This window comes from Pollicipes pollicipes, unplaced genomic scaffold (genome assembly GCF_011947565.3).
Source record: "Pollicipes pollicipes isolate AB1234 unplaced genomic scaffold, Ppol_2.1 Scaffold_4881;HRSCAF=5763_pilon_pilon_pilon, whole genome shotgun sequence".
Classification (NCBI taxonomy): domain Eukaryota; kingdom Metazoa; phylum Arthropoda; class Thecostraca; order Pollicipedomorpha; family Pollicipedidae; genus Pollicipes; species Pollicipes pollicipes.
This window is the reverse complement of record NW_023596576.1, coordinates 16,792,412-16,864,316: the sequence shown is the minus strand read 5'-3', so window position 1 is coordinate 16,864,316 and position 71,905 is coordinate 16,792,412. Positions and strand designations below refer to the sequence as shown.

The 71,905-nt window shown below is 50.2% G+C and overlaps 4 protein-coding genes across 4 annotated transcripts in view; all 4 read left to right on the top strand.

The window, feature by feature from the left end:
- Nucleotides 1-10,175: 10,175 nt before the first annotated feature.
- Nucleotides 10,176-11,944, top strand: LOC119100047 (putative inactive carboxylesterase 4). The gene is made up of 2 exons (XM_037223161.1): nucleotides 10,176-11,218; nucleotides 11,527-11,944. Exons 1-2 carry the CDS (start codon nucleotides 10,176-10,178, stop codon nucleotides 11,942-11,944), a joined length of 1,461 nt encoding a protein of 486 aa, XP_037079056.1.
- Nucleotides 11,945-39,093: 27,149 nt separating this feature from the next.
- LOC119100046 (acetylcholinesterase-like) lies at nucleotides 39,094-53,518 on the top strand. The gene is made up of 4 exons (XM_037223160.1): nucleotides 39,094-39,498; nucleotides 40,606-40,666; nucleotides 40,755-40,865; nucleotides 52,685-53,518. The coding sequence occupies exons 1-4, from the start codon at nucleotides 39,152-39,154 to the stop codon at nucleotides 53,516-53,518; spliced, it is 1,353 nt and encodes a 450-aa protein (XP_037079055.1). The 5' UTR covers nucleotides 39,094-39,151.
- Nucleotides 53,519-53,907: 389 nt separating this feature from the next.
- Nucleotides 53,908-54,488, top strand: LOC119100045 (carboxylesterase 4A-like). Its single transcript, XM_037223159.1, has 2 exons — nucleotides 53,908-54,324; nucleotides 54,450-54,488. Exons 1-2 carry the CDS (start codon nucleotides 53,908-53,910, stop codon nucleotides 54,486-54,488), a joined length of 456 nt encoding a protein of 151 aa, XP_037079054.1.
- Nucleotides 54,489-65,789: 11,301 nt separating this feature from the next.
- The window catches only part of LOC119100043 (acylcarnitine hydrolase-like), an 8,270-nt gene continuing 2,154 nt past the window's right edge, over nucleotides 65,790-71,905 (top strand). The window contains exons 1-2 of the mRNA XM_037223158.1: nucleotides 65,790-66,576; nucleotides 66,684-67,572. Of these exons, the coding sequence (XP_037079053.1) occupies nucleotides 65,838-66,576; nucleotides 66,684-67,572 (1,628 nt within the window). The 5' untranslated portion in view covers nucleotides 65,790-65,837. The remainder of the gene's footprint in view (nucleotides 66,577-66,683; nucleotides 67,573-71,905) is intronic.

Below are 71,905 nucleotides of genomic sequence, written 5' to 3'. Positions count from 1 at the left end.
GTGGCGTTGAGCGCGCCGGCACGCTGCGCTGTGACTATAGTCTCCATGACTGGTCACGTGCTCTAGTGCCGCTAGCGGACCACCGACCTGCGCAGTGCGCACTGACGGCCAGATGCTAGCGCAAACTGGACTTGATTGAGGCGAATAGACGTCTCCAAAATGTGGACTGGGGCCCAGTGTACGGCAGTGTTGACCCCGGAGAGCAGTGGGACTAGTTCCTTGCTGTGACTCGTCCCATCATTGATTCTTTAGCACCGATGAGACGTTACAAGTGCGCAATCCTACAGCACCACCTGTCACGGAAGCCAGTAATGACCTGATGGCCCGGCGGCGTGCCGCACTCCTTGATTATGACCGCGAAACGTATAAGTACCAAAGCCGGCAGGTCAGGTAGGCAGTGTGTCGTGACACAAGGGAGGAGATTGATAGACGCGTACGAGAGGGTGGACCGAGCTCGATGTGGCGCAGTGTGCAGCCTGTGGTCTCATCTAAGCATCCAACCAGGTTCACACCCGATGCGAGCGCGGACGACATTAACCGGTACTTCGCCAGCATTGGTACCGCGACCGCCCACCAGGTGGACTCTTCGGGGCCGGAGCGGGCGGTACGCCTGCCACCCGTGGCCACCGGCCGGTTCCAGGTATCGCCCGTTACACCGGAGCAACTGTGACGCGTCATAGCCCGCATGTGTACCGCACATCGTGCGGTGCAGACGGATTGTGTATCCGGTCTTTCAAACTGTGCATAGACGCTGTTTGTCCCGTGATCGCCCATATTGTCAATTCCAGCCTGACAGCCCATGTAGCTCCCGACTCGTGGAAGCTGACAATAGTACATCCTATCCAAAAGACGTCAAAATCTACTGATGTTTCTAACTACAGGCCTGTCTCAATTTTGCCGACTATCGCTAAGGTTACCGAACGTGAAGTTTACGAGCAGCTGTTTGCATATTTTACCTCTCATCACCTGTTCTCGTCTAGTCAACATGGTTTTAGATCATATCACTTCACTGACAGGGCGCTTCTCACGGTAACCGACAAAGTTTTCGAGACCGTGGATCAAAGGGAAATCACCCTGTTATGCCTACTGGACTCATCCAAATGCTTTGATGCTATCCCACATGATGGACTCCGTAGGAAACTCCAGCTGTACAATGTTGATGTACGTTGGTTTGCGAGCTACCTCCAAAACCACTTTCAGCAGGTCCTCGTCCAGAACCCGGGTGGCGCTTCCTCTCTGACCGTGGCTTTGCACAACCCGATCGGAACCTACCAGGGCTCAGCGCTCGGCCTGCTGCTGTACAGCATTTATGCTAATCATATGCCGCTGTATCCTCGTGAGGCATGTATTGTGCAGTACGCGGACGACACGCAGGTTTTAGTGAGTGGGAGGCCCGGTGGCTTTGGTACGCTGATCACATCCATGCAGCAACATCTTTTACACCTTTTCAAATGGTTTGGCAAGAATGGAATGAAAATTAACGCGCAAAAACACAGCTCAAAGTCCTCGGCACGCGCCAAATTCTTGGGAACCTGCCACCGACTAGGATCAGATTTAGGGGCGTCACTGTAGCCAGCTCTCCTTCCGTTCGAAACCTGGGTGTTGTATTTGACCAGTGCATCACGTTCACTGCGCACACTGATGACGTTGTGCGGCGACGCACTGGCTTTCTTATCGGCCTCAGCCACAGCCGGCACAGTCTGCCTCAGGCCACACTCATTATCCTAGTCCAGGGTCTAGTCATCTCACCCATCCGTTATTGCATCTGTGTGTACGGAACATGTAATGCTACTCAAACATTACGACTGCAGAAGTTGCTGAAGTTTGCAGCACGAGGTATCTCTGGGCATCGGAAATATGATCATGTCAGTGATGTTTTACGAGATCCCGAGTGGATGTCTGCTGACAACATGTTCTTGTATCATACACTGACAATTCTAAAACGTATCCTGGAAAGATCCCAGCCGGAGTCGCTATCTGATCACCTTATCCATAGACGCCATGTTCACCATCGCACAACGGGGCAGGATGATATGTTACATGGACGGTGATCAGATCCGAATGGGGAAGGCGGCGTTTTGTTCTCACCACCGTGACCGCGTACAGCGCACTACCACAAAATATTCGCGACCTGAGCCTTCCACAATTCAAACGCGAGTTGCATAGTTATATCCTGCAGTGGCTGATCAATGACGGATAGCGACGCCTACTTCAAATGACTTGAGCGAATGTCAGGGAGTGCGTTCTGCGTATGTGTGCCTGTGTGTGTACGTGTTTGCGCGAGCCTCCCTGACCTACAGTGTTTTATTTCCATCGCACGGGCTATGTAATATCCACATTCTGAGTGGAGTGAGTTTATGACGTGTAATAAATAAATAAATAGAGTGTACTTTTGGCTGTCAGCTGCTTTTCGTAACGAATCAATTAAAACCTTGCCGTCACAACACAAACTGTAGCTGCCGCTTGCGCCTCCGAAAGCATGCCCTGCCCATTAACCCCAATTAAACATTTTAGCCTACCCTGCTACACGACAAAATTCCATTGAAAAGCTTGCTTAGGCCCGTGGTTAGCACTCTTGCACTGTATGCACAAAACTAATAGTTGAGGTATTAACATTTTCCAATGCGACGGCGCTTCAAGCACACTTACGCGCGACGCATTGAGAACTAAAAACTGGGTAACGCAGTTAAAGACACCCTTTAAACAATTTTGAGCGCGATCTTGCGCTATGTTAACTCTATGTCCAAAAAAATGCGTCCTAAGTCTCTCAGTGTACTTCTAATGAGCATCATTTGTCTTCCATTTTTCTGGCGGATGGATTCTCAAAATCTAAGCGTGAAATTTTATATAACTTATGCACCTGCGTCGTAGTAAAATACGCATGATCACTTGCTATGGTTTAGGCGCGTGTATTCGTGTGTGCATCTGCGTGTGTGCATAATAATAGACTATGCGACGTGCGTTCTACCAAGGACAAACTGAACAACCATGTTTCAGGCTAGAAATATGTATCTCCGCATAATACATGGGAGGCTCTACTTTCTTGCGTGACAGAAATGCTTTGCTTAAGTATATGATCCTGATCTAAATGGGTTAAATCTGTCGCCACAGGAAAAGGCTGAAAACTCAGCTCATTGGAATGTTCGGTGGCAAGAACAACCATAGGGGACAAGAAAACTGATACGTGAAAGCAGAGGTGAGCATCGACCCATTAAGCCGTTAATACCTTTATTGACCTATCTTTTTTGCTAAGTGAATAATCTGCAAAAATAGGTATCATTTTCCGTTACAGTTTCAATTTTTACAAATTTTCGATTGAGTTCCGAGCGTTAAGCTTTGTGGGGGCGGTTTGGTTCTAGGCGTATTGGCGATTAGAGGGTTCAGGGATACTTACCTATGCTCTTTGGTCGGTATGCGTCTTTTTTCCTTACCTTTGTCTCATAGAGTGAGGGTAGATGCTACCCTGTATGGTTTTCCGAGGATTTCTCTTCAGTGTATCTTGTAATAATGCCTCATTTTTCCGTGGCCCACAGATAGCTCGTTGTACTTGTTTTGACAACAAAATCGTTTTTTTCTGGCATGTTTGGCTTCTGAGTGCCGACAGGTTTCAGGAACACTGCACGGCGATCCACATGTGGCGGGAGGACGGAAGGCAAACGACGAATCCTCCGAACGCTCGCGGCGGGCCGACACTGTTACATTAACGGAGGCCTACATCACACATATATGCTCAGAACGCACAACTACATAACCATGCGCTCATAATTAAAGAAGCAACACATATGTGTGTGTGTGTGTGTGTGTGTGTGTGTGTGTGTGTGTATATGTGTGTGCGTGTGTGTGTGCATGTGTGTGTTTCATGATAGCCACGTGACATGGGTTCATAAATATTGCCATGCAAAATGGAAAATAGCGGGATATTTAGGAATAAGGGCTCTTTCCCTGGAATACCGTGGTGAATTAACATATACATGACAACGTAAATGCCATCTCCAATGGCGTTTTTGTTGCGTGATCTCGTTAAGACCATACTACTGGCTTTTTCGTGAAGAGCTAGAAACAGCCTGGAGTACAGATTGTTTGTAAGGCAGTTAGTAAAACTCAGGTCATAAAACATAGTTCGAAAACTTTGCTTTGAAATAACAAGGGAATGGTCGCGTAAGTCCCCCATACTTCCGGTCGGCGTTATGAAAAACGGCGAGTCAGTTTGTTAAGAAGCCAAGTACTTCCGCAATGGAACGCATTTTTTTCGTCTATCCTTACTGCTCAAACTTATGGCTTCTGATCACAGCAATGAGATGTACCCCGAACGAGACGAGCGCGAGCGAGGTGTGAGCCAGCTGCACCGGTGTTCACACGACGCCCCGGATGTCACACTGGGAGACGAGCGCGAGTGCGATATGAGCCAGCTGCACCGGTGGTCATACGACGCCACGGATGCCACACTGGAGATGATATTTATCCGATCGGCATGTTTCGAAAATATTAAAACATTTTCGGATCTTGCGAAGCCCCGAATCCTGAAAACGGGGATTGAGATCTTGAAAATTAGGATTCAGATCTCAAAAAACCATAGGATGGATACTGAAGCCCGCCCATCGTAAGCTTGTTATCACAAATTTCAAAGTATCCTCCTCTCTAGCTTGCAAGACTTGCATAGCACATAGTAGAACTGTGAAATGCACACGATTGGATTAGACGCGATGATTAGACGGCAAGCGTTACAATTAAGCTATGTCAACCTTCTGGAGCGATGTAGTTGCATACATCGTGTGATGTCTTCGTCCAGCGGTACGGCTCAGCTCGGTCAGAAAGAGACGTGTAGCGACGCGGCCATCTGTAATGGACCCAGTCCAGTGGCGTACTGCCCCTGCTATACCAGGCAGGCATGACATAACATTTAGTTCAGGTGAGCTACCACTTATAAGTCAGCTTGCATACACGCACCTATCATGCGTCCCGTACGCCAAAGCTGTTGCACATTCGGCGAGTTCGGCGGGGTTGAACTCAAGGATTAGGGGAAGTGGGAGGAAAGGTAAAAAGAAGGAGAGGAGAAAGGAAAAAAGGTGGCGTGGGCGACAGGGCAACTCCCAGACACCAAACTGATATATGTTCCAGTCCACGAAGTCATCTGCATCACCTTGGTTTTGTTGTTTGAAATCGCGTGTTTGACTGGCAGGTATCGGACCCTGTCGCGCCCGGCGGTTTCAACTGAGTTCCCCGGCACAGGCTACTAACTGAATTCGAGTTTGTAGGGGCGGGCTTTGCAGTTGCTGACGGCGGCAGGCATGTGATACTGCGCCGGAAACAGAGAAACTCTACCGCAGGGCGAGTCTTCGGCGACACAGTCCTATGCGAGACGATGCTGGCCATCCCGCCCTTCGACAATTGCAATGAACGCTCTTCCCGTTGCAGGAGCTGCTTATACGACCACGCATCAACCCTGCACATGATTCATTTACAGGCAAGGCATTTAGCCATAGCTCCCAAAGCAGTTGTAACTGAAGTCGACCTGGCGTTATGGCATGACTTTGGTCTATACTGACCTTAGTGACCGGACAAAATCTGTATATTACGCTTAAACTGTTATGTAGAAGGCATGTCGCCATCATTATCGACATGATGGCAGCGCTTCGCAAATTGTAAAGTGCATTTTTGAGGAACATTATGCGTATAGATAAAACAACATTAATCACTTTATTTCTCAAAGAAGAAAGAGGAAAATGGAAAGATAAATGTGATATTTCGGCTACATGCGTTTATCGAAAAGAATGACAAATTCAAATTTCTCTGCCGATTTTTCTCGACGTTTCAGTTCTTTCCTAAAAAAAAACAGCTAGCCACAGTTTTTACAGACCACCAACATGCAGGGGATTAAACAAGAAGCAATTGCCAGTCATTTCTGCGATACAGTGGACATCTAACTGATAATTCATATGCGCGAAAAATACCTGTATATGCAAGTGAATTCAAGTTAACAGGCGTCACGCATAACACATCATTTACTTCTGCAAGCGATTTCAAGTTAACAGGCACGTCGCAGCACGCATCACTTTTACACGCAAATGATTTCAGTTAAACAGACGTCGTGTATCAAGCGTCAGACAACACTGATACACGAAGGCGATTTTAAGCCAGCATGCATACCACATCAAGACACTAGTCACATTCAAATAATCGTTCATGACGAGTCCTGTACACTGAAGTCTGGTCGCCAACTTCTTATAAAAATAGATTCACCATTTTTCCTGTCTGGATGGTCCCGTACTTTGAAGATACCTTTGAGCTCTAAAGGGAAGTGGTCCGTACTTCCTCGGATTTTAAACTTAGCGTGTTCTGTCAAAAAGATGGTCGCCGAAGAGTTCTTTTTATTATCTGTTTTGTTTTGAGCACCTCGCAGGTGTTTATCACAAATGAAACGAGTAGGACGCATGGACTTCTCAACATAGCCCATGTACTTCCCATGTTTTTCGCGCAGTTTACGCTTGAATTCATAAACCATGTTTCTTCACGTGCAAACCCCTTAAAACCCAGGCATGCATATATGACACCCATCGCACCCCGGGCACTTATGCTTCGAGACAATATATTTAACTAGATAGTTATTTAGCTCCTTATCGAGTGTGCCCGAGGAGGTAACAGATGGGGGGGGGGGGGGCGACATGAGCGCGTGGCCAGTTCCCGAGCAGGTTATTACATCGGGCCCCCGTCAAGAGCCCAGGGACCTCCATTCAAATAGAAAGTCCTCAAGACCCAATAAAGAGGGGCCCCGAAAGATAAAGTGTGTCCGAGCGTCTTAACAGATAGGGCTTCTAACAAGAGCGTAGGGCCCTCCATTCAAATAGGAACCACTCAATACCCAATGTAGATGGCCCCCCGAACGATCAAATGCACCTCAGCAGCTTATCAGAAGAGGCCCGAAAAGAGCGTTAGGCCCTCCACTCAAATAAGAAGTATCCAAACCCTGTGCAGAGGGCCCCCGAAATACGGAGTGTACCCTAGCAGATTACCAGACGGCCCCGGACAGGAGTGCAGCGCCCTAAATTCAAACGTGGTGAACAGATTGGGCCGCCGACAAGAGTGTAGGGCCATCCATTCAAATGTGAAATACCCACGGCATGATGTAGAGGGCTCCGAATGATCGAGGGTGCCCGAGAATGCCAACAGATAGGTCCCCGTGAAGACCTCCACTCAAAAAGCAAGTACCCAAGACCCGACGTAGAGGTCACCCAACAACGGATGCACCGGAGCAGCCCATCAGAAGGGGCCGCAACAACAACATAGAGCGTAGGTCCCTCCATTGAAGTAACAAGTGCCCAAAACCCAGTGCGGAGGGCCCCCGAAAGATGGAGTGTACCCGAGCAGGTTATCAGATGGCCCCGATATGAGCGCAGGGCCCTAAATTCAAACGCCAATACTCAATGTGCAGGGCTCCCAGACAATCCACTTTGGCCAAAGAAGTTAACAGAGGGGACCCCAGACAAGTGCGCAGGGCCTCCATTCAAATAGGGCTTCCGCAAGGCCCAATGTGGAGGGCCCCGAAAGATCGATTGTACCCGAGCAGGCTTTCAGATGGCATTGACAAGAGCGTAGGTCCCCACATTAAAATACTCAATGTGCCGGGCCCCTAAACAATTCAGTGTGCTGGAGCAGGTTAACAGATGGGGCCCCGACAAGTGTGCAGGGCCCTCCATTCAAATGGAAAGTACCCTGGACCCAGTTTCGAGGGGCCCGACCGACAGAGTGTGCATGAGCAGGTTAACATATGAGCCCCCGACAAGAGCATAGGGACCTAAGCAAGTGACATAAAATTGGAAGCGCCCTAGACCAATGCAGAGGGCCCATGAGCATATCGCAAGTGTGTCGGTAGGTGAACCGAAACCAACGTAAAGGGCCCCCGAGCCACCAAGACTACCCGAGTAAGTTAACATGGGGATCCCCTGCTATAGCCCACAGAGCCATTCTGGCGACTGGAAAAAATCCGTGGAAGGCCTCTGATTGACAAGAGCGCCCGGGCACGCTGGCAGAAAGAGCACAAAAACCGTGCAGGCCCCTCCGAGCAAACGCAAAGCAGTCAGGGCTAACGTGGAAGGCTCCTCAACGATCGAAATGACCTTGCAAGTGGGCATATAGGTCCCCGGAAACGGGATAGGACTCTGGACAGCGTGATAAAGCTTATAATTCCAATAAACAACTCTTTCCATTATTGAAGATTTTTATCTTTTCTCGTAGGCCACTCCCTCTCGTTTGCAACTCTTCTCGGTGGCCTGGAAATCCAAAGAATTTTTATTGTTTGGTGTTACAAAAAACTGTACCTGTCTGGTCACCTACGGGCCCCTTCGGAGCCTATGGGCCACTTCGGGGTACCACGATGGGTCATGGGCCCCGTGACCACTCTCTCTGGATCCGCCCCTGACTCAGTCAGTGGTGGAGGTTGGTGCGGGGGAGGGGAGGCTACAGCGGCCACGTGCCAACAATTAGAGGACCAGGCGGAGATAACAGTGCCGCTGACTTGTATTGGTGCAAGTATGTGGCATGCACTATCATATAAATACCGGTAGAATTGCGTTCTCTATTTCAGTTACACCTTGAGACACATACAGGTAAAACGAAGAACACCAAGCCACCCGAAACAAGGTGGTTGAAGTCCGGTTTTCGAGGTAGGCTCTTCTACGCGACGTGGTTCACATCACATCCGGACAACTCGTAGATACCGGCTAGCCTTCGGCCCCGGCTAAATACAAAGAGCGTATGCCCAGAGCCGACGATATTGGCGGAAAGGCCGAATGCCCGCGTGAGTTCTCATCATGACCAGCACCTGACCGTATAATGAAATTGATAATGGCTGAGCTTTGCGCAGCATGAACATCTCATAACTTTACTTAAATGCCTATGAACTGCTCCAGAAAATCCGACGCAAGCGTGCAAAGTGGGCCCAAACAAAAGTCTGCCGCCGTCCCGGGAACCGAACTCGCCACCCAGCCCTTACGGACCTAGCAACATCCCGCGGCACTACGCATCCTCATCCTATTGAAACTGTAAAACATAGTGGACCTCAGTACACCACATCAATGCTTTACAACAGTCCACTTAGGGAAGTCAAAGAATCACGTCATAGATTTAGGCGTTATGTAAAAATGGCATCGTCTAACAATCCCGATCCACTTACTAGTCTTAGTTCATAAGCCTGCTGGTTGCCGAACAACATTCAAAACAAGCACATGACCTAGAATAGGTAGCTTTGAAAGTTTTTAAAGCTTGTTAACTTTTCTTAAAATTACGATACCGGTCCATGCTATCCAAAATATCCAACAAATAGTTAAGGAGTTAGAAGACCACTCAGTGCACCTTTCAGTAAATAAAATGTGTCCGTTGGATTTTTTCCACTTTTGAACACCATTAACATTAATGGCGTTGCTGGTGAGAATCGCACTTCCTTTTGATACCGCATCATCCTAGTCTGCATGATTCAAACTCTAATGGCTCGCAAAACAAGGATGACATAAATCATGAACATGAATTATTGAACAGAGGAAACGATTTTGTCTGTCAGGTAAGCAGAGCATTCATTTTTATTTGAATCGCATATGGCTATGGCATCTTTTGACACGCTGATATCTAGGTTGTCTAAGCTAGAAACATATTATATCACCATCTGACCATCCTGAAAAAGTCGACATTGTGAAGCGCACCACATAACTTCAAGATTGCTATTTCAGTTGAAAACCCATACCAATCTGGAACAAGCCTTGTAAGCATAAGTTGCAACGCAAAGACCGTTATCAAAGTATAAGTGAAGCTCTTGCTCGCGTGCCCTTGTAGCTGATGACGAAATTAATAGGATCGCGTGCCCAGAAATAACAACCGTAAATAACTCCGAAATGTCCTACATTAACACCGAGCTCCTCCCATGAGAACAAATCTAATATCGCGAGCGCATGTTCCATCCAGCTTGCAACTGAGCCGCCAACATACACAGATCAGGTCGTGGGATTTGTACGTCCCAGCGGCTCATGGCGGACCTCAGTCCAGAGCTCGTGTGTTTATTGCTGTAGTTGAAGTTTATGTGCCGACGGAGCCAGCTTCGGCCAGCCCTTGTCAGTGCCACGGCCGCGCTGGGAGTGAGCACTCCCGTCCCTCTCCCGCTCGGCACTGTCGTCCCCCACACAGCGACGATGGCCGTCCTGCTACGGAGCGCGCCGGCGGTGCTGCTGAGTCTGACGCTGCTGCTGACCGCAGCGGCCGGCTACCCCGACGTGCAGTCCCGCCCGCTGGTCGCCACGCGAGAGGGCATCGTCAGGGGCGTGGCGCGGCGCAGTGCCGCCGGCGGCCTCTTCTTCGGCTTCAAGGGGATCCCGTACGCGCGCGCGCCGCTCGGGCCACTCCGCTTTCAGCCGCCGCAACGCCACCCGGGCTGGGCGGACGTGCTGGACGGCCTCAAGCACGGCAGCACATGTCTGCAGTACAACGCCTTTAAGAACAACAGTCTGGAGGGCGACGAGGACTGCTTGTTCGCCAACGTGTACACGCCGCAGCTGCCGGCGCTGGAGAGAGCCGTTGGCGGTTTGCCAGTCATGGTCTTCATCCACGGCGGTGGCTTCACGATGGGCAGCGGAGACGAGGAGATATACGGACCGAACTATTTCATGGACGAGGCTGTGGTGCTGGTGACCTTCAACTACCGACTGGGACTGTTCGGATTCTTCACGGCACACGATAAGAGCGCTCCCGGCAACTACGGTCTGCTGGACCAGGTGATGCTGCTGCAGTGGGTCCGGGATAATATCGCCAGATTCGGCGGAGACCCTGCTGTGGTGACCGTTTTCGGCACGTCAGCGGGAGGGGCCAGTGTCTCGCTTTTGGTGCTGAGCCCCCTGGCGAAAGGCCTGTTCCACCACGCCATCAGCCAGTCAGGTACGGCATTGGCAAACTTTGCAGCAGGTGGCAAGGCGAAGGATTTCACTCAGAAGTTTGCAGAGCTGCTCAACTGCTCTGCCGACGATGTTTCCATCATGGTTGAATGCGTAAGGAACGCCCCCTCCGAGGATCTCATGGAGGCCAAAAAGAAAGTAAGCCTGCAGGAGGCGCTTTTTCATCCACGGGTGGACAACGAATCGGAATCGCCGCTGCTGCCGAAGGATCCGCGTTATATCATCAAGAATGGGGAATTCAACCTGGTTCCATGGATGAACGGCATTGCGGAAGAGGAAGGAGCACTGTATGCTCCGTTTTTTCTCCAAAACAAATCAGTGGCGGAAGGTGTGTTTTCAGGAAATCCCATTACATGGGGCATCCTAACTGGCTTGATCAGCGAGTCCGGAGCCATTCCCCTGGACTGTGGATCGGACTCAAACGTGGAGATCGCCAAAGTGATTGACTTCTATGTCGGCAATGACACACTCAGCCATACCAACCATCTGCCGTTCGGTCGAGCTATAGGAGACCGAATGTTTGTTGCTCCCATGTCGGAGGAGGTGCGTCTCGCGTCACTCCACGCGCCGGTCTACAATACGTGCTGGATTACAGAGGACCTGGTCGCCTCTCCGCCGCCGAGCTGTTTGGAATTGATGCACCGTACATGGGTCCCTCGCACATCGATGACTTGGTGTATCTGTTCAGCAACGCAAAGCAGGCAGCGTACCCGGCCGACTCGCCGACCTACACCATGATCCGCTTCATGGTGAGCCTGTGGACGAGCTTCGCTCGCACCGGTCGGCCCAGCTCAACCGTCCTGCCGACGCCCGACTGGCCCGTCTTCACCGAGCACAGCCAGCGCCATATGCGGCTCAATGCGGAGCCCTCAGTCGAGGAGCGGCTGTTCGAGGAGCGCGTGCGCCTCTGGCAGGGCGTCCGCATGAACGAGGCCTGGCGGCACGAAGTGCAGACCAGCTGTCCGCTGGCCGGGGCTGAGTACGAAGCGCGCAGGCGGCGCTCGGCCCCCTGAGCCTCTGATCGTTCAGTGGCTGGTGCACGACGCTGAGAACGGAGCCGGGCTGGCGGCAGGTGTTTCAGAGCCGCTTCCAGTCGCGAGCGCTGACGTGACGGAGACCAGGAGCTCGACACGCGCTGGTTTTGCCGCGATCTTTTAAGTGGGAGACGTTAAGTGATTGCTTAGAAAGTACGTCTGCCACATATATGTGGAGCACACGTCGAACTGTCGATTGTGGCACCATTGGAACAATGACTCGGAATAAAAACTATGAATGGGTACGTTAGCATCTTACCCCGATTAGTTATTCATAATGTAGATCGATCGCTGGCCCTGCCACAGCACGCTGAGGTGTGCCGTCACCGGGATGTGCGACGTCCGTGACACCATGGGATGGCTGCTGACACAGCACGCTGAGGTGTGCCGTCACCGGGATGTGCGACGTCCGTGACACCACGGGATGGCTGCTGCCACAGCACGCTGAGTGGTGCCGTCACCGGGATGTGGGACGTCCGTGACACCATGGGATGGCTGCTGCCACAGCACGCTGAGGGGTGCCGTCACCGGGATGTGCGACGTCCGTGACACCATGGGATGGCTGCTGACACAGCACGCTGAGGGGTGCCGTCACCGGATGTGGGACTTCCGTGGCATCAGGGGATGACTGCATGTTTTCTTCCACGTGACCATGTCAGAGTTTCCAAAAGGTTCGTGGATTTATCTAGCGTGGCTTTGGAGATCCGATGAAGCAGGCTTTCTGGTGGTTTCTTGTTTTTGTCAAATGTATTCTTAATCGATCAAAAATTTTGGTAAGAAGATTGATCCTGCCGTTCCTGACAATATTAATCTCAGAAGTACCCCGCCCGACTGGGGGCACGGGCTGAAAGATGAGAGACAGACCTGATAACAAAGGGTTTGATGGCGTGGCTGTACTAGTGAGAGAGTCACTGGAGGCGACTGTGGTGAACGGACCTGATCAGGTCACAGCAGACCCCAAACTGGAGTCATTGTGGGTCCAGATCCGCGCTGTGTCTCAAAAAGTTATGGTGTGCTCACTGTACCGGCCCCCGAGACAGACACAGGCCCGAGTCACTGCGGACCTCGGTGAGCTGGAGCAGCAACTCCAGAACATCCTCACCTGTCACAGTGGACCCCGTCATCACATCTGGTGACATCAACATCAACACCTGCAGCAGCAACGAGAGCACCGTGGCCAGCAGGTTCAGGGAGTTCCTCACAGCATACTCTCTGCAACAGCATATCAGCGGGCCCACGTTCCGGTCATCTAACTCCACCATCGATTGTATTTATACAAACTGTGGTGTTGAGCGCGCCGGCACGCTGCACTGTGACTATAGTCCCCATGACTGATCACGTGTTCTAGTGCCGCTACCGGACCACCGACCTGCGCAGTGCGCACTGACGGCCAGATGCTGGCACAAACTGGACTTGACGGAGGCGAATCGACGTCTCCAAAATGTGGACTGGGGCCCAGTGAACGGCAGTGTCCATCCCGGAGAGCAGTGGGACTAGTTCCCTACAGTGACTCGTCCTATCGTTGATGCTTTAGCACCGATGAGACGTTTAAAAGTGCGCAATCCTACAGCACCACCAGGCACGGAAGCTACTAAAGACCTGATGGCCCGGCGGCGTGCCGCACTCCGTGATTATGACCGCGAGACGTATAAGGACCAAACCGGCAAGTCAGGTCGGCAGTGCGTTTGTGACACATGGGAGGAGATTGACACGCGTGTACGAGAGGGTGGACCGAGCCCGATGTGGCGCAGTGTGCACCTTGTCGTCTCATCTAAGCAGTCGACCAGGTCCACACCTAATGCGGACGCGGATGACATCAACCGGTACTTCGCCAGCATTGGTACCGCGACCGCCCGCCAGGTGGACTCCTCGGGGCCGGAGCTGGCGGTACGCCTGCGACGTGTGGCCACCGGCCGGTTCCAGGTATCACCCGTTACACCGGAGCAACTGCGACGCGTCATAGCCCGCATGCACAACAGTATATCGTGCGGTGCAGACAAATTGTGTATCCGGTCTTTCAAACTGTGCATAGACGCTATTTGTCCCGTGATCGCCCATATTGTCAACTCCAGCCTGACAGCCCATGTAGTTCCCGATTCGTGGGAGCTGACAATAGTGCATCTTATCCAAAAGACGCCAAAATCTACTGGTGTTTCTAATTACAGGCTATGTCAATTTTACCGACTATCGCTAAGGTTACCGAACGTGTAGTTTACGAGCAGCTGTTTGCATATTTTACCTCTCATCACCCGTTCTCCTCTAGTCAACAGGTATTAGATCATCTCACTCTCACTGACACGGAGCTTCTCACGGTTACCGACAAAGTTTTTGAGACCGTGGATCAAAGGGAAATCACCTTGTTATGCCTACTGGACTCATCCAAATGCTTTGATGCTATCCCACATGATGGACTCCGTGGGAACTCCAAGCTGTACAATGTTGATGTACGTTGGTTCGTGAACTACATCCAAACCACGTTCACCAGGTTCTCGTCCAGAACCTTGGCGCTTCCTCTCTGTCCGTGGCTTTGCCACAACCCGATCGGAACCTACCAGGGCTCAGCGCTCGGCCTGCTGCTGTACAGCATTTGTGCTAATCATATGCCGCTGTATGCTCATGACTGCATGTATTGTGCAGTACGCAGACGACATGCAGGTTTTAGTGAGTGGAGGCCCTGGTGACATTGGTACGGCTGATCACATCCACGGAGGAACATCTTTCACACCTGTCCAATGGTTGTGGCAAAAACGGAATAAAATTAATGCACAAAAACACAGCTCATAGTCCTCGGCACGCGTCAAAATCTTCGGAACCTGCCACCGGCTAGCAGCAAATTTATGGGCGCCACTGTAGCCAGCTCTACTTCCGTTCGAAACCTGGGTGTTGTATTTGACTAGTGCATGACGTTCACTGCGCACAATGATGACGTCGTGCAGCGATGCACCGGCGCTCTTATCGGCCTCAGCCACAGCCGGCACAGTCTGCCTCAGGCCACACTCATTACTCTCGTCCAGGGTCTAGTCATCTCACCCACCCGTTACTGCATCTGTGTGTACGAAACATGTAATGCTACTCAAACATCACGACTGCAGAAGCTGCTGAACTTCGCAGCACTAGTCATCTCTGGGCGTCGGAAATATGATCATGTGAGCGATGTTTTACGAGATCTCGAGTGGATGTCTGCTGACAACATGCTCTTGTATCACACACTGACTTTCGAAAACGCATCCTGCAAAGATCCCAGCCGGAGTCGCTATCTGATCACCTTATCCATAGACACCATGTTCACCCATCCCTACAGCGAGCAGGATGATGTGTTACATGTGCCGGTGATCAGATCTGAATCGGGAAGGCGGCGTTTTGTTTACTCCACCGTGACCGCCTACAATGCACTACCGCAGAAAATTCACGACCTATGAGCCTTTCACAATTCAAACGCGAGTCGCGTAGTTATATCATGCAGCAGCGGATCAATAACAGATAGCGACGCCTACTTCAAATGACTAGCGAATGTGAGAGTGTGTTTTGCGTATGTATGCCTGTGTGTGTACGTGTTTGCGCGAGCCTCCCTGACCTACAGTGTTTTATTTCCATCGCACGGGTTCTGTAATATCCACATTCTGAGTGGAGTGAGCTTATGACGTGTAATAAATAAATAAATAGACTGTACTTTTGGCTGTCAGTTGTTTTTGGTAACATGAATCAACTAAAACTTTGCCGTCACAACACAAACTGTAGCTGCCGCTTGAGCCTCCGATAGCATGCCCTGCCCATTAACCCAAATTCGACATTTCAGCCTATCCTGCTACACAACAAAATTACATTGAAAAGCTTGCTTAGGCCCGTGGATAGCACTTTTACACTGCATGCACAAAACTAATAGTTGAGACAAATATTGTCAATGCGACGGCGCTTTGAGCAGACTTTTGCGCGACGTATTGAAAACTAAAAGCTGGATAACGCTGTTAAAGACACCCTTTGCACAATTTTGAAGGCGCTCTTACGCTATGCCAGCTCTATGTCCGAAAAATGCGTCTTAAGTCCCTCAGTGTACTTCTAATGAGCATCATTTCCCTTCCATTTTTCCGGCGGGTGGATTCTGAATATCTCAGCGTGAAATTGTACGTAAATTGTGCATCTGCGCTGTAATAAAAATGCATGAGTGCTGTTTATGATTAAGCGCGTGTATTCGTGTGTGTATCTACATGTGCGCATGTTAATACATTATGTGACGTGCGTTCTACCAAGGAATAACTGAACAACCATATTTCAGGCCAGCGATATGTATCTCTGCATAATGCACGGGAGTCTCTACTTTATGGCGCGACAGAAATGCTTTGCTTAAGTGTATGGCCTTGATCTAAATGGGTTAAATTTGTCGCCATGGGAAGAGGCTGAAAGCTCAGCACAGTGTAATGCACGGTGACAAGAACAACCAGACGGGACTTGAGAACTGATGCGTGAAAGCAGAGGTGAGCATGAACCCATTAAGCGGTTAATACGTTAATTGACTTACCTTTTTGCTAACTGAATAAACTATAAAATTCTTAATATTTTCCGTTGGAGTTTAAATTCTTACGAATTTTCCATTGACTTCGGAGCGTTAAGCTTTGTGGGGTTGGTTTGGTTCTAGGCGTTTTGGCGATTAGAGGGTTCAGGGATACTTATCTATGCGCTTTGGTGGGTATGCGTCTTTTTCCTTACCCTTGTCTCATACAGTGAGGGGGTAGATGCTACCCTGTAAGGTTTTCCGAGGATTTCTCTCCAGTGTATCTTGTAATAATGCCTCAATTTTTCGTAGCTTATGGTTAGCTCGTTATACTTGTTTTCACAACCAAAACGATCTTCTGGCATGTTTGGTTTCCGAGTGCCGACAGTTTTCAGGAACACTGCTAGGCGATCCACATGTGGCGAGAGGACGGGAGGCAAACGACGAATCCACCGAACGCTCGCGGTGGGCCGACATTGTCATGGAGCTAGAATCGCTTTTGAACTAGGGTGGGAGTGAAAAATTCCATCGCAAAAAGACCGTGCGGCAGCGAAAAATCCATTCACAAAAGACGGAGCTTATGAGCTCGTGACGGATGCTTCAGCGAACAAAGACATCTATTTCACGTTGGCATGGTCGTTATGTCAGGAACCTGACAAAACTATTTCGTTTTTAACATCTTAGACCATTAAAGTGAAACAGAATACATTAACACGCTATCGGGTGGGGGGGGGGGGGGGGGCAAATTGACCCTTCCCCGAGGACTTTTACCGAATGGTTTTTGAACAGCGCGGCGTAGAGCGCCACATTTTGCATAGCTGTAGAAAATTGCATAGCAGATCGTTTAACATACCAATTTTAGATGTACCTTGTAACGTCGCTGACCTATGACAGGTCAAGTCATTCCATGGTTTCAGCGAAGGCAATTTCTAGGGAATCGTTCAATCTGATACAACAACGGAGTGTTTGACGAAAACATAACATCCGAGATGCTTTCATAGGCACCGCAAATATTGAATGAGCAAATTGCGTTGACCTAAGGTCAGGTGTGATGGTCAGACCAAGGTCAAACCAACCTGATTTATTACTCTAGGGCTTGCTGTATGGGATAGTTTCTGGTGCTCATTTCGAATTATTGACAGCAGGAACCGATCATACATTTTTCAATTGACTTCTTAGAGGTCAGAATAGGCCATTGACCTCAGACGACCCGGGTCCAACGTTTTTGTTTTAGGAACATACTGCCTAGCGTTAATCTTTGTCGCCTATTCAAATGAAACGCAGAGCAGTCTTGGATCATTTTGGTCACTATGACCTTCAAACGGTCAAACAAGGTCGATGACACAAATGGGCTTGTGACCTTTTGCCCTTACAAGACAGTTGCCCCTAGGTTCTGGGGGCGCTTTGGAGACCAACCTGGAATTGACATTGTTGGGACCCTTATTTGACCTGAGGGTTATGACCTAGGAAGCTGGAACCCTAACCTAAGTGAGTTCACATATAGGTCAGACACCCTGTAAATTTTGGTGTCTCCAGCTTTCTTTAGTTCCGAGATCGCCAGAGGGGGTTCAAATTACACCACCCCCCCCCCCCCAACACACACCCGAGCGAAGGGTACCTAGCTGGCCAACCGGGCGCGTGTTAAAGCATAGTAATTTCATTACAGTATTATGAGCATAACAAATTATTAACACTAATAATTTGATGCTGCACTTTTCAGTTACCTTCCACAGCACTTTTAAAACAAAACAAAGCAAAGCAAAGCAAATTCAATAACACTATAACAACAGAAAATTCAACAAGCAAAACACTCAATCAAAAAAAAAGGACTTCTACACATCAGCCCAGCACCAAGTCAAACACAATAGATATACTTCTGGCTTCTTAAGGTGGCGTCAGGGAAAACTAACACTTTGTCACTGTTTCTTAAAAATACCAACACTTATTTCCATGAAAGTAGCCTATGCCTAACCTAAAGAGGCAGCTTACATCATCTCATCCTGTATAACCTGTTTGTATCACAGCAGCAGTTGTGTGTTACTGATTCTTGCACAAATCCTATTACCACTTGCCATGCACTTGACCAACTTAACCCAACTTAGAGTAGCCCAAGTGAACATCATCTCAACTCACCTATCTGTTGACAGCAGCACTTGTAATAAAAACATGATATTTAAAGCTAGTTTTGGGCTGGTTTCAACTTGAGTTTTTATTCAGTTCATTTTTGCATGCTTGTTGACATCAGATAAAGTTGGCAACATGCGAATTAAACCACTTTAAATCACTTTGAACAACTTATTTTGATTGTCATGGTTAGCCTGTGTCACGGGCAATAATGGGTATGCTCCACAAAACAATCTCTCTTCTCCAAAAATAACATAACTTCTAGATGACCATGCCAGCATTGCTGCTTTTTCAGCTGCAGCAAATGCATCCATTTGGGCTTGTTTATTCATATTTAATTACAGAGTTTGAGATGATGGCTTCACATTTTAAATGGTGGTTTGACTATTTGTTACATAGCAATACTTAACTCATATTATAATTGCTATGCAGCTTGGAGTATCCTTGTGTTAAAAATATAGTGAATATATACAGTACAGTCATTTGCCAGTCAGCAAACCATGGCAACTATAGAAAACATCTGGTTAAAGCAGCCATGAGGGACCACTCTAAGAAATTTGGGGCAGATAACCAAGAATATGTAACAAAATAAGCCAAGTTCATGTCTTGAGGCATCATAATTTGTCTTGTCAAAACTCGATGCAAAAACAGAAAATGGCTAACTCTCGTTACCAATCATGTGTTGAAAGCAGGTAAGCAATTACCTGGTCCACAGGAGACTTACCGGCTTCTCCTGCCCCCCCCCCAAAAAAAAAAAAAAATATTCAGTGCCTTTTGCATGGTCTGCTGGCAGAGGGCCTTGGACTCACCCCTAAATATAAATATTAATCGTGATCACCAACCTTCGAGATTAAAAAACGCGAAACAAGTAAGAGGTGCGCATGATAAACATATCCACAGGGCAGAATTTCGCCGTCAAACACTTCTGTATTAGCTGCGTCAGGTCTGTCCCAGGGCTCAACATGGCAGCATATTCTAATGCTGCCATACAGGCGCATTAGGCAAGGCTGTTGTAAGCCTTTCCAGATAGCATGGTAAGTCAGAAACTCAAAAGCTTGGATTTATCCTTATTGAGCACCGCCATTAACCAAAAAAAAACAGTTAAACGAAGGTTTAAGAGGGCAAAAATGGCGTTAAAAATAAGTTCCGTGCTTCAAATTGTCTCATTCATTCCCTGTGAATTGTTCAGGCTTGGGCGTATATCAAACATGTTTGGGCGGCTGGCGAATTAATCCAATTGATGTATGAAATACGTACAAGCTTGCAATTGGAGCTTCTTGCGGAGAAATTTAACAACATTTTAAGCAGAAGATGGTACCTCTAAAGGCAATCGAAAAGGAAGGAAGAACAAAGTGGCATCACACTGGTATGATACCAAGAAAAACAAAAGTAGCTAAATGAATATAAAGACTGGTACTTTTATCGCAAGATATTGTAATCGGCTGACTTGACTTAAAATCTGTTAATGTAAGTGCTCAAATGGTGATATTAATTTTGTAAGTTTAGATTAAAAGACATTTCTTGAACTTTTCTCTCCTGCATTTCGGGAGTGATGCAATTTAGTAGTCAAGTTTTGTCGGGAAAAAAGAAGTACGTGGAGTAAAATTCTCTACTAAGCCTTGCTGATATTTGCACCAGCCTCTGCTTTTCGTGGTGTGGTGATGAGACCAAAAAATTAGGGGATGGGTGGAAACCTTGCCTTTTGGCGCACAGCTGCAGATTGTGATGCATTTTGTGAACAAACCAAACTTAAGTATGCAAGCGGCTGGGGTCGTCGGGTTCTTGGGCTTGGAGGGTACCTGGCGCCCCTGCTCTGTGGATACACAGACATGATTCATATGTAGGTGAGGTAGGACATAGCCATCGGTGTCCAGGTTCTGCGGAGCCTCGTTTATGCTTGATGGTTTCAAGTGAGCTCTAATTGGATCACGTCTGAAAACCTCAAAACGTTCCATAGGGGTTTGGCATGTGCGATTAGACGATGTCAGGCAGGAGTGAAAAAATTCATAAAATATGGGAAAAAGAGTGAAAAATTCCTTTTCATAGGGTGTTGCTTTACACCCAAAGTCGGCAATTCTAGGACACTGGACATTGTTACATCAACGGAGGCCTACATCACACAGTATGCCCAGAACACACAAACTACTTAACCATACGCTCACAATTAAAGAAGCAACACGCGTGTGTGTGTGTGTGTGTGTGTGTGTGTGTGTGTGTGTGTGTGTGTGTGTGTGTGTGTGTGTGTGTGTGTGTGTGTGTGTGTGTGTGTGTGTGTGGTGTGTGTGTGTGTGTGTGTGTGTGTGTGTGTGTGTGTGTGTGTGTGTGTGTGTGGTGTGTGTGTGTGTGTGGTGTGTGTGTGTGTGTGTGTGTGTGTGTGTGTGTGTGTGTGTGTGCATGTGTGTGATTCATGATAGCCACGTGACATGGGTTCATAAATATTGCCATGCAAAACGGAAAATGGAGGGATATTTAGGAACAAGTGCTCTTTCCCTGGAATATCGTGGTGAATTAACATATACTTGGCAACGTATATGCTATCTCCAATGGCGTTTTTGTAGCGTGATCTCGTTAAGACCATACTACTAGCTTTTTTCGCGAAAAGCTAGAAACAGGCTGGAGTACAACTTGTTTGTAAGGCAGTTAGTAAAAACTCAGGACATGGAACTTAGTTTGAAAACTTTGTTTTGAATTAAACAATGATGAATGTCGCGGTAAGTCCCCCCACCCCCATACTTTCGGTCGGCGTTATGAAATAGGGGCGAGTCAGTTTGTTAAGGAGCCAAGTACTTCCGCAATGGAACGCATTTTTTCGTCTATTCTTACTGCTCAAACTATGGCTTCTGATCACAGGCAATGAGATGTACCCCGAACGAGACGAGCGCGAGTGCGATATGAGCCAGCTGCACCGGTGTTCACACGACGCCACGGATGTCACACTGGGGAGACGAGCGCGAGTGCGATATGAGCCAGCTGCGCCGGTGTTCACACGACGCCCGGATGTCACACTGGGAGACGAGCGCGAGTGCGAATATGAGCCAGCTGCACCGGTGTTCACACGACACCCCAGATGTCACACTGGGAGACGAGCGCGAGTGCGAATATGAGCCAGCTGCATCGGTGTTCACACGACGCCACGGATGTCACACTGGAGATGATATTATCCGATCGGCATGTTTCGAAAAGATTCAAACATTTTCGTGTCTTGCAAAGCCCCGAATCCTGAAAACGGGGATTGAGATCTTGAAAATTAGGATTCGGATCTTAAAAAAACATAGGATGGATACTGAAGCCCGCCCATCGTAAGCTTGTAATCACCAAATTTCAGAGTATTCTCAGCTCTAGATTACAACCCTTGGCATAGCACAAAAGTAGAACTGTTGAAATGCACACGATGAGATAGACGCGACGGCAAGCGTTACAATTAAGCTATTTTAACCTTTTGAAGAGATGTAGTTGCATACATCGTGTGATGTCTTCGTCCAGCGGTACGGCTCAGCTCGGTCAGAAAGAGACGTGTAGTGACGCGGCGATCTGTAATGGACCGAGTCCAGTGGCGTACTGCCCCTGCTATACCAGGCAGGCACGACATAACATTTAGTTCAGGTGAGCTACCACTTATGAGTCAGCTTACACACCACGCACCTATTATGCGTCCCGTACGGTCCGCCACCGGACGGTGGTCAGCGCCCGCGGCGATATGTCGCATTCCACCGCGCGGCCGAGGCCGCGGCGCGACACGGCAGGGGCGGCATGCTGTGCCTTTGTGAAGGCTGGGCGTGCTCACAACACATCGGGCAATGGAAAACGATTAAAATATTAAAACTCCTGTTCTGAGCCACGGCTCAGAGGGAATTCAAGCATTACCGGCAAAATAAGCGGCCAAACAGATGAGTGTTCGAATCACAATTTGCATCACGCGAACTCGCCTCCCAGCCAGAGGTAAACAACGTTCCATTTCATTCGACGTGGAAGCATAATTTATCTTCGTTAAAGCACTGCCATTTGAATGTTCACCCATTAACATTAAGCACAATAATCGAGCAGTGGCCCGCAAGCTGATCTGCAAGCCGCCTTTCAACACCATGGGTCATTGCTAAAGGTCATCTGGGCTGCGCAGACCGGCCGAGTACTCACACCAGCTTGGGAAGGTTGGGTTTACAAGCTGGGGAAATTGCGTGGCGCGGGCAAACGGCACGTGTACAAGTCCTAAAAACTACGGGTGTCACCACGGGTCGTAGGACATATAAATTAGTAGCACAAGAAGACGAACACAAATTTTTACGAACAGTTGACTGGGAAACTGAGCGAACGTTGACACCGGGGCACACAACCCAGGCAAAACTTTCACTGATGTTAAAATGCCAGCGCAGCAACATGTACGCATAAAGACATCACATGTAAAAGAGGCGAGGAATGCAATACAAAATATAATGACAAATAAACATGTAAGATGAAGCATTTCAGTCCAATCGCGACCACAAAACGTTAACAGCAAAATACATTTACATGAGATACAGAAGCTCTAAGTTATTGTGCGAACAACTGCGTTTGCATAATGATAACATACCTTACATGTACTGAAGACTGCAAACATAGTGAACTTCAGTACATCACATGAATGCTTTACAGCAGCCCACTTAGGGAAGTCAAAGAATCACGTCATAGATTTAGGTGTTATGTAAAAATGACATCGTATAACAATCCCGATCCACTTACTAGTCTTGGTTCATAAGCCTGCTGGTTGCCGAACAACATTCAAAACAAGCACATGAGCTAGAATAGGTAGCTTTGAAACAGTTTTTAAAGCTTGTTAACTTTTCTTAAAATCACGATACCGGTCCATGCTATCCCAAATATCCAACAAACAGTTAAGGAGCTAGAAGACCACTCAGTGCACCTTTCAGTACATAAAATGTGTCCGTTGGATTTTTTCCACTTTTGAACATCATTAACATTAGTGGCGTTGCTGGTGAGAATCGCATTTTCCTTTGGTGCCGTATCATCCTAGTCTGCATAACTCAAACTCCAATGGCTCGCATAAAAGGGATGACACAAATCATGAACATGAGCTCTTGAACGGAGGAAACGATTTGTCTGTCAGGCAAGCTAAGTATTCATTTATACTTGAATCGATATAGCTATGACAATTTTTTACACCTTGATATCTGGGTTGTCTAAGCTAGAAACATATTATATCACCATCTGACCATACTGAAAAAGTCGGCACTGTGAAAGCGCACCACATAATCTTAAGATTGCTCTTTCAGCTGAAAACCCATACAAATCTGGAAAAAGCCTTGTAAGCATAAGTTGCAACGCTAAGACTGTTGTCAAAGTATAAGTGATGCTCTTGCTCGCTTGCTGTAGCTGATGAAATTAGTAGGATCGCGTGCTCAGAAATGACGACCGTAAAGCATGTGATGTTCAAACATACTGCACCTAATTAAGGTGTCAAGGCAGATACATGTGTGTGATGCCACTGCACTGTAAGTGCATACGGTTATCTCCTTAAGACTTCGGATTATCTCATAGTTGAAGGTGATCGTGCTTCTCTCTGATTGTGGCTTGTCACTCTCTCGTAAGCCTTTGTCTAAGCTGTGCTAGACAAAGGCTTTGTCTTGGCAGTGCTAGACGCGTACATCTGCAAAACTGGCACATGTCCAGAAAAAGTCCATAGTCATGTTGGCGGCGGCGAATGCAAGCAGAGGCGGATGAAGCATGGCGCACGGGACACCAACATTGGGTGGTGGACTGCAGCGCACGCTCCGAAGTGTCCTACATTAACACCGATCTCCTCCCATGAGATAACATCGCGGAGCGCATATTCCATCCCATCTTGCACTGAGCCGCCAACATACACAGATGAGGTCGCGCCAATGTGCACGCCCCTGCGGCTCATGGGAGACCTCAGTCCAGAGCTTGCATATCTATTTGCCTTATTTGTAGTTACTCCGCCCACGGAGTTAATCCGAGACTTCGGCCGGCCCTTGTCAGTGCCACGGACCCGCTGGGGAGTGAGCACACCCGTCGACTCTCCCGCTCGGCAATGTTGTCCCTCGCACAGCAAAGATGGCCGACCAAGCTCCGGCGCGCGCCGGCGGTGCTGCTGAGTCTGACGCTGCTGCTGACCGCAGCGACCGGCCTACCCCGACGTGCAGTCCCGCCCGCTGGTCGCCACGCGAGAGGGCATCGTCAGGGGCGTGGCGCGGCGCAGCGCCGCCGGCGGCCTCTTCTTCGGCTTCAAGGGGATCCCGTACGCGCGCGCGCCGCTCGGGCCACTCCGCTTTCAGCCGCCGCAACGCCACCCGGGCTGGGCGGACGTGCTGGACGGCCTCAAGCACTGGCCGCACGTGTCTGCATTACAACGCCTTTAAGAACAACAGTCTGGAGGGGCGACGAGGACTGTTTGTTCGCCAACGTGTACACGCCGCAGCTGCCGGCGCTGGAGAGAGCCGTTGGAGGTTTTGCCAGTCATGGTTTTCATACACGCCGGTGGCTTCACGATGGGCAGCGGAGACGAGGAGATATACGGACCGAACTACTTCATGGACGAGGCTGTGGTGCTGGTGACCTTCAACTACCGACTTGGATCGTTCGGATTCTTCACGACACACGATAAGAACGCTCCCGGCAACTACGGTTGCTAGACCAGGTGATGCTGCTGCAGTGGGTCCGGGATAATATCGCCAGATTTGGCGGAGACCCTGCTACGGTGACCGTTTTCGGCACGTCAGCGGGAGGGGCCAGTGTCTCGCTTTTGGTGCTGAGCCCCCTGGCGAAAGGTCTGTTTCACCACGCCATCAGCCAGTCAGGTACGGCATTGGCAAACTTTGCGGCAGGTGGGAAAGGCGAAGAATTTGGCTCAGAAGTTTGCAGAGCAGCTAAATTGCTCTGCGACGATGTCTCCATCATAATTGAGTGCGTAAGGAACGCCCCCTCCGAGGATCTCATGGAGGCCAGAAAGAAGTAAGGCTGCAGGAGGCGCTTTTTTCATCCACGGGTGGACCACGAATCGGAATCGCCGTCTTTCTGCCAAAGATCCGCGATATCTCATCAAGAATGGGGAATTCAACCTGGTTCCATGGATGAATGGCATTGCGGAAGAGGAAGGAGCACTGTATGCTCGTTTTTTTCTCCAAAACAAATCAGTGGCGGAAGGTGTGTCTTCAGGAAATCCCATCACATGGGGCATCCTAACTGGCTTGATTAGCGAGTCCGGGCCATTCCACTGGACTGTGGATCGGACTCAAACGTGGAGATCGCCAAAGTGATTTGACTTCTACGTCTACGTCGACGAGCTTCGCTCGCACCGGTCGGCCCAGCTCAACCGTCCTGCCGACGCCCGACTGGCCTGTCTTCACCGAGCACAGCCAGCGCCACATGCGGCTCAATGCGGAGCCCTCAGTCGAGGAGCGGCTGTTCGAGGAGCGCGTGCGCTTCTGCAGAGCATCCGCATGAACGAGGCCTGGCGGCACGAGGTGCAGACCAGCTGCCTGCCGAACGGGGCTGAGTACGGAGCGCGCAGGCGGCGCTCGGCCCTTGAGCCTTTGATGATTCAGTGGCTGGTGTACGACGCTGAGAGCCGAACCGGGCTTCCGGCAGGTGTTTCAGAGCCGCTTCCAGTCGCGAGCGCTGACGTGACGGAGACCAGGAGCCCGGCGCGCGCTGGTTTCGCCGCGATCTTTTAAGTGGGAGGCGTGAAGTGATTGTTAGAAAGTACGTCTGCCACGTATATGTGGAGCACACGTCGAACTGTCGATTGTGGCACCATTGGAACAATGACTCGGAATGAAAGCTATGAATGGGTACATAAGCATCTTACTCCGATTAGTTATTTATAATGCAGATCAATCGCTGGCCCTGCCACAGCACGCTGATGGGTGCCGTCGCTGGGATGTGCGACGTCCGTGACACCATGGGATGGCTGCTGCCACAGCACGCTAGGGTTCGCCGTCACCGGGATGTGCGACGTCCGTGACACCATGGGATGGCTGCTGCCACAGCACGCTGAGGGGTGCGTCACCGGGATGTGCGACGTCCGTGACACCATGGGATGGCTGCTGCCACAGCACGCTGAGGTGCGCCGTCACCTGGATGTGCGACGTCCGTGACACCATGGGATGGCTGCTGCCACAGCACGCTGAGGTGCGCCGTCACCTGGATGTGCGACGTCCGTGACACCATGGGATGACTGCATGCTTTTTTCCGCGTGACCATTTCAGAATTTCCAAAAAAGTTCGTGGATTTACCTAGCGTGGCTTTGGAGATCCGATGAAGCAGGCTTTCTGGTGGTTTCTTGTTTCTGTCAAATGCATGCCTTTATCGATCAAAAAATTTTGGTAAGAAGATTCATCCTGCCGTTCCTGACAACATTAATCTCAGAAGTACCCCGCCCGACTGGGGGCACGGGCTGAGAGATGAGAGACAGACCTGATAACAAAGGGTTTGGTGGCGTGGCTGTACTGGTGAGAGAGTCACTGGAGGCGACTGTGGTGAACGGACCTGATCAGGTCACAGCAGGCTCCGAACTGGAATCGCTGTGGGTCCAGATCCACGCTGGCTCTCGAAAAGTGATGGTGTGCTCACTGTACCGGCTCCCGACACGGACGCAGGCCCGAGTCACTGCGGGACCTCGGTGAGCTGGAGCAGCAACTCCAGAACATCCTCACCTGTCACAGTGGGACCCGTCATCATATCCGGTGAGATCAACATCAACATCTGCAGCAGCAACGAGAACACCGCGGCCAGCAAGTTCAGATCTTCTCACAGCATACTCTCTGCAGCAGCATATCAGCGGGCACACGTTCCGGTCATCTAACTCCACCATCGATTGTATTTGTGCAAACGGTGGTGTTGAGCGCGCCGGCACGCCTTACTGTCACTATAGTCCCCATGACTGGTCACGTGCTCTGTTGCCGCTACCGGACTACCGACCTGCGCAGTGCGCACTGACGGTAGATGCTTGCGCAAACTGGACTTGACGGAGGCGAATTGACGTCTCCAAAGTGTGGACTGGGGGTCCAGTGTACGGCAGTGTCGATCCAGGAGACCAGTGCGACTATTTCCTTACAGTGACTCGTCTATCGTTGATGCTTTAGCACCGCTGAGTCGTTCAAAAGTGCGCAATCCTACAAACCCACCTTCCACGGAAGCTACTAAAGACCTGATGGCCCGGTGGCGTGCCGCACTCCCTGATTATGACCGCGAGACGCATAAGGACCAGAAGTTGATGAAGTTTGCAGCACGAGGTATCTCTGGGCGTCGGAAATATGATCATGTGAGTGATGTTTTTACGAGATTTCGAGTGGATGTCTGCTGACAACATGTTCTTATATCATACACTGACAATTCTAAAACGTATCCTGCAAAGATCCCAGCCGGAGGTCGCTATCTGATCACCTTATCCATAGGGACGCCATGTTCGCCATCGCACAACGAGGCAGGGTGATATGTTTACATGGATGGTGATCAGATCCGAATGGGGAAGGCGGCGTTTTGTTCTCACCACCGTGACCGCCCACAGCGCACTACCACAAAATATTCGCGACCTGAGCCTTCCACAATTCAAACACGAGTTGCATAGTTATATCCTGCAGCGGCGGATCAATAACGGATAGCGACGCCTACTTCAACTGACGTTTAGCGAATGTCAGGGAGTGCGTTCTGCGTATGTGTGCCTGTGTTGTACGTGTTTGCTCGAGCCTCCCTGACCTACAGTGTTTTATTTCCATGCCACGGGCTCTGTAACCGCCACAGTCTCAGTGGAGTGAGCTTATGACATGTAATACATAATACATGAATGGACTGTACTTTGGCTGTCAGTTATTTTGGTAAACATGAATCAATTAAAAACTTTGCCCGTCACAATACAAACTGTAGCTGCCGCTTGAGCCTCCGATAGCATGCCCTGCCATTAACCCAAATCTGACATTTCAGCCTTCCTGCTACACAACAAAATTATATCGAAAAGCTTGCTTAGGCCCGTGGTGTAGCACTTTTACACTGCATGCACAAAACTAATTGTTAGATGGTATTAACATTTTCCAATGCGACGGCGCTTCAAGCAGACTTATGCGCGACCGCATTGAGAACAAAAACTGGGTCACGCTATTAAGACACCCTTTAAAACAATTTTGTAGGCGCTCTTACGCTATGTCAACTCTATGTCCGAAAAATGCGTATTAAGTCTTTCAGAGTACTTCTAATGAACATCATTTGCCTTCCATATTTCTTGCGGATGGATTCTCAAAATCTAAGCGTAAATTTGATATAAACTTCATGCACCTGTGTCGTAGTAAAATGCGCATGATTACTTGGTATGGTTTATGGCGTGTATTCGTGTGTGCATCTGCGTGTGTGCATAATCATAGACCATTGGGACGTGCGTTCTACCAAGGAATAAACTGAACAACCATGCTTTCCAGACTAGAAATTTGTATCTCCGCATTATACATGGGAGTCTCTAATTTCTTGCGTGACAGAAAGCTTTGCTTAAGTGTATGATCCTGATTCTAAATTGGGTTAAATCTGTCGCCACGGGAAAAGGCTAAAAACTGTGAACTGTGTGTGATGGCCACTGCAACTGCAGGTGCATACGGTTATCTCCTTGAGACTTCGGCTTTGTCTCGTAATTGAAGGTGATCGTGGCTTCTCTCTGAATGTGGTTTTCCACTCTCTAGTAAGCCTTTGGCAGTGCTAGACGCGTAACATCTGCAAGACTGGCACATGTCCAGAAAAAGTCCCCTTGCCATGTTGGCGGGCGGCGAATGCAAGGAGAGGCGGATGAGGCATGGCGCCCGGAAACCAACGTTGGGAGGTGGACTGCAGCGCACGCTCCGAAATGTCCTACATTAACACCGAGCTCCTCCCATGAGAACAAATATAATATCGCGAGCGCATGTTCCATCCATCTTGCAACTGAGCCACTCAACATGTACAGATGAGGTCGTGCCATTTGTACGCCCCTGCGGCTCATGGCGGACCTCAGTCCAGAGCTTGCATGTCTATTGCCTTCTTTGTAGTTAATCCGCCCACGGAGTTAATCCGAGACTTCGGCCGGCCCTTGGTCAGTGCCACGGACCCGCTGAGAGCGAGCACACACGTCCCTCTCCCGCTCGGCACTGTCGTCCCTTCGCACAGCGACGATGGCCGTCCTGCTCCGGAGCGCGCCGGCGGTGCTTCTGAGTCTGACGCTGCTGCTGACCGCAGCGACCGGCTACCCCGACGTGCAGTCCCGCCCGCTGGTCGCCACGCGAGGAGGGCATCGTCAGGGGCGTGGCGCGGCGCAGCGCCGCCGGCGGCCTCTTCTTCGGCTTCAAGGGGATCCCGTACGCGCGCGCGCCGCTCGGGCCACTCCGCTTTCAACCACCGCAACGCCACCCGGGCTGGGCGGACGTGCTGGACGGCCTCAAGCACGGCCGCACGTGTCTGCCAGTACAATTCGCTGAAGAACTACAGTCTGGAGGGCGAAGAAGACTGCTTGTTCGCCAATGTGTACACGCCGCAGCTGCCGGCGCTGGAGAGAGCCGTTGGAGGTTTGCCAGTCATGGTCTTCATCCACGGCGGGGGCTTCATGATGGGCAGCGGAGACGAGGAGATATACGGACCGAACTACTTCATGGACGAGGCTGTGGTGCTGGTGACCTTCAACTACCGACTGGGACCGTTCGGATTCTTCACGGCACACGATAAGAGCGCTCCCGGCAACTACGGTCTGCTGGACCAGGTGATGCTGCTGCAAGTGGGTCCGGGACAATATCGCCAGATTCGGCGGAGACCCTGCTGCGGTGACCGTTTTCGGCGAGTCAGCGGGAGGGGCCAGTGTCTCGCTCTTGGTGCTGAGCCCCTGGCGAAAGGCCTGTTCCACCACGCCATCAGCCAGTCAGGTACCGGCATTGGCAGACTTTGCGGCAGGTGGAAAGGAGAAGGATTTCACTCAGAAGTTTGCAGAACAGCTCAATTGCTCTGCCGACGATGTTTCCATCATGGTCGAGTGCATAAGGAATGCCCCCTCCGAGGATCTCATGGAGGCTTAAAAAGAAAATAGGCCTGCAAGAATTTTTTTTTCATCCGCGGGTGGACCACCGAATCGGAATCGCCGCTGCTGCCAAATGATCCGCGGTTATCTCATCAAGAATGGGGAATTCAACCTGGTTCCATGGATGAATGGCATTGCGGAAGAGAAGGAGCACTGTATGCTCGTTTTTTCTCCAGAAACAAATCAGTGGCGGAAGGTGTGTCTTCAGGAAATCCCATCAATGGGGCATCCTAACTGGCTTGATTAGCGAGTCCGGGGCCATTCCACCTGGACTGTGGATCGGACTCAAACGTGGAGATCGCCAAAGTGATTGACTTCTACGTCGGCAATGACACACTCAGCCATACTAACACTCTGCCGTTCGTTCGAGCTATAGGAGACCGAGTATTTTGTTGCTTCCCTATGTCGGAGGAGGTGCGCCTCGCGTCACTCCACGCGCCGGTCTTCAAATACGTGCTGGATTACAGAGGACCTGGTCGCCTCTCCCCCGCCGAGGCTGTTTGGAATTGATGCATCGATCATGGATCCCTCGCACGGCGATGACTTGGTGTACCTGTTCAGCAACGCAAAGCAGGCAGCGTACCCGGCCGACTCGCCGACGTACACCATGATCCGCTTCATGGTGAGCCTGTGGACGAGCTTCGCTCGCACCGGTCGGCCCCAGCTCAACCGTCCTGCCGACGCCCGACTGGCCTGTCTTCACCGAGCACAGCCAGCGCCACATGCGGCTCAATGCGGAGCCCTCAGTCGAGGAGCGGCTGTTCGAGGAGCGCGTGCGCTTCTGGCAGAGCATCCGCATGAACGAGGCCTGGCGGCACGAGGTGCAGGACCAGCTGTCCGCCAGACTGGGCTGAGTACGGAGCGCGCAGGCGTCGCTCGGCCCTTGAGCCTTTGATGATTCAGTGGCTGGTGTACGACGCTGAGAGCCGAGCCGGGCTACCGGCAGGTGTTTCAGAGCCTCTTCCAGTCGCAGCGCTGACGTGACGGAGATCAGGGAGCCCGGCACGCGCTGGTTTTGGCCGCGATCTTTTAAGTGGGAGGCGTTAAGTGATTGCTTAGAAAGTACGTCTGCCACATATATGTGGAGCACACGTCAAACTGTCGATTGTGGCACCATTGGAACAATGATTCGGAATAAAAGCTATGAATGGGTACGTTAGAATCTTACCCCGATTAGTCATTTATAATGTAGATCGATCGCTGGCCCTGCCACAGCACGCTGAGGTGCACCGTCACTGGGATGTGCGACGTACGTGACACCATGGGGTGGCTGCTGCCACAGTACGCTGAGAGGTGCCGTCACTGGGATGTGCGACGTCCGTGACACCATGGGGTGGCTGCTGCCACAGCACGCTGAGGTGCGCTGTCACCAGGGTGTGGGACGTCCGTGACATCATGGGATGACTGCATGCTTTTTTCCGCGTGAACATTTCAGAAAATCCAAAAGGTTCGTGGATTTATCTAGCGTGGCTTTGGAGATCCGATGCACGGCAGGTGTTCTGGTGATTTCTTGTTTTTGTCAAATGTATGCCTTTATCGATCAAAAAATTTTGATCAGAAGATTGATCCTGCGGTTCCTGACAATACTAATCTCAGAAGTTTCCCGCCCGACTGGGGGCACGGGCTGAGAGATGAGAGACAGATCTTATAACAAAGGGTATGGTGGCGTGGCTGTACTAGTAAGAGAGTCACTGGAGCCGACTGTGGTGAAAGGACGTGATCAGGTCACAGCAGGCCCCAAACTGGAGTCGCTGTGGGTCCAGATCCACGCTGGCTCTCGAAAAGTGATGGTGTGCTCACTGTACCGGCCCCCGACACAGACGCAGGCACCAGTCACTGCGGACCTCGGTGAGCTGGAGCAGCAACTTCAAAACATCCTCACCCGTCACAGTGGACCCGTCATCATATCCGATAACATCAACATCAACATCTGCAGCAGCAACGAGAACACCGCGGCCAGCAGGTTCAGAGAGTTCCTCACAGCATACTCTCTGCAGCAGCATATCAGCGGGCACACGTTCTGGTCATCTAACTCCACCATCGATTGTATTTGTGCAAACGGTGGTGTTGAGCGCGCCGGCACGCCGCACTGTGACTATAGTCCCCATGACTGGTCACGTGCTCTGTTGCCGCTGCCGGACTACCGACCTGCGCAGTGCGCACTGACGGTAGATGCTGGCGCAAACTTGACTTGACGGAGGCGAATCGACGTCTCCAAAGTGTGGACTGGGGTCCAGTGTACGGCAGTGTCGATCCAGGAGACCAGTGCGACTATTTCCTTGCAGTGACTCGTCCTATCGTTGATGCTTTAGCACCGACGAGACGTTTAAAAGTGCGCAATCGTACAGCACCCACCTGGCACGGAAGCTACTAAAGACCTGATGACCCGGCGGCGTGCTGCACTCCGTGATTATGACCGCGAGACGTATAAGGACCAAAACCGGCAAGTCAGGTCGGCAGTGCGTCGTGACGCACGAGAGGAGATTGACAGGCGTGTACGAGAGGGTGGACCGAGCTCGATGTGGCGCAGTGTGCAGCCTGTCGTCTCATCTAAGCAGCCGACCAGGTCCAAACCTGATGCGGACGCGGACGACATTAACCGGTGCTAACGGTGTAACCGGTAGGTAACCGGTAATTTGTAACTCGACCGCCCGCCAGGTGGACTCCTTGGGGCCGGAGCTGGCGGCACGCCTGCCGCGCGTGGCCAACGGCCGGTTCCAGGTATCGCCCGTTACACGAGCGATACCTGGAACGCGTCTGGAAAGCAACTGCGACGCGTCATAGCCCGCATGCATAACAGTACATCGTGCGGTGCAGACGGATTGTGTATCCGGTTTTTCAAACTGTGTATATACGTTATTTGTCCCGTGATCGCCCATATTGTAAATTCCAGCCTGACAGCACATGTAGCTCCCGACTCGTGGAAGCTGACAATAGTACATCCCATCCAAAAGACGTCAAAATCTACTGATGTTTCTACTTACACTATCTCAATTTTACCGACTATCGCAAAGGTAAACGAACGTGAAGTTTACGAACACCTGTTTGCATATTATACCTCTCACCACCTGTTCTCGTCTAGTCAACATGGTTATAGATCATATCACTCCACTGACACAGCGCTTCTCACCGTAACCGACAAAGTTTATGAGGCCCTGGATCAAAGGGAAATCACCTTGTTATGCCCACTGGACTCATCCAAATGCTTTGATGCTATCCCACATGATGGACTCACTAGAAACTCCCGCTGCACAATGTTGATGTACGTTGGTTTGCGAGCTACCTCCAAAACCACTTTCAGCAGGTCCTCGTCCAGAACCCAGGTGGCGCTTCCTCTCTGTCCGTGGCTTTGCGCAACCCGATCGGAACCTACCAGGGCTCAGCGCTCGGCCTGCTGCTGTACAGCATTTATCCTAATGATATGCCCCTGTATGTTCACGACGCATGTATTGTGCAGAGCGCGGACGACACGCAGGTTTTAGTGAGTGGGAGGCCCGGTGACATTGGTACGCTGATCACATCCATGGAGCAACATCTTTCACACCTGTCCAAATGGTTTGGCAATAACGAAATGAAAATTAACACACACAAAAAAGCACAGTCCATAGTCCTCGGCACGCGTCAAAGTCTTCGGAACCTGCCACCGGCTGGCCGCAAATTTATGGGCGCCACTGTAGACAGCTGTACTTCAGTTCGAAACCTGGGTGTTGCATTTTACTAGCGGATGGCGTTCACTGCGCACACTGATGACGTCGTGCGGCGACGCACTGGCGTTCTTATCGGCCTAAGCCACACCCGGCACAGTTTGCCTCAGCCCACACTCATTACAGCTGCTAAACTTCGCAGCACTAGTCATCTCTGGGCGTCGGAAATATGATCATGTGAGTGATGTATTACGAGATCCCGAGTGGATGTCTGCTGACAACATGTTCTTGTATCATACACTGACACTTCTGAAACGCATCCTGGAAAGGTCCCAGCCGGAGTCACTATCTAATCACCTTATCCATAGACGCCATGTTCACCATCTCACAAAGAGGCAGGATGATGTGTTACATGTGCCGGTGATCAGATCCGAATGGGGAAGGCGGCGTTTTGTTCTCACCACCGTGACCGCCTACAACGCACTACCGCAGAGCAATCGCGACCTGAGCCTTCCACAATTCAAACGCGAGTTGCGTGGTTATATCATGCAGCAGGGGATCAATAACAGATAGCGACGCCTACTTCAAACGACTAGCGAATGTGAGAGAGTGTGTTTTGCGTATGTATGCCTGCGTGTTGTACGCGTTTGCGCGAGCCTCCCTGACCTACAGTGTTTTATTTCCATCGCACGGGCTCTAAAATAACCACATTCTGAGCGGAGTGAGCTTATGAGGCGTATTAAATAAATAAGTAGACTGTACTTTTGCCTGTCAGATGTTTTTGGTAACATGAATCAATTAAAATATTTACCGTCACAATACAAACTGTAGCTGCCGCTTGCGCCTCCGAAAGCATGCCCTGCCCATTAACCCAAATTTGACATTTCAGCCTATCCTGCTACACAACAAAATTACATTGAAAAGCTTGCTTAGGCCCGTGGTTAGCACTTTTACACTGTATGCACAAAACTAGTAGTTGAGGTATTAACATTTTCCAATGCGACGGCGCTTCAAGGAGACTTGTGCGCGACGCATTGAGAACTAAAAACTGGGTAACGCTATTAAAGACACCCTTTAAACAATTTTGAAGGCGCTCTTACGCTATCCCAATTCTATGTCCGGAAAATGCGTCTTAAGTCTCTCAGTGTACTTCTAATGAGCATCATTTCCCTTCCATTTTTCCGACGGGTGGATTTTCAATATCTTAGCGTGAAATTTTACGTAAATAGCGCATCTCCGTTGTAGTAAAATATGCATGATTACTGTTTATGATTTAAGCGTGTGTATTCGTGTGTGTATCTGCATGTGTGCATGCTAATAGATTATGTGACGTGCGTTCTACCGAGGAAAACTGAACAACCATATTTCAGGCCAGCGATATGTATCTCTGCATAATGCACGGGAGTCTCTGATTTCTGGCGTGACAGAAGTGCTTTGCTTAAGTGTATGGCCTTGATCTAAATGGGTTAAATTTGTCGCCATGGGAAAAGGCTGAAAGCTCAGCTCAGTGTAATGCCAGGTAGCAAGAACAACCAGACGGGACTTGAGAACTGATGCGTGAAAGCAGAGGTGAACATGAACCCATTAAGCGGTTGATACGTTGATTGACTTATCTTTTTCGCTAACTGAATAAACTACAACAATAGTTATTATTTTCCGTTGGAGTTTTAGTTCTTACCAATTTTTCATTGACTTCGGAGCGTTAAGCTTGGTGGGGGTGGTTTGGTTCTAGGCGTTTTGGCGATTAGACGGTTCAGGGATACTTATCTATGCGCTTTGGTGGGTATGCGTCCTTTTTCCTTAATCCTTGTCTCATACAGTGAGGGGGTAGATGCTACCCAGTAAGGTTTTCCGAGGATTTCTCTCCAGTGTATCTTGCAATAACGCCTCAATTTTTCGTAGTCCATGGATATCTCGTTATACTTGTTTTGACACCCAAAAACGATTTTCTGGCATGTTTGGTTTCCGAGTGCCGACAGTTTTCAGGAACACTGCACGGCGATCCACATGTGGCGAGAGGACGGGAGGCAAACGACGAATCCACCGAACGCTCGCGGTGGGCCGATATGGTTACATTAACGGAGGCCTACATAACACATATATGCTCAGAACACACAAAACTACCTAACCATACGCTCATAATTAAAGAAGCAACACAAGTGCGTGTTTGTGTGTGTGTGTGTGTGTGTGTGTGTGTGTGTGTGTGTGTGTGTGTGTGTGTGTGTGTGTGTGTGTGTGTGTGTGTGTGTGTGTGTGTGGTGTGCGTGTGTGTCTGTGTGTGTGTTTGTGTTTGTGTGTGTGTGTATGTGTGTGTGTGTGTGTGTGTGTGTGTGTGTGTGTGTGTGTGTGTGTGTGTGTGTGTGTGTGTGTGTGTGTGTGTGTGTCTGTGTGTGTGTTTGTGTTGTGTGTGTGTGTGTGTGTGTGTGTGTGTGTGTGTGTGTGTGTGTGTGTGTGTGTGTGTGTGTGTGTGTGTGTGTGTGTGTGTGTGTGTGTGTGTGTGTGTGTGTGTGTGTGTGTGTGTGTGTGTGTGTGTGTGTATGTTTCATGATGCCACGTGACATGGGTTCATAAATATGGGCATGCACAGTGGAAAAATAGTGGGATATTTAGGAATCAGTTCTCTTTCCCTGGAATATCGCAGTGAATTAATATATACCTGGCAACATATACGCTATCTCCAACGGCGTTTTAGTAGCGTGATCTTGTTGAGATCATATTACTAGCTTTTTTCGCCGAGCGCTAGAACCAGCCTGGAATACAAATTGTTTATGAGGCAGTTAGTAAAACTCAGGTCATAAAACTTAGTTTGAAAGCTTTGTTTTGAAATCGCAAGGGAATTGTCGAATAAGTCCCCCATACTTTCGGTCGGCGTTATGAAAAAGGGCGAGTCAGTTTGTTAAGGAGCCAGGTACTTCCGTAATGGCACGCATGTATTTTTTTACCCTATTCTTACTGCTCAAACTTATGGCTTCTAATCACAGCAATGAGATGCACCTCGAACGAGACGAGCGCGAGTGCGATATGAGCGAGCTGCACCGGTGTTCACACGACGCCCCGGATGCCATACTGGGAGACGAGCGCGAGTGCGATATGAGCCAGCTGCACCGGTGTTCATACGACGCCCCGGATGCCATACTGGGAGACGAGCGCGAGTGCGATATGAGCCAGCTGCGCCGGTGTTCACTTGACGCCTCGGAAGTCACACTGGAGACGAGCGCGAGTGCGATATGAGCCAGCTGCGCCGGTGTTCATACGACGCCACGGATGTCACACTGGAGACGGTATTTATCTGATGGGCATGTTTTGAAAAGATTCAAACATCTTCGGATCTTGCAAAGCCCGAATTCTGAAAACGGGGATTGAAATCTTGAAAATTAGGATTAGATCTTAAAAAAACATAGGATACTGAAGTCACTCATCGTAAGCTTGTTATCACAAATTTCAGGGTATCATCAGCTCCAGCTTACAACCCTTGCATAGCACATAGTAAACTGTGAAATGCACACTTTAGATTAGACGCGATGATTAGACGGCAAGCGTTACGATTAAGCTATTTCAACCTTTTGGACAGATTTAGCTGCATACATCGTGTGATGTCTTCGTCCAGCGGTACGACTCAGCTCGGTCAGAAAGAGACGGCTAACGACGCGGCGATCTGTAATGGACCGAGTCCAGTGGCGTACTGCCCCTGCTATACCAGGCAGGCACGACATAACATTTAGTTCAGGTGAGCTACCACTTATAAGTCAGCTTACACACACGCACCTATCATGCGTCCCGTACGGTCCGCCTCGCGACGGTGGTAAGCGCCCGCGGCGATATGTCGCATTACACCGCGCGGCCGAGGCCGCGGCGCGACACGGCAGGGGCGGCATGCTGTGCCTCTGTGAAGGCTGGGCGTGCTCACAACACATCAGGCAATGGAAACGATTAAAATATTAAAACCCCGTTTCTGAGCCACGGCTCAGAGGCAATTCAAGCATTACCGGCAAAATAAGCGGCCAAACAGATGAGTGTTCGAAGCACATTTTGCATCACGCGAACTTGCCTCCCAGCCACAGGTAAACAACGTTCCATTTCATTCGACGTGGAAGCATAATTCATCTTCGTTAAAGTGCTGCCATTTTGGATGTTCATCCCATTAACATTAAGCACAAATAATCGAGCAGTGGCCCGCAAGCTGATCTGCAAGCTGCCTTTCAACAATCAACACTAGCTGATGACGAAATTAATAGGATCGCGTGCTCAAAAATGACAACCGTAAAGCACGCGATGTTCTAAACATACTGCACCTAACTAAGGTGCCAAGGTAGATACATGTGTGTGATGCCACTGCAACTGTAGGTGCATACGGTTATCTCCTTGAGACTTCGGCTTGTCTCGTAATTGAAGGTGATCGTGCTTCTCTCTGATTGTGGTTTTCCACTCTCTCGTAAGTCTTTGGCAGTGCTAGACGCGTACATCTGCAAGACTGGCACATGTCCAGAAAAAGTCCCTTGCCATGTTGGCGGCGGCGAATGCAAGGAGAGGCGGATGAAGCATGGCGCCCGGAAACCAACGTTGGGAGGTGGACTGCAGCGCACGCTCCGAAATGTCCTACATTAACACCGAGCTCCTCCGATGAGAACAAATATAGTATCGCGAGCGCATGTTCCATCCATCTTGCAACTGAGCCACCAACATGCACAGATGAGGTCGTGCCATTTGTACGCCCCTGCGGCTCATGGCGGACCTCAGTCCAGAGCTTGCATGTCTCTTGCCTTCTTTGTAGTTAATCCGCCCACGGAGTTAATCCGAGACTTCGGCCGGCCCTTGTCAGTGCCACGGACCCGCTGAGAGCGAGCACACCCGTCGCTCTCCCGCTCGGCACTGTCGTCCCCCGCACAGCGACGATGGCCGTCCTGCTACGGAGCGCGCCGGCGGTGCTGCTGAGTCTGACGCTGCTGCTGACCGCAGCGGCCGGCTACCCCGACGTGCAGTCCCGCCCGCTGGTCGCCACGCGAGAGGGCATCGTCAGGGGCGTGGCGCGGCGCAGCGCCGCCGGCGGCCTCTTCTTCGGCTTCAAGGGCATCCCGTACGCGCGCGCGCCGCTCGGGCCACTCCGCTTTCAACCGCCGCAACGCCACCCGGGCTGGGCGGACGTGCTGGACGGCCTCAAGCACGGCCGCACGTGTCTGCAGTACAACGCCTTTAAGAACAACAGTCTGGAGGGCGACGAGGACTGCTTGTTCGCCAACGTGTTACACGCCGCAGCTACCGGCGCTGGGAGAGAGCCGTTGGAGGTTTGCCAGGTCATGGTCTTCATCCACGGCGGTTGGCTTCACGATGGGCAGCGGAGACGAGGAGGTATACGGACCGAACTACTTCATGGACGAGGCTGTGGTGCTGGTGACCTTCAACTACCGACTGGACCGTTCGGATTCTTCACGGCACACGATAAGAACGCTCCCGGCAACTACGGTCTGCTGGACCAGGTGATTGCTGCTGCAGTGGGTCCGGGATAATATCGCCAGATTCGGCGGAGACCCCGCTACGGTGACCGTTTTCGGCGAGTCAGCGGGAGGGGCCAGTGTCTCGCTTTTGGTGCTGAGCCCCCCTGGCGAAAGGCCTGTTCCACCACGCCATCAGCCAGTCAGGTACGGCATTCGCAAACTTTGCGGGCAGGTGGAAAGGCGAAGGATTTCACCCAGAAGTTTGCAGAGCAGCTCAGTTGCTCTGTCGACGATGTTTCCATCATGGTCAAGTGCATAAGGAATGCCCCCTCCGAGGATCTCATGGAGGCTAAAAAGAAATTAGGCCTGCAAGAAATGCTTTTTCATCCACGGGTGGACAACGAATCGGAATCGCCGCTGCTGCCAAAGGATCCGCGTTATCTCATCAATAATGGGGAATTCAACCTGGTTCCATGGATGAACGGCATTGCGGAAGAGGAAGGAGCACTGTTTGCTCCGTTTTTTCTCCGAACCAAATCAGTGGCGGAAGGTGTGTTTTCAGGAAATCCCATTACATGGGGCATCCTAACTGGCTTGATTAGCGAGTTCGGGGCCATTCCGCTGGGACTGTGGATCGGACTCAAACGTGGAGATCGCCAAAGTGATTGACTTCTACGTCGGCAATGCCACACTCAGCCATACCCAACCCTCTGCCGTTCCTTCGAGCTGTGGGAGACCGACTGTTTGTTGCTCCCATGTCGGAGGAGGTGCGCCTCGCGTCACTCCACGCGCCGGTCTACAAATACGTGCTGGATTACAGAGGACCTGGTCGCCTCTCCGCTGCCGAGCTGCTTGGAATTGATGCACCGTACATGGGTCCCTCGCACGGTGATGACTTGGTTGTACCTGTTCAGCAACGCAAAGCAGGCAGCGTACCCGGCCGACTCGCCGACCTACACCATGATCCGCTTCATGGTGAGCCTGTGGACGAGCTTCGCTCGCACCGGTCGGCCCAGCTCAAACCGTCCTGCCGACGCCCGACTGGCCTGTCTTCACCGAACAGAGCCAGCGCCACATGCGGCTCAATGCGGAACCCTCAGTCGGGGAGCGGCTGTTCGAGGAGCGCGTGCGCATCTGGCAGAGCGTCCGTATGAACGAGGCCTGGCGGCACGAGGTGCAAACCAGCTGCCTGCCGGCCGGGGCTGAGTACGGAGCGCGCAGGCGGCGCTCGGCCCCTTAAGCCTTTGATGATTCAGTGGCTGGTGTACGACGCTGAGAACCGAGCCAGGCTGCCGGCAGGTGTTTCAGCAGCCGCTTCCAGTCGCGAGCGCTGACGTGACGGAGACCAGGAGCCCGGCACGCGCTGGTTTTGCCGCAATCTTTTAAGTGGGATGCGTTAAGTGATTGTTAGAAAGTAAGTCTGCCACGTATATGTGGAGCACACGTCGAACTGTCGATTGTGGACACCACTGGAACAATGACTCGAAATAAAAGCTATGAATGGGTACGTTAGCATCTTACCTCGATTAGTTATTCTTAACGTAGGTCGATCGCTGGCCTTGCCACAGCACGCTGAGATGTGCCGTCACCGGGATGTGCGACGTCCGTGACACCATGGGGTGGCTGCTGCCACAGCACGCTGAGTGGTGCCGTCACCGGGATGTGCGACGTCCGTGACACCACGGGATGGCTGCTGCCACAGCACGCTGAGTGGTGCGTCACCGGGATGTGCGACGTCCGTGACACCACGGGGTGGCTGCTGCCACAGCACGCTGAGTGGTGCCGTCACCGGGATGTGCGACGTCCGTGACACCATGGGGTGGCTGCTGACACAGCACGCTGAGTGGTGCCGTCACCGGGGTGTGGGACATCCGCGACATCATGGGATGGCTGCATGTTTTTTTTTCCCGCGTGACCATTTCAGAGTTTCCAAAAAGTTCGTGGATTTATTCTAGCGTGGCTTTGGAGATCCGATGAAGCAGGCTTCTGGTGGTTTCTTGTCTTTGTCAAATGTATGTCTTAATCGATCGAAAATTTTGGTAAGAAGATTGATCCTGCCGTTCCTGACAATATTAATCTCGGAAGTACCCCGCCCGACTGGGGCACGGGCTGAGAGATGAGATACAGACCTGATAACAAAGGGTTGGTGGCGTGGCTTGTACTAGTGAGAGAGGTCACTGGAGGCGACTGTGGTGAACGGACCTGATCAGGTCACAGCAGGCCCCAAACTGGAGTCATTGTGGGTCCAGATCCGCGCTGTGTCTCAAAAAGTTATGGTGTGCTCAATGTGCCGGCCCCCCGAGACAGACGCAGGCCCGAGTCACTGCGGACCTCGGTGAGCTGGAGCAGCAACACCAGAACATACTCGCCTGTCACAGTGGACCCGTCATCATATCTGGTGACATCAACATCAACACCTGCAGCAGCAACGAGAGCACCGCGGCCAGCAGGTTCAGAGAGTCCTCACAGCATACTCTCTGCAGCAGCATATCAGCGGGCCCACGTTCCGGTCATCTAACTCCACCATCGATTGTATATTACAAACGGTGGCGTTGAGCGCGGCCGGCACGCTGCACTGTGACTATAGTCTCCATGACTGGTCACGTGCTCTAGTGCCGCTAGCGGAACCACCGACCTGCGCAGGTGCGCGCTAACGGCGAGATGCTGGCGGTGAAATGGACTTGACTGAGGCGAATCGACGTCTCCAAAATGTGGACTGGGGTCCAGTGTACGGGCAGTGTCGATCCAGGAGGACCAGTGCGACTATTTCCTTGCAGTGACTCGTCCTATCGTTGATGCTTTAGCCACCGACGAGACGTTTTAAAAGTGCGCAATCCTACAGCACCACCTGGCACGGAAGCTACTAAAGACCTGATGGCCCGGCGGCGTGCTGCCACTCCGTGATTATCACCGCGAGACGATAAGGCCAAACCGGCAAGTCAGGTCGGCAGTGCGTCGTGACACACGGGGGGAGATTTGACACGTGTGTACGGAGGGTGACGAACGGGCCCGATGTGGCGCAGTGTGCAGCTTGTCGTCTTATCTAAGCAGCCGACCAGGTCCACACCTAAATGCGGACGCGGATGACATTAACTGGTACTTCGCCAGCATTGGTACAGCGACCGCCCGCCAGGTGGACTCCTCGGGGCCGGAGCTGGCGGTACGCCTGCCGCGTGTGGCCACCGGCCGGTTCCAGGTATCGCCCGTTACACCGGAGCAACTGCGACGCGTCATATGCCCGCATGCACAACACTACATCGTGCGGTGCAGACGAGTGGTGTATCCGGTCTTTCAAACTGTGCATAGACGCTATTTGTCCCGTGATCGCCCAGATTGTCAATTCCAGCCTGACAGCCCAGGTAGTTCCCGATTCGTGGGAGCTGACAATAGTACATCTTATCCAAAAGACCGGCCAAAAATCTACTGGTGTTTCTAATTAAAGGCCTATCTCAATTTACCGACTATCGCTAAGGTTACCAAACGTGTAGTTTACGAGCAGCTGTTTGAATATTTTACCTCTCATCACCTGTTCTCGTATAGTCAACAATGGTTTTAGATCACATCACTCCATTGACACGGAGCTTTTCACGGTAACCGCAAAGTTTTTGAGGCCGTGGATAAAAGGGAAATCACCTTGATATGCCTACTGGACTCATCCAAATGCTTTGATGATATCCCACTGATGGACTCCTTAGACTTAGAAAGCTCCAGCCGTACAATGTTGATGTACTTTGGTTCGCGAACTACCATACTCCAAACCACGTTCACCAGGTTCTCGTCCAGAACCCCCTGGCGCTTCCTCTCTGTCCGTTGGCTTGTGCACAAACCCGATCGGAACCTACCAGGGCTCAGCGCTCGGCCTGCAGCTGTACAGCATTTATGCCAATCATGTGCCGCTGTATGCTCATGACGCATGCATTGTGCAGTACGCAGACGACACGCAGGTTTTAGTGAGTGGGGGAGGCCCGGTGACATTGTACGCTGATCACATCACGGAGCAAACATCTTTCACACCTGTCCAAATGGTTTGGCAAAAACGGAATGCAAATTAACGCACAAAAACACAGCTCATAGTCCTCGGCACGCGTCAAAATCTTCGGAACCTGCCACCGGCTAGCAGCAAATTTATGGGCGCCACTGTAAGCCAGCTCTACTTCCGCTCGAAACCTGGGTGTTGTCTTTGCACTAGTGCATGACGTTTCACTGCGCACATGATGACGTCGTGCAGCGATTGCCCCGGCGCTCTTAGTCGGCCTCAGCCACAGCCGGCACAGTCTGCCTCAGGCCACACTCATTACTCTCGTCCAGGGTCTAGTCATCTCACCCACCCGTTACTGCATCTGTGTGTACGAAACATGTAATGCTACTCAAACATCACGACTGCAGAAGCTGCTGAACTTCGCAGCACTAGTCATCTCTGGGCGTCGGAAATATGATCATGTGAGCGATGTTTTACGAGATCTCGAGTGGATGTCTGCTGACAACATGCTCTTGTATCACACACTGACTTTTCGAAAACGTATCCTGCAAAGATCCCAGCCGGAGTCGCTATCTGATCACCTTATCCATAGACACCATGTTCACCATCGTACAGCGAGGCAGGATGATGTGTTACATGTGCCGGTGATCAGATCCGAATCGGGAGGGCGGCGTTTTGTTTACTCCACCGTGACCGCCTACAATGCACTACCGCAGAAAATTCACGACCTGAGCCTTCCACAATTCAAACGCGAGTCGCGTAGTTATATCATACAGCAGCGGATCAATACAGATAGCGACGCCTACTTCAAATGACTAGCGAATGTGAGAGTGTGTTTTGCGTATGTTTGCCTGTGTGTGTACGTGTTTGCGCGAGCCTCCCTGACCTACAGTGTTTTTATTCCATCGCACGGTTCTGTAATATCCACATTCTGAGTGAGTGGAGCTTATGACGTGTAATAAATAAATAAATAGACTGTACTTTTGGCTTGTCAGTTGTTTTTGGTAACATGAATCAACTAAAACTTTGCCGTCACAACACAAACTGTAGCTGCCGCTTGAGCCTCCGATAGCATGCCCTGCCCATTAACCCAAATTCGACATTTCAGCCTATCCTGCTACACAACAAAATTACATTGAAAAGCTTGCTTAGGCCCGTGGATAGCACTTTTACACTGCATGCACAAAACTAATAGTTGAGACAATCATATTGTCAAATGCGACGGCGCTTTGAGCAGACTTTTGCGCGACGTATTGAAAACTAAAAGCTGGATAACGCTGTTAAAGGACACCCTTTGCACAATTTTGAAGGCGCTCTTACGCTAGGCCAGCTCTATTCCGAAAAATGCGTCTTAAGTCCCTCAGTGTACTTCTAATGAGCATCATTTCCCCTTCCCATTTTTTCCGGCGGGGTGGAGTCTGAATATCTCAGCGTGAAATTGTACGTAAAGTTTGCATCTGCGCTGTAATAAAAAATGCATGAGTGCTGTTTATGATTTAAGCGCGTGTATTCGTGTGTGTATCTACATGTGCGCATGTTAATACATTATGTGACGTGCGTTCTACCAAGGAATAACTGACAACCATATTTCAGGCCAGCGATATGTATCTCTGCATAATGCACGGGAGTCTCTACTTTATGGCGCGGACAGAAATGCTTTGCTTAAGTGTATGGCCTTGATCTAAAATGGCTAAAATTTGGTCGCCATGGGAAGAGGCTGAAAGCTCAGCACAGTTGTAATGCCCGGTGACAAGAACAACCGACGGGACTTGAGAACTGATGCGTGAAAGCAAGAGGTGAGCATGAACCCATTAAGCGGTTAATACGTTAATTGACTTACCTTTTTGCTAACTGAATAAACTATAAATTCTTAATATTTTCCGTTGGAGGTTTAAATTCTTACGAATTTTCCATTGACTTCGGAGCGTTAAGCTTTGTGGGTTGGTTTGGTTCTAGGCGTTTTGGCGATTAGACGGTTCAGGGATACTTATCTATGCGCTTTGGTGGGTATGCGTCTTTTTTCCTTACCCTTGTCTCATACAGTGAGGGGGGTAGATGCTACCCTGTAAGGTTTTCCGAGGATTTCTCTCCAGTGTATCTTTAATATGCCTCAATTTTTCGTAGCTTATGGTTAGCTCGTTATACTGTTTTCACAACCAAAACGATCTTCTGGCATGTTTGGTTTCCGAGTGCCGACAGTTTTCAGGAACACTGCTAGGCGATCCCATGTGGCGAGAGGACGGGAGGCAAACGACGAATCCACCGAACGCTCGCGGTAGGGCCGACATTGTCATGGAGCTAGAATCGCTTTTGAACTAGGGGTGGAGGTGAAAAATTCCATCGCAAAAAGACCGTGCGGCAGCGAAAAATCCATTCACAAAAGACGGAGCTTATGAGCTCGTGACGGATGCTTCAGCGAACAAAGACATCTATTTCACGTTGGGCAATGGTCGTTATGTCAGGAACCTGACAAAACTATTTCGTTTTTAACATCTTAGACCATTAAAGTGAAACAGAATACATTAACAACTCTATCGGGTGGGGGGAGGGGGGGGGGGGGCAAATTGACCCTTCCCCGAGGACTTTTACCGAATGGTTTTTGAACAGCGCGGCGTAGACGCGCCACATTTTGCATAGCTGTAGAAAATTGCATAGCAGATCGTTTAACATACCAATTTTAGATGTACCTTGCAACGTCACGACCTATGACAGGTCAAAGGTCATTCCATGGTTTCAGCGAAGGCAATTTCTAGGGAATCGTTCAATCTGATACAACAACGGAGTGTTTGACGAAAACATAAACATCCGAGATGCTTTCATAGGCACCGCAAATATTGAATGAGCAAATTGCGTTGACCTAAGGTCAGGTGTGATGGTCAGACCAAGGTCAAAACCAACCTGATTTATTACTCTAGGGCTTGCTGTATGGGATAGTTTCTGGTGCTCATTTCGAATTTATTGACAGCAGGAACCGCATCATACATTTTCAATTGACTTCTTAGAGGTCAGAATAGGCCATTGACCTCAGACGACCCGGGTCCAACGTTTTGTTTTAGGAACATACTGCCTAGCGTAATCTTTGTCGCCTATTCAAAGGAAACCGCAGAGCAGTCTTGGATCATTTTGGTCACTATGACCTTCAAACAGTCAAACAAGGCGATGACCACAAATGGGCTTGTGACCTTTTGCTTAAAGGACAGTTGCCTAGGTTCTGGGGGCGCTTTGGAGACCAACCTGGAATTTGACATTGTTGGACCTTATTTGACCTGAGGGTCATGACCTAGGAAGCTGGAACCCTAAACCTAAGTGAGTTCACATATAGGTCAAGACACCCTGTAATTTGGTGTCTCTAGCTTTCTTAGTTCCCGAGATCGCAGAGGGGGGTTCAAATTACCACCCCCCCCCCCCCCCACACACACCCCCGAGCGAAGGGTACCTAGCTGGCCAACCGGGCGCGTGTTTAAAGCATAGTAATTTCATTACAGTATTATGAGCATAACAAATTATTAACACTAATAATTTGATGCTGCACTTTTTCAGTTACCTTCCACAGCACTTTTAAAACAAAACAAAGCAAAAGCAAAGCAAATTCAATAACACTATAACAACAGAAAATTCAACAAGCACAAAAACACTCAATCAAAAAACATTGGACTTCTACACATCAGCCCCAGCACCAAGTCAAACACAATAGATATACTTCTGGCTTCTGTTAAGGTGGGCGTCAGGGAAAAACTAACACTTTGTCACTGTTTCTTACAAAATATCAACACTTATTTCCATGAAAGTAGCCTATGCCTAACTTAAAGAGGCAGCTTACATCATCTCATCCTGTATAACCTGTTTGTATCACAGCAGCAGTTGTGTGTTACTGATGCTTGCACAAATCCTATTACCACTTGCCATGCACTTGACCAACTTAACCCAACTTAGAGTAGCCCAAGTGATGAACATCATCTCACTCACCTATCTGTTGACAGCAGCACTTGTAATAAAAACATGATACTTAAAGCTAGTTTTTGGCTGGTTTCAACTTACATTTTAATTCAGTTCATTTTTGCATGCTTGTTGACATCAGACAATGTTGACAACATGCAAATTAAAAACACTTAAAATCACTTTGAACAACTTATTTTGATTGTCATGGTTAGCCTGTGTCACAGGCAATAATGGGTATGCTCCACAAAACAATTTCTCTTCCCCAAAAATAACATAACTTCTAGATGACCATGCCAGCATTGCTGCTTGCTTTTTAAGCTGCAGCAAATGCATCCATTTGGGCTTGTGTTTATTCATATTTAATTACAGAGTTTGAGATGATGGCTTCACATTTTAAATATGGTGGTTTGACTATTTGTTACATAGCAATACTTAACTCATATTATAATTGCTATGCAGCTTGGAGTATCCTTGTGTTAAAAATATAGTGAATATATACAGTACAGTCATTTGCCAGTCAGCAAACCATGGCAACTATAGAAAACATCTGGTTAAAGCAGCCATGAGGGACACTCTAAGAAATTTGGGGCAGATAACCAAGAATATGTAACAAAATAAGCCAAGTCATGTCTTGAGGCATCATAATTTGTCTTGTCAAAACTCGATGCATATTAAAACAGAAAATGGCTAACTCTCGTTACCAATCATGTGTTGAAAGCAGGTAAGCAATTACCTGGTCCACAGGAGACTTACCGGCTTCTTCCTGCCCCCCCCCCAAAAAAAAACAAAAAAATATTCAGTGCCTTTTGCATGGTCTGCTGGCAGAGGGCCTGGACTCACCCCTAAATATAAATATTAATCGTGAATCACCAACCTTCGAGATTAAAATGCGAAACAAGTAAGAGGTTGGAATGATGCTCGGCTTTGGATCACGTCTGAAAGCCTCAAAACGTTGCATAGGGGTCTGGCATGTGCGATTAGACGATGTCAGGCAGGAGTGAAAAATTCACATCAAATATGGGGAAAAAGAGTGAAAAATTCCTTTTCATAGGGTGTTGCTTTACACCAAAAGTCGGCAATTCTAGGACACTGGACATTGTTACATTAACGGGGCCTACATCACACATATATGCCCAGACCACACAAAACTACTTAACCATACGCTCACAATTAAAGAGGCAACACGTGTGTGTGTGTGTGTGTGGTGTGTGTGTGTGTGTGTGTGTGTGTGTGTGTGTGTTGTGTGTGTGTGTGTGGTGTGTGTGTGTGTGTGTGTGTGTGTGTGTGTGTGTGTGTGGTGTGTGTGTGTGTGTATGTGTGTGTGCATGTGCATGTGTGCGTTTCATGATAGCCACGTGGCATGGGTTAATAAATATTGCCATACAAAACGTAAAATAGAGGGATATTTGGGAATAAGGGCTCTTTCCATGGAATATCGTGGTGAATTATCACATACATGACAACGTATATGCCATCTCCAATGGCGTGTTTTGTAGCGTGATCTCGTTAAGACCATACTACTAGCTTTTTTCGCGAAAAGCTAGAAACCAGGCTGGAGTACAAATTGTTTGTAAGGCAGTTAGTAAAACTCAGAACATAGAACTTAGTTTGAAAACTTTGTTTTGAATTAACAATGGAATGGTCGCGTAAGTCCCCCCACCCCCATACTTTCGGTCGGCGTTATGAAATAGGGCGAGTCAGTTTGTTAAGGAGCCAAGTACTTCCGCAATGGAACGCATTTTTTTCGTCTATTCTTACTGCTCAAACTTATGGCTTCTGATCACAGCAATGAGATGTACCCCCGAACGAGACGAGCGCGAGTGCGATATGAGCCAGCTGCGCCGGTGTTCACACGACGCCACGGATGTCACACTGGGAGACGACCGCGAGTGCGATATGAGCCAGCTGCGCCGGTGTTCACACGACGCCCCGGATGTCACACTGGGAGACGAGCGCGAGTGCGATATGAGCCAGCTGCAAGGGTGTTCACTCGACGCCACGGATGTCGCACTGCAGACGACATTTATCCGATCGGCATGTTTCGAAAAGATTCAAACATTTTCGTGTCTTGCAAAGCCCCCGAATCCTGAAAACGGGGATTGAGATCTTGAAAATTAGGATTCGGATCTTAAACAAAAACCATAGGATGGATACTGAAGCCCGCCCATCGTAAGCTTGTAATCACAGATTTCAGAGTATTCTCAGCTGTAGCTTACAACCCTTGCATAGCACAAAGTAGAACTGTGAAATGCACACGATGAGATTAGACGCGACGGCAAGCGTTACAATTAAGCTATTTTAAACCTTTTGAAGAGATGTAGTTGCATACATCGTGTGATGTCTTCGTCCAGCGGTACGGGCTCAGCTCGGTCAGAAAGAGACGTGTAGTGACGCGGCGATCTGTAATGGACCGAGTCCAGTGGCGTACTGCCCCTGCTATACCAGGCAGGCACGACATAACATTTAGTTCAGGTGAGGCTACCACTTATAAGTCAGCTTACACACACGCACCTATCATGCGTCCCGTACGGTCCGCCTCGCGACGGTGGTAAGCGCCCGCGGCGATATGTCGCGTTCCACCCGCGCGGCCGAGGCCGCGGCGCGACACGGCAGGGGCGGCATGCTGTGCCTTTGTGAAGGCTGGGCGTGCTCACAACACAATCGGGCAATGGAAAACGATTAAAATATTAAAACTCCTGTTCTGAGCCAGGCTCAGAAGGCAATTCAAGCATTACCGGCAAAATAAGCGGGCCAAACAGATGAGTGTTCGAAGCACATTTTGCATTACGCGAACTTGCCTCCCAGCCAGAGGTAAACAACGTTCCATTTCATTCGACGTGGAAGTACAATTCATCTTCGTTAAAGCACTGCCATTTTCAATGTTCACCCATTAACATTAAGCACAAATAATCGAGCAGTGGCCCGCAAGCTGATCTGCAAGCCGCCTTTCAACACCATGGGTCATTGCTAAAGGTCATCATGGGCTGCGCAGACCGGCGAGTACTCATACCAGCTGGGAAGGTTGGGTTTACAAGCTGGGGAAATTGCGGGCGCGGGCAAACGGCACGTGTACAAGTCCTAAAAACTACGGGTGTCACCACGGGTCCCAGGACAGCAGATGCTGATTGTACGTTTGCCAGTAGCCAGGTTTTCAAGGAAAGGTCAGCACAGCACAAAACCCTGCATAGCACAAACAAAGCGATGTTTTCAGCATTCTCACATATAAATTAGTAGCACAAGAAGACTAACACAAATTTTTACGAATAGTTGACTGGGAACTGAGCGAACGTTGACACCGGGCACACAACCCAGGCAAAACTTTCACTGATGTTAAAATGCCGGCGCAGCAACATGTACGCTAAAGACATCACATGTAAAAGAGGCGAGGAATGCAATACAAAATATAATGACAAATATCATGCTAGATAAAGCATTTCAGTCCAATCGCGACCACAAACGTAACAGCAAAATACATTTACATGAGATACAGAAGCTCTAAGTTATCGTGCGAACAACTGCGTTTGCATAATGATAACATACCTTACATGCACTGAAACTGTAAAACATAGTGAACGTCAGTACATCACATGAATGCTTTACAGCAGCCCACTTAGGGAAGTCAAAGAATCACGTCATAGATTTAAGTGTTATGTAAAAATGACATCGTACAACAATCCCGATCCACTTACTAGTCTTGGTTCATGAGCCTGCTGGTTGCCGAACAACATTCAAAACAAGCACATGACCTAGAATAGGTAGCTTTGAAACAGTTTTTAAAGCTTGTTAACTTTTCTTAAAATCACGATACCGGTCCATGCTGTCCAAAATATCCAACAAACAGTTAAGGAGTTAGAAGACCACTCAGTGCATCTTTCAGAAAATGAAATGTGTCCGTTGGATTTTTTCCACTTTTGAACATCATTAACATTAGTGGCGTTGCTGGTGAGAATCGCAGATACTTTTGATACCGTATCATCCTAGTCTGCATAATTTAAACTCCAATGGCTCGCATAAAAGGGGTGACACAAATCATGAACATGAGCTCTTGAACAGAGGAAACGATTTTGTCTGTGAGGCAAGCAGAGTATTCATTTATACTTGAATCGATATAGCTATGACAATTTTTTACACCTTGATATCTGGGTTGTCTAAGCTAGAAACATATTACATCAGCATCTGACCATCCTGAAAAAGTCGGCACTGTGAAACGCACCACATAATCTTAAGATTGCTCTTTCAGCTGAAAACCCATATAAATCTGGAAAAAGCCTTGTAAGCATAAGTTGCAACGCTAAGACCGTTATCAAAGTATAAGTGATGCTCTTGCTCGCGTGCCCCTGTAGCCGATGAAATTCATAGGATCGCGTGCTCAGACAATGACGACCGTAAAGCATGTGATGTTCAAACATACTGCACCTAATTAAGGTGTCAAGGCAGATACATGTGTGTGATGCCACTGCAACTGTAAGTGCATACGGTTATCTCCTTAAGACTTCGGATTATCTCATAATTGAAGGTGATCGTGCTTTTCTCTGATAGTGGTTTTTCACTCTCTCGGAAGCCTTTGGCAGTGCTAGACGCGTACATCTGCAAGACTGGCACATGCCCAGAAAAGGTCACTTGTCATGTCGGCGGCGGCGAATGCAAGCAGAGGCGGATGAAGCATGGCGCACGGACACCATCGTTGGGAGGTGGACTGCAGCGCACGCTCCGAAGTGTCCTACATTAACACCGATCTCTTCCCATGAGATAATATCGCGAGCGCATATTCCTTCCATCTTGCAACTGAGCCGCCAACATACACAGATGAGGTCGTGCAATTTGCACGCCCTGCGGTTCATGGCAGACCTCAGTGCAGAGCTTGCATGTCTATTGCCTTATTTGTAGTTACTACTCCGCCCACGGAGTTAATCCGAGACTTCGGCCGGCCCTTGTCAGTGCCACGGACCCGCTGGGAGTGAGCACACCCGTCCCTCTCCCGCTCGGCACTGTTGTCCCTCGCACAGCGAAGATGGCCGACCAGCTCCGGCGCGCGCCGGCGGTGCTGCTGAGTCTGACGCTGCTGCTGACCGCAGCGGCCGGCTACCCCGACGTGCAGTCCCGCCCGCTCGTCGCCACGCGAGAGGGCATCGTCAGGGGCGTGGCGCGGCGCAAGCGCCGCCGGCGGCCTCTTCTTCGGCTTCAAGGGGATCCCGTACGCGCGCGCGCCGCTCGGGCCACTCCGCTTTCAACCACCGCAACGCCACCCGGGCTGGGCGGACGTGCTGGACGGCCTCAAGCACGGTCGCACGTGTCTGCAGTACAACGCCTTTAAGAACAACAGTCTGGAGGGCGACGAGGACTGCTTGTTCGCCAACGTGTACACGCCGCAGCTACCGGCGCTGGAGAGAGCCGTTGGAGGTTTGCCAGTCATGGTCTTCATCCACGGCGGTGGCTTCACGATGGGCAGTGGAGACGAGGAGGTATACGGACCGAACTACTTCATGGACGAGGCTGTGGTGCTGGTGACCTTCAACTACCGACTGGGACCGTTCGGATTCTTCACGGCACACGATAAGAACGCTCCCGGCAACTACGGTCTGCTGGACCAGGTGATGCTGCTGCAGTGGGTCCGGGATAATATCGCCAGATTCGGCGGAGACCCCGCTACGGTGACCGTTTTCGGCGAGTCAGCGGGAGGGGCCAGTGTCTCGCTTTTGGTGCTGAGCCCCCTGGCGAAAGGCCTGTTCCACCACGCCATCAGCCAGTCAGGTACGGCATTCGCAAACTTTGCGGCAGGTGGAAAGGCGAAGGATTTCACCCAGAAGTTTGCAGAGCAGCTCAGTTGCTCTGTCGACGATGTTTCCATAATGGTGGAGTGCATAAGGAATGCCCCCTCCGAGCATCTCATGGAGGCTAAAAAGAATTAGGCCTGCAAGAAATGCTTTTTCATCCACGGGTGGACAACGAATCGGAATCGCCGCTGCTGCCAAAGGATCCGCGTTATCTCATCAATAATGGGGAATTCAACCTGGTTCCATGGATGAACGGCATTGCGGAAGAGGAAGGAGCACTGTTTGCTCCGTTTTTTCTCCAAAACAGATCAGTGGCGGAAGGTGTGTTTTCAGGAAATCCTATTACATGGGGCATCCTAACTGGCTTGATTAGCGAGTTCCGGGCCATTCCGCTGGACTGTGGATCGGACTCAAACGTGGAGATCGCCAAAGTGATTGACTTCTACGTCGGCAATGCCACACTCAGCCATACCAACCCTCTGCCGTTCCTTCGAGCTGTGGGAGACCGACTGTTTGTTGCTCCCATGTCGGAGGAGGTGCGCCTCGCGTCACTCCACGCGCCGGTCTACAAATACGTGCTGGATTACAGAGGACCTGGTCGCCTCTCCGCTGCCGAGCTGCTTGGAATTGATGCACCGTACATGGGTCCCTCTCACGGTGATGACTTGGTGTACCTGTTCAGCAACGCAAAGCAGGCAGCGTACCCGGCCGACTCGCCGACCTACACCATGATCCGCTTCATGGTGAGCCTGTGGACGAGCTTCGCTCGCACCGGTCGGCCCAGCTCAACCGTCCTGCCGACGCCCGACTGGCCTGTCTTCACCGAACAGAGCCAGCGCCACATGCGGCTCAATGCGGAACCCTCAGTCGGGGAGCGGCTGTTCGAGGAGCGCGTGCGCATCTGGCAGAGCGTCCGTATGAACGAGGCCTGGCGGCACGAGGTGCAAACCAGCTGCCTGCCGGCCGGGGCTGAGTACGGAGCGCGCAGGCGGCGCTCGGCCCCTTAAGCCTTTGATGATTCAGTGGCTGGTGTACGACGCTGAGAACCGAGCCAGGCTGCCGGCAGGTGTTTCAGAGCCGCTTCCAGTCGCGAGCGCTGACGTGACGGAGACCAGGAGCCCGGCACGCGCTGGTTTTGCCGCAATCTTTAAGTGGGATGCGTTAAGTGATTGTTAGAAAGTACGTCTGCCACGTATATGTGGAGCACACGTCGAACTGTCGATTGTGACACCACTGGAACAATGACTCGAATAAAAGCTATGAATGGGTAAGTTAGCATCTTACCTCGATTAGTTATTCTTAACGTAGGTCGATCGCTGGCCTTGCCACAGCACGCTGAGGTGTGCCATCATCGGGATGTGCGACGTCCGTGACACCATGGGGTGGCTGCTGCCACAGCACGCTGAGATGTGCCGTCACCGGGATGTGCGACGTCCGTGACACCACGGGATGGCTGCTGCCACAGCACGCTGAGTGGTGCCGTCACCGAGATGTGCGACGTCCGTGACACCATGGGGTGGCTGCTGACACAGCACGCTGAGTGGTGCCGTCACCGGGGTGTGGGACATCCGCGACATCATGGGATGGCTGCATGTTTTTTCCGCGTGACCATTTCAGAGTTTCCAAAAAGTTCGTGGATTTATCTAGCGTGGCTTTGGAGATCCGATGAAGTAGGCTTTCTGGTGGTTTCTTGTCTTTGTCAAATGTATGTCTTAATCGATCGAAAAATTTTGGTAAGAAGATTGATCCTGCCGTTCCTGACAATATTAATCTCGGAAGTACCCCGCCCGACTGGGGGCACGGGCTGAGAGATGAGATACAGACCTGATAACAAAGGGTTTGGTGGCGTGGCTGTACTAGTGAGAGAGTCACTGGAGGCGACTGTGGTGAACGGACCTGATCAGGTCACAGCAGGCCCCAAACTGGAGTCATTGTGGGTCCAGATCCGCGCTGTGTCTCAAAAAGTTATGGTGTGCTCACTGTGCCGGCCCCCGAGACAGACGCAGGCCCGAGTCACTGCGGACCTCGGTGAGCTGGAGCAGCAACACCAGAACATACTCGCCTGTCACAGTGGACCCGTCATCATATCTGGTGACATCAACATCAACACCTGCAGCAGCAACGAGAGCACCGCGGCCAGCAGGTTCAGAGAGTTCCTCACAGCATACTCTCTGCAGCAGCATATGAGCGGGCCCACGTTCCGGTCATCTAACTCCACCATCGATTGTATTTGTACAAACGGTGGTGTTGAGCGCGCCGGCACGCTGCACTGTGACTATAGTCTCCATGACTGGTCACGTGCTCTAGTGCCGCTAGCGGACCACCGACCTGCGCAGTGCGCGCTAACGGCGAGATGCTGGCGTGAAATGGACTTGACTGAGGCGAATCGACGTCTCCAAAATGTGGACTGGGGTCCAGTGTACGGCAGTGTCGATCCGGAGAGCAGTGGGACTTGTTCCTTGCAGTGACTCGTCCTATCGTTGATGCTTTAGCACCGACGAGACGTTTAAAAGTGCGCAATCCTACAGCACCACCTGGCACGGAAGCTACTACAGACCTGATGGCCCGGCGGCGTGCTGCACTCCGTGATTATGACCGCGAGACGTATAAGGGCCAAAACCGTCAAGTCAGGTCGGCAGTGCGTCGTGACACACGGGGGGAGATTGACACGTGTGTACGGGAGGGTGAACCGGGCCCGATGTGGCGCAGTGTGCAGCTTGTCGTCTTATCTAAGCAGCCGACCAGGTCCACACCTAATGCGGACGCGGATGACATTAACTGGTACTTCGCCAGCATTGGTACAGCGACCGCCCGCCAGGTGGACTCCTCGGGGCCGGAGCTGGCGGTACGCCTGCCGCGTGTGGCCACCGGCCGGTTCCAGGTATCGCCCGTTACACCGGAGCAACTGCGACGCGTCATAGCCCGCATGCACAACACTACATCGTGCGGTGCAGACGAGTGGTGTATCCGGTCTTTCAAACTGTGCATAGACGCTATTTGTCCCGTGATCGCCCAGATTGTCAATTCCAGCCTGACAGCCCAGGTAGTTCCCGATTCGTGGGAGCTGACAATAGTACATCTTATCCAAAAGACGTCAAAATCTACTGGTGTTTCTAATTAAAGGCCTATCTCAATTTTACCGACTATCGCTAAGGTTACCAAACGTGTAGTTTACGAGCAGCTGTTTGAATATTTTACCTCTCATCACCTGTTCTCGTATAGTCAACATGGTTTTAGATCACATCACTCCATTGACACGGAGCTATTCACGGTAACCGCAAAGTTTTTGAGGCCGTGGATAAAAGGGAAATCACCTTGATATGCCTACTGGACTCATCCAAATGCTTTGATGATATCCCACGTGATGGACTCCTTAGACTTAGAAAGCTCCAGCCGTACAATGTTGATGTACGTTGGTTCGCGAACTACATCCAAAACCACGTTCACCAGGTTCTCGTCCAGAACCCCCTGGCGCTTCCTCTCTGTCCGTGGCTTTGCACAACCCGATCGGAGCCTACCAGGGCTCAGCGCTCGGCCTGCTGCTGTACAGCATTTATGCTAATCATATGCCGCTGTATGCTCATGACGCATGCATTGTGCAGTACGCAGACGACACGCAGGTTTTAGTGAGTGGGAGGCCCGGTGAAATTGGTACGCTGATCACATCCACGGAGCAACATCTTTCACACCTGTCCAAATGGTTTGGCAAAACGAAATGAAAATTAATGCACAAAAACACAGCTCATAGTCCTCGGCACGCGTCAAAATCTTCGGAACCTGCCACCGGCTAGCAGCAAATTTATGGGCGCCACTGTAGCCAGCTCTACTTCCGCTCGAAACCTGGGTGTTGTCTTTGACTAGTGCATGACGTTCACTGCGCACAATGATGACGTCGTGCAGCGATGCACCGGCGCTCTTATCGGCCTCAGCCACAGCCGGCACAGTCTGCCTCAGGCCACACTCATTACTCTCGTCCAGGGTCTAGTCATCTCACCCACCCGTTACTGCATCTGTGTGTACGAAACATGTAATGCTACTCAAACATCACGACTGCAGAAGCTGCTGAACTTCGCAGCACTAGTCATCTCTGGGCGTCGGAAATATGATCATGTGAGCGATGTTTTACGAGATCTCGAGTGGATGTCTGCTGACAACATGCTCTTGTATCACACACTGACTTTTCGAAAACGTATCCTGCAAAGATCCCAGCCGGAGTCGCTATCTGATCACCTTATCCATAGACACCATGTTCACCATCGTACAGCGAGGCAGGATGATGTGTTACATGTGCCGGTGATCAGATCCGAATCGGGAGGGCGGCGTTTTGTTTACTCCACCGTGACCGCCTACAATGCACTACCGCAGAAAATTCACGACCTGAGCCTTCCACAATTCAAACGCGAGTCGCGTAGTTATATCATGCAGCAGCGGATCAATAACAGATAGCGACGCCTACTTCAAATGACTAGCGAATGTGAGAGTGTGTTTTGCGTATGTATGCCTGTGTGTGTACGTGTTTGCGCGAGCCTCCCTGACCTACAGTGTTTTATTTCCATCGCACGGGTTCTGTAATATCCACATTCTGAGTGGAGTGAGCTTATGACGTGTAATAAATAAATAAATAGACTGTACTTTTGGCTGTCAGTTGTTTTTGGTAACATGAATCAACTAAAACTTTGCCGTCACAACACAAACTGTAGCTGCCGCTTGAGCCTCCGATAGCATGCCCTGCCCATTAACCCAAATCCGACATTTCAGCCTATCCTGCTACACAACAAAATTACATTGAAAAGCTTGCTTAGGCCCGTGGATAGCACTTTTACACTGCATGCACAAAACTAATAGTTGAGACAATCATATTGTCAAATGCGACGGCGCTTTGAGCAGACTTTTGCGCGACGTATTGAAAACTAAAAGCTGGATAACGCTGTTAAAGACACCCTTTGCACAATTTTGAAGGCGCTCTTACGCTATGCCAGCTCTATGTCCGAAAAATGCGTCTTAAGTCCCTCAGTGTACTTCTAATGAGCATCATTTCCCTTCCATTTTTCCGGCGGGTGGATTCTGAATATCTCAGCGTGAAATTGTACGTAACTTGTGCATCTGCGCTGTAATAAAAAATGCATGAGTGCTGTTTATGATTTAAGCGCGTGTATTCGTGTGTGTATCTACATGTGCGCATGTTAATACATTATGTGACGTGCGTTCTACCAAGGAATAACTGAACAACCATATTTCAGGCCAGCGATATGTATCTCTGCATAATGCACGGGAGTCTCTACTTTATGGCGCGACAGAAATGCTTTGCTTAAGTGTATGGCCTTGATCTAAATGGGTTAAATTTGTCGCCATGGGAAGAGGCTGAAAGCTCAGCACAGTGTAATGCACGGTGACAAGAACAACCAGACGGGACTTGAGGACTGATGCGTGAAAGCAGAGGTGAGCATGAACCCATTAAGCGGTTAATACGTTAATTGACTTACCTTTTTTGCTAACTGAATAAACTATAAAATTCTTAATATTTTCCGTTGGAGTTTAAATTCTTACGAATTTTCCATTGACTTCGGAGCGTTAAGCTTTGTGGGGTTGGTTTGGTTCTAGGCGTTTTGGCGATTAGAGGGTTCAGGGATACTTATCTATGCGCTTTGGTGGGTATGCGTCTTTTTTCCTTACCCTTGTCTCATACAGTGAAGGGGTAGATGCTACCCTGTAAGGTTTTCCGAGGATTTCTCTCCAGTGTATCTTGTAATAATGCCTCAATTTTTCGTAGCTTATGGTTAGCTCGTTATACTTGTTTTCACAACCAAAACGATCTTCTGGCATGTTTGGTTTCCGAGTGCCGACAGTTTTCAGGAACACTGCTAGGCGATCCACATGTGGCGAGAGGACGGGAGGCAAACGACGAATCCACCGAACGCTCGCGGTGGGCCGACATTGTCATGGAGCTAGAATCGCTTTTGAACTAGGGTGGGAGTGAAAAATTCCATCGCAAAAAGACCGTGCGGCAGCGAAAAATCCATTCACAAAAGACGGAGCTTATGAGCTCGTGACGGATGCTTCAGCGAACAAAGACATCTATTTCACGTTGGCATGGTCGTTATGTCAGGAACCTGACAAAACTATTTCGTTTTTAACATCTTAGACCATCAAAGTGAAACAGAATACATTAACACGCTATCGGGTGGGGGGAGGGGGGGGGGGGGCAAATTGACCCTTCTCCGAGGACTTTTACCGAATGGTTTTTGAACAGCGCGGCGTAGACGCGCCACATTTTGCATAGCTGTAGAAAATTGCATAGCAGATCGTTTAACATACCAATTTTAGATGTACCTTGCAACGTCACTGACCTATGACAGGTCAAAGTCATTCCATGGTTTCAGCGAAGGCAATTTCTAGGGAATCTTTCAATCTGATACAACAACGGAGTGTTTGACGAAAACATAAACATCCGAGATGCTTTCATAGGCACCGCAAATATTGAATGAGCAAATTGCGTTGACCTAAGGTCAGGTGTGATGGTCAGACCAAGGTCAAAACCAACCTGATTTATTACTCTAGGGCTTGCTGTATGGGATAGTTTCTGGTGCTCATTTCGAATTTATTGACGGCAGGAACCGCATCATACATTTTCAATTGACTTCTTAGAGGTCAGAATAGGCCATTGACCTCAGACGACCCGGGTCCAACGTTTTGTTTTAGGAACATACTGCCTAGCGTAATCTTTGTCGCCTATTCAAATGAAACCGCAGAGCAGTCTTGGATCATTTTGGTCACTATGACCTTCAAACAGTCAAACAAGGTCGATGACCACAAATGGGCTTGTGACCTTTTGCTTAAAGACAGTTGCCTAGGTTCTGGGGGCGCTTTGGAGACCAACCTGGAATTTGACATTGTTGGACCTTATTTGACCTGAGGGTCATGACCTAGGAAGCTGGAACCCTAACCTAAGTGAGTTCACATATAGGTCAAGACACCCTGTAAATTTGGTGTCTCTAGCTTTCTTAGTTCCCGAGATCGCAGAGGGGGGTTCAAATTACCCCCCCCCCCCCCACACACACCCCCGAGCGAAGGGTACCTAGCTGGCCAACCGGGCGCGTGTTAAAGCATAGTAATTTCATTACAGTATTATGAGCATAACAAATTATTAACACTAATAATTTGATGCTGCACTTTTCAGTTACCTTCCACAGCACTTTTAAAGCAAAACAAAGCAAAGCAAAGCAAATTCAATAACACTATAACAACAGAAAATTCAACAAGCACAAAACACTCAATCAAAAAAACAATGGACTTCTACACATCAGCCCAGCACCAAGTCAAACACAATAGATATACTTCTGGCTTCTGTTAAGGTGGCGTCAGGGAAAACTAACACTTTGTCACTGTTTCTTACAAAATACCAACACTTATTTCCATGAAAGTAGCCTATGCCTAACCTAAAGAGGCAGCTTACATCATCTCATCCTGTATAACCTGTTTGTATCACAGCAGCAGTTGTGTGTTACTGATTCTTGCACAAATCCTATTACCACTTGCCATGCACTTGACCAACTTAACCCAACTTAGAGTAGCCCAAGTGATGAACATCATCTCAACTCACCTATCTGTTGACAGCAGCACTTGTAATAAAATCATGATATTTAAAGCTAGTTTTTGGCTGGTTTCAACTTACATTTTAATTCAGTTCATTTTTGCATGCTTGTTGACATCAGACAATGTTGACAACATGCAAATTAAAACACTTTAAATCACTTTGAACAACTTATTTTGATTGTCATGGTTAGCCTGTGTCACAGGCAATGATGGGTATGCTCCACAAAACAATTTCTCTTCCCCAAAAATAACATAACTTCTAGATGACCATGCCAGCATTGCTGCTTGCTTTTTCAGCTGCAGCAAATGCATCCATTTGGGCTTGTTTATTCATATTTAATTACAGAGTTTGAGATGATGGCTTCACATTTTAAATATGGTGGTTTGACTATTTGTGACATAGCAATACTTAACTCATATTATAATTGCTATGCAGCTTGGAGTATCCTTGTGTTAAAAATATAGTGAATATATACAGTACAGTCATTTGCCAGTCAGCAAACCATGGCAACTACAGAAAACATCTGGTTAAAGCAGCCATGAGGGACCACTCTAAGAAGTTTGGAGCAGATAACCAAGAATATGTAACAAAATAAGCCAAGTTCATGTCTTGAGGCATCATAATTTGTCTTGTCAAAACTCGATGCATTAAAACAGAAAATGGCTAACTCTCGTTACCAATCATGTGTTGAAAGCAGGTAAGCAATTACCTGGTCCACAGGAGACTTACCGGCTTCTTCCTGCCCCCCCCCCAAAAAAAAACAAAAAAATATTCAGTGCCTTTTGCATGGTCTGCTGGCAGAGGGCCTTGGACTCACCCCTAAATATAAATATTAATCGTGATCACCAACCTTCGAGATTAAAATGCGAAACAAGTAAGAGGTGGAATGATGCTCGGCTTTGGATCACGTCTGAAAACCTCAAAACGTTGCATAGGGGTTTGGCATGTGCGATTAGACGATGTCAGGCAGGAGTGAAAAATTCCCATCAAATATGGGGAAAAAGAGTGAAAAATTTCTTTTCATAGGGTGTTGCTTTACACCAAAAGTCCGCAATTCTAGGACACTGGACATTGTTACATTAACGGAGGCCTACATCACACATATATGCCCAGACCACACAAAACTACTTAACCATACGCTCACAATTAAAGAAGCAACACGCGTGTGTGTGTGTGTGTGTGTGTGTGTGTGTGTGTGTGTGTGTGTGTGTGTGTGTGTGTGTGTGTGTGTGTGTGTGTGTGTGTATGTGTGTGTGCATGTGCATGTGTGCGTTTCATGATAGCCACGTGGCATGGGTTAATAAATATTGCCATACAAAACGTAAAATAGAGGGATATTTGGGAATAAGGGCTCTTTCCATGGAATATCGTGGTGAATTATCATATACATGACAACGTATATGCCATCTCCAATGACGTTTTTATAGCGTGATCTCGTTAAGACCATACTACTAGCTTTTTTCGCGAAAAGCTAGAAACAGGCTGGAGTACAAATTGTTTGTAAGGCAGTTAGTAAAACTCAGAACATAGAACTTAGTTTGAAAACTTTGTTTTGAATTAACAATGGAATGGTCGCGTAAGTCCCCCCACCCCCATACTTTCGGTCGGCGTTATGAAATAGGGCGAGTCAGTTTGTTAAGGAGCCAAGTACTTCCGCAATGGAACGCATTTTTTTCGTCTATTATTACTGCTCAAACTTATGGCTTCTGATCACAGCAATGAGATGTACCCCGAACGAGACGAGCGCGAGTGCGATATGAGCCAGCTGCGCCGGTGTTCACACGACGCCCCGGATGTCACACTGGGAGACGAGCGCGAGTGCGATATGAGCCAGCTGCAAGGGTGTTCACTCGACGCCACGGATGTCGCACTGCAGACGACATTTATCCGATCGGCATGTTTCGAAAAGATTCAAACATTTTCGTGTCTTGCAAAGCCCCGAATCCTGAAAACGGGGATTGAGATCTTGAAAATTAGGATTCGGATCTTAAAAAAAACCATAGGATGGATACTGAAGCCCGCCCATCGTAAGCTTGTAATCACAGATTTCAGAGTATTCTCAGCTGTAGCTTACAACCCTTGCATAGCACAAAGTAGAACTGTGAAATGCACACGATGAGATTAGACGCGACGGCAAGCGTTACAATTAAGCTATTTTAACCTTTTGAAGAGATGTAGTTGCATACATCGTGTGATGTCTTCGTCCAGCGGTACGGCTCAGCTCGGTCAGAAAGAGACGTGTAGTGACGCGGCGATCTGTAATGGACCGAGTCCAGTGGCGTACTGCCCCTGCTATACCAGGCAGGCACGACATAACATTTAGTTCAGGTGAGCTACCACTTATAAGTCAGCTTACACACACGCACCTATCATGCGTCCCGTACGGTCCGCCTCGCGACGGTGGTAAGCGCCCGCGGCGATATGTCGCGTTCCACCGCGCGGCCGAGGCCGCGGCGCGACACGGCAGGGGCGGCATGCTGTGCCTTTGTGAAGGCTGGGCGTGCTCACAACACATCGGGCAATGGAAAACGATTAAAATATTAAAACTCCTGTTCTGAGCCAGGCTCAGAGGCAATTCAAGCATTACCGGCAAAATAAGCGGCCAAACAGATGAGTGTTCGAAGCACATTTTGCATTACGCGAACTTGCCTCCCAGCCAGAGGTAAACAACGCTCCATTTCATTCGACGTGGAAGTACAATTCATCTTCGTTAAAGCACTGCCATTTCCAATGTTCACCCATTAACATTAAGCACAAATAATCGAGCAGTGGCCCGCAAGCTGATCTGCAAGCCGCCTTTCAACACCATGGGTCATTGCTAAAGGTCATCATGGGCTGCGCAGACCGGCGAGTACTCATACCAGCTGGGAAGGTTGGGTTTACAAGCTGGGGAAATTGCGGGCGCGGGCAAACGGCACGTGTACAAGTCCTAAAAACTACGGGTGTCACCACGGGTCCCAGGACAGCAGATGCTGATTGTACGTTTGCCAGTAGCCAGGTTTTCAAGGAAAGGTCAGCACAGCACAAAACCCCTGCATAGCACAAACAAAGCGATGTTTTCAGCATTCTCACATGTAAATTAGTAGCACAAGAAGACTAACACAAATTTTTACGAATAGTTGACTGGGAGCTGAGCGAACGTTGACACCGGGCACACAACCCAGGCAAAACTTTCACTGATGTTAAAATGCCGGCGCAGCAACATGTACGCTAAAGACATCACATGTAAAAGAGGCGAGGAATGCAATACAAAATATAATGACAAATATCATGCTAGATAAAGCATTTCAGTCCAATCGCGACCACAAACGTAACAGCAAAATACATTTACATGAGATACAGAAGCTCTAAGTTATCGTGCGAACAACTGCGTTTGCATAATGATAACATACCTTACATGCACTGAAACTGTAAAACATAGTGAACGTCAGTACATCACATGAATGCTTTACAGCAGCCCACTTAGGGAAGTCAAAGAATCACGTCATAGATTTAAGTGTTATGTAAAAATGACATCGTACAACAATCCCGATCCACTTACTAGTCTTGGTTCATGAGCCTGCTGGTTGCCGAACAACATTCAAAACAAGCACATGACCTAGAATAGGTAGCTTTGAAACAGTTTTTAAAGCTTGTTAACTTTTCTTAAAATCACGATACCGGTCCATGCTGTCCAAAATATCCAACAAACAGTTAAGGAGTTAGAAGACCACTCAGTGCATCTTTCAGAAAATGAAATGTGTCCGTTGGATTTTTTCCACTTTTGAACATCATTAACATTAGTGGCGTTGCTGGTGAGAATCGCAGATACTTTTGATACCGTATCATCCTAGTCTGCATAATTTAAACTCCAATGGCTCGCATAAAAGGGGTGACACAAATCATGAACATGAGCTCTTGAACAGAGGAAACGATTTTGTCTGTGAGGCAAGCAGAGTATTCATTTATACTTGAATCGATATAGCTATGACAATTTTTTACACCTTGATATCTGGGTTGTCTAAGCTAGAAACATATTATATCAGCATCTGACCATCCTGAAAAAGTCGGCACTGTGAAACGCACCACATAATCTTAAGATTGCTCTTTCAGCTGAAAACCCATACAAATCTGGAAAAAGCCTTGTAAGCATAAGTTGCAACGCTAAGACCGTTATCAAAGTATAAGTGATGCTCTTGCTCGCGTGCCCCTGTAGCCGATGAAATTCATAGGATCGCGTGCTCAGACATGACGACCGTAAAGCATGTGATGTTCAAACATACTGCACCTAATTAAGGTGTCAAGGCAGATACATGTGTGTGATGCCACTGCAACTGTAAGTGCATACGGTTATCTCCTTAAGACTTCGGATTATCTCATAATTGAAGGTGATCGTGCTTCTCTCTGATAGTGGTTTTTCACTCTCTCGTAAGCCTTTGGCAGTGCTAGACGCGTACATCTGCAAGACTGGCACATGCCCAGAAAAGGTCACTTGTCATGTCGGCGGCGGCGAATGCAAGCAGAGGCGGATGAAGCATGGCGCACGGACACCATCGTTGGGAGGTGGACTGCAGCGCACGCTCCGAAGTGTCCTACATTAACACCGATCTCTTCCCATGAGATAATATCGCGAGCGCATATTCCTTCCATCTTGCAACTGAGCCGCCAACATACACAGATGAGGTCGTGCAATTTGCACGCCCCTGCGGTTCATGGCAGACCTCAGTGCAGAGCTTGCATGTCTATTGCCTTATTTGTAGTTACTCCGCCCACGGAGTTAATCCGAGACTTCGGCCGGCCCTTGTCAGTGCCACGGACCCGCTGGGAGTGAGCACACCCGTCCCTCTCCCGCTCGGCACTGTTGTCCCTCGCACAGCGAAGATGGCCGACCAGCTCCGGCGCGCGCCGGCGGTGCTGCTGAGTCTGACGCTGCTGCTGACCGCAGCGGCCGGCTACCCCGACGTGCAGTCCCGCCCGCTCGTCGCCACGCGAGAGGGCATCGTCAGGGGCGTGGCGCGGCGCAGCGCCGCCGGCGGCCTCTTCTTCGGCTTCAAGGGGATCCCGTACGCGCGCGCGCCGCTCGGGCCACTCCGCTTTCAACCGCCGCAACGCCACCCGGGCTGGGCGGACGTGCTGGACGGCCTCAAGCACGGCCGCACGTGTCTGCAGTACAACGCCTTTAAGAACAACAGTCTGGAGGGCGACGAGGACTGCTTGTTCGCCAACGTGTACACGCCGCAGCTGCCGGCGCTGGAGAGAGCCGTTGGAGGTTTGCCAGTCATGGTTTTCATACACGCCGGTGGCTTCACGATGGGCAGCGGAGACGAGGAGATATACGGACCGAACTATTTCATGGACGAGGCTGTGGTGCTGGTGACCTTCAACTACCGACTTGGATCGTTCGGATTCTTCACGACACACGATAAGAACGCTCCCGGCAACTACGGTTTGCTAGACCAGGTGCTGCTGCTGCAGTGGGTCCGGGATAATATCGCCAGATTAGGCGGAGACCCCGCTACGGTGACCGTTTTCGGCACGTCAGCGGGAGGAGCCAGTGTCTCGTTTTTGGTGCTGAGCCCCCTGGCGAAAGGCCTGTTCCACCGCGCCATCAGCCAGTCGGGTACCGCGTTGACGAGTTTCGCAGCAGGCGGCAAGGCGAAGGATTTCACTCATAAGTTTGCAGAGCAGCTCAACTGCTCTGCCGACGATGTCTCCATCATGGTTGAGTGCGTAAGGAACGCCCCCTCCGAGGATCTCATGGAGGCCAGAAAGAAAGTAAGGCTGCAGGAGGCGCTTTTCATCCACGGGTGGACCACGAATCGGAATCGCCGTTTCTGCCAAAAGATCCGCGATATCTCATCAAGAATGGGGAATTCAACCTGGTTCCATGGATGAATGGCATTGCGGAAGAGGAAGGAGCACTGTATGCTCGTTTTTTTCTCCAAAACAAATCAGTGGCGGAAGGTGTGTCTTCAGGAAATCCCATCACATGGGGCATCCTAACTGGCTTGATTAGCGAGTCCGGGGCCATTCCACTGGACTGTGGATCGGACTCAAACGTGGAGATCGCCAAAGTGATTGACTTCTACGTCGGCAATGACACACTCAGCCATACTAACACTCTGCCGTTCGTTCCAGCTATAGGAGACCGAGTATTTGTTGTTCCCATGTCGGAGGAGGTGCGCCTCGCGTCACTCCACGCGCCGGTCTACAAATACGTGCTGGATTACAGAGGACCTGGTCGCCTCTCCCCCGCCGAGCTGTTTGGAATTGATGCACCGATCATGGATCCCTCGCACGGCGATGACTTGGTGTACCTGTTCAGCAACGCAAAGCAGGCAGCGTACCCAGCCGACTCGCCGACGTACACCATGATCCGCTTCATGGTGAGCCTGTGGACGAGCTTCGCTCGCACCGGTCGGCCCAGCTCAACCGTCCTGCCGACGCCCGACTGGCCTGTCTTCACCGAGCACAGCCAGCGCCACATGCGACTCGATGCGGAGCCCTCAGTCGGGGAGCGGCTGTTCGATGAGCGCGTGCGCTTCTGGCAGAGCGTCCGCATAAACGAGGCCTGGCGGCACGAGGTGCAGACCAGCTGCCTGCCGAACGGGGCTGAGTACGGAGCGCGCAGGCGGCGCTCGGCCCCTTGAGCCTTTGATGATTCAGTGGCTGGTGTACGACGCTGAGAGCCGAGCCGGGCTGGCGGCAGGTGTTTCAGAGCCGCTTCCAGTCGCGAGCGCTGACGTGACGGAGACCAGGAGCCCGGCACGCCCTGGTTTCGCCGCGATCTTTTAAGTGGGAGGCGTGAAGTGATTGTTAGAAAGTACGTCTGCCACGTATATGTGGAGCACACGTCGAACTGTCGATTGTGGCACCATTGGAACAATGACTCGGAATGAAAGCTATGAATGGGTACATGAGCATCTTACTCCGATTAGTTATTTATAATGCAGATCAATCGCTGGCCCTGCCACAGCACGCTGAGATGTGCCGTCATCGGGATGCGCGACGTCCGTGACACCATGGGGTGGCTGCTGCCACAGCACGCTGAGTGGTGCCGTCACCGGGATGCGCGACGTCCGTGACACCATGGGGTGGCTGCTGCCACAGCACGCTGAGTGGTGCCGTCACCGGGATGTGCGACGTCCGTGACACCATGGGGTGGCTGCTACCACAGCACGCTGAGGTGTGCCATCATCGGGATGTGCGACGTCCGTGACACCATGGGGTGGCTGCTGCCACAGCACGCTGAGTGGTGCCGTCACCGGGATGCGCGACGTCCGTGACACCATGGGGTGGCTGCTGCCACAGCACGCTGAGTGGTGCCGTCACCGGGATGCGCGACGTCCGTGACACCATGGGATGGCTGCTGCCACAGCACGCTGAGGTGTACCGTCGCTGGGATGTGCGACGTCCGTGACACCATGGGGTGGCTGCTGCCACAGCACGCTGAGGGGTGCCGTCGCTGGGATGTGCGACGTCCGTGACACTATGGGGTGGCTGCTGCCACAGCACGCTGAGGGGTGCCGTCGCTGGGATGTGCGACGTCCGTGACACCATGGGATGGCTGCTGCCACAGCACGCTGAGGGGTGCCGTCGCTGGGATGTGCGACGTCCGTGACACTATGGGGTGGCTGCTGCCACAGCACGCTGAGGGGTGCCGTCGCTGGGATGTGCGACGTCCGTGACACCATGGGATGGCTGCTCCCACAGCACGCTGAGGGGTGCCGTCGCTGGGATGTGCGACGTCCGTGACACTATGGGGTGGCTGCTGCCACAGCACGCTGAGGGGTGCCGTCGCCGGGATGTGAGACTTCCGTGGCATCATGGGATGACTGCGTGCTTTTTCCGCGTGAACATTTCAGAATATCCAAAAGGTTCGTGGATTTATCTAGCGTGGCTTTGGAGATCCGGTGAAGCAGGCCTTCTGGTGATTTCTTGTTTTTGTCAAATGTATGCCTTTATCGATCAAAAAATTTTGATAAGAAGATTGATCCTGCGGTTCCTGACAATACTAATCTCAGAAGTTCCCCGCCCGACTGGGGGCACGGGCTGAGAGATGAGAGACAGACCTGATAACAAAGGGTATGGTGGCGTGGCTGTACTAGTGAAAGAGTCACTGGAGGCGACTGTGGTGAACAGACCTGATCAGGTCACAGCAGGCTCCGAACTGGAGTCGCTGTGGGTCCAGATCCACGCTGGCTCTCGAAAAGTGATGGTGTGCTCACTGTGCCGGCCCCCGACACAGACGCAGGCACGAGTCACTGCGGACCTCGGTGAGCTGGAGCAGCAACTCCAGGACATCCTCACACGTCACAGTGGACCCATCATCATACCCGGTGACATCAACATCACCATCTGCAGCAGCAACGAGAACACCGCGGCCAGCAGGTTCAGAGAGTTCCTCACTGCATACTCTCTGCAGCAGCATATCAGCGGGCACACGTTCTGGTCATCTAACTCCACCATCGATTGTATTTGTGCAAACGGTGGTGTTGAGCGCGCCGGCACGCCGCACTGTGACTATAGTCCCCATGACTGGTCACGTGCTCTGTTGCCGCTACCGGACTACCGACCTGCGCAGTGCGCACTGACGGTAGATGCTGGCGCAAACTTGACTTGACGGAGGCGAATCGACGTCTCCAAAGTGTGGACTGGGGTCCAGTGTACGGCAGTGTCGATCCAGGAGACCAGTGCGACTATTTCCTTACAGTGACTCGTCCTATCGTTGATGCTTTAGCACCGCTGAGACGTTCAAAAGTGCGCAATCGTACAGCACCACCTGGCACGGAAGCTACTAAAGACCTGATGACCCGGCGGCGTGCTGCACTCCGTGATTATGACCGCGAGACGTATAAGTACCAAAACCGGCAAGTCAGGTCGGCAGTGCATAGTGACACACGGGAGGAGATTGACAGGCGTGTACGAGAGGGTGGACCGAGCTCGATGTGGCGCAGTGTGCAGCCTGTCGTCTCATCTAAGCAGCCGACCAGGTCTAAACCTGATGCGGACGTTGACGACATTAACCGGTGCTAACGGTGTAACCGGTAGGTAACCGGTAATTGGTAACTCGACCGCCCGCCAGGTGGACTCCTTGGGGCCGGAGCTGGCGGCACGCCTGCCGCGCGTGGCCAACGGCCGGCTCCAGGTATCGCCCGTTACACGGGCGATACCTGGAACGCGTCTGGAAAGCAACTGCGACGCGTCATAGCCCGCATGCATAACAGTACATCGTGCGGTGCAGACGGATTGTGTATCCGGTTTTTCAAACTGTGTATATACGCTATTTGTCCCGTGATCGCCCATATTGTAAATTCCGGCCTGACAGCACATGTAGCTCCCGACTCGTGGAAACTGACAATAGTACATCCTATCCAAAAGATGTCAAAATCTACTGATGTTTCTACTTACAGGCCTATCTCAATTTTACCGACTATCGCAAAGGTAAACGAACGTGAATTTTACGAGCACCTGTTTGCATATTATACCTCTCACCACCTGTTCTCGTCTAGTCAACATGGTTATAGATCATATCACTCCACTGACACAGCGCTTCTCACCGTAACCGACAAAGTTTATGAGGCCCTGGATCAAAGGGAAATCACCTTGTTATGCCCACTGGACTCATCCAAATGCTTTGATGCTATCCCACATGATGGACTCACTAGAAACTCCCGCTGCACAATGTTGATGTACGTTGGTTTGCTAGCTACCTCCAAAACCACTTTCAGCAGGTCCTCGTCCAGAACCCAGGTGGCGCTTCCTCTCTGTCCGTGGCTTTGTACAGCCCGATCGGAACCTACCAGGGCTCAGCGCTCGGCCTGCTGCTGTACAGCATTTATCCTAATGATATGCCCCTGTATGTTCACGACGCATGTATTGTGCAGTACGCCGACGACACGCAGGTTTTAGTGAGTGGGAGGCCCGGTGACATTGGTACGCTGATCACATCTATGGAGCAACATCTTTCACACCTGTCCAAATGGTTTGGCAATAACGAAATGAAAATTAACACACACAAAAAAGCACAGTCCATTGTCCTCGGCACGCGTCAAAGTCTTCGGAACCTGCCACCGGCTAGCATCAAATTTATGGGCGCCACTGTAGACAGCTGTACTTCAGTTCGAAACCTGGGTGTTGCATTTTACTAGCGGATGACGTTCACTGCGCACACTGGTGACGTCGTGCGGCGACGCACTGGCGTTCTTATCGGCCTCAGCCACACCCGGCACAGTTTGCCTCAGCCCACACTCATTACAGCTGCTAAACTTCGCAGCACTAGTCATCTCTGGGCGTCGGAAATATGATCATGTGAGTGATGTATTACGAGATCCCGAGTGGATGTCTGCTGACAACATGTTCTTGTATCATACACTGACACTTCTGAAACGCATCCTGGAAAGGTCCCAGCCGGAGTCACTATCTAATCACCTTATCCATAGACGCCATGTTCACCATCTCACAAAGGGGCAGGATGATGTGTTACATGTGCCGGTGATCAGATCCGAATGGGGAAGGCGGCGTTTTGTTCTCACCACCGTGACCGCCTACAACGCACTACCGCAGAGCAATCGCGACCTGAGCCTTCCACAATTTAAACGCGAGTTGCGTGGTTTTATCATGCAGCAGCGGATCAATAACAGATAGCGACGCCTACTTCAAACGACTAGCGAATGTGAGAGTGTGTTTTGCGTATGTATGCCTGCGTGTGCACGCGTTTGCGCGAGCCTCCCTGACCTACAGTGTTTTATTTCCATCGCACGGGCTCTAAAACAACCACATTCTGAGCGGAGTGAGCTGATGACGCGTATTAAATAAATAAGTAGACTGTACTTTTGCCTGTCAGATGTTTTTGGTAACATGAATCAATTAAAATATTTACCGTCGCAATACAAACTGTAGCTGCCGCTTGCGCCTCCGAAAGCATGCCCTGCCCATTAACCCAAATT

Excerpts from the sequence above, each read along its gene's own strand:
- LOC119100047 (XM_037223161.1), top strand. The coding sequence starts at position 10,176 with ATGGCCGTCCTGCTACGGAGCGCGCCGGCGGTGCTGCTGAGTCTGACG. Across the intron at positions 11,219-11,526 it reads GCGGAAGAGGAAGGAGCACT|AGGACCTGGTCGCCTCTCCG; the intron begins GTATGCTCCGTT and ends GCTGGATTACAG.
- LOC119100046 (XM_037223160.1), top strand. The coding sequence starts at position 39,152 with ATGGCCGTCCTGCTACGGAGCGCGCCGGCGGTGCTGCTGAGTCTGACG. Across the intron at positions 39,499-40,605 it reads GACTGCTTGTTCGCCAACGT|CAACGCAAAGCAGGCAGCGT; the intron begins GTTACACGCCGC and ends GTACCTGTTCAG. Across the intron at positions 40,667-40,754 it reads ACACCATGATCCGCTTCATG|AGCCAGCGCCACATGCGGCT; the intron begins GTGAGCCTGTGG and ends TTCACCGAACAG.
- LOC119100045 (XM_037223159.1), top strand. The coding sequence starts at position 53,908 with ATGTCGGAGGAGGTGCGCCTCGCGTCACTCCACGCGCCGGTCTACAAA. Across the intron at positions 54,325-54,449 it reads ACGAGGCCTGGCGGCACGAG|GTGTTTCAGAGCCGCTTCCA; the intron begins GTGCAAACCAGC and ends GGCTGCCGGCAG.